The sequence below is a fragment of the Staurois parvus genome, unplaced genomic scaffold, assembly GCF_062004578.1.
Source record: "Staurois parvus isolate SC_StPar_1 unplaced genomic scaffold, SC_StPar_1.0 ptg000177l, whole genome shotgun sequence".
Taxonomy (NCBI): Eukaryota; Metazoa; Chordata; class Amphibia; order Anura; family Ranidae; genus Staurois; species Staurois parvus.
The window spans coordinates 6,613,531-6,683,141 of record NW_028317973.1 but is presented as its reverse complement, the minus strand read 5'-3'; the positions used below and the strand labels follow the sequence as shown (position 1 = coordinate 6,683,141).

The 69,611-nt window shown below is 42.9% G+C and overlaps 3 protein-coding genes across 4 annotated transcripts in view; 2 read left to right on the top strand and 1 right to left on the bottom strand.

Annotated features, from left to right (window-relative positions):
- The first annotated feature begins 9,969 nt into the window (after positions 1-9,969).
- Positions 9,970-19,563, top strand: RRP36 (ribosomal RNA processing 36). Of its 2 annotated transcripts, none has more exons than XM_089677108.1 (8): positions 9,970-10,154; positions 10,975-11,117; positions 12,910-13,033; positions 14,937-15,003; positions 15,266-15,370; positions 15,823-15,897; positions 16,024-16,141; positions 17,173-19,563. In XM_089677108.1, exons 1-8 carry the CDS (start codon positions 9,985-9,987, stop codon positions 17,301-17,303), a joined length of 933 nt encoding a protein of 310 aa, XP_089533234.1. In that variant the 5' UTR covers positions 9,970-9,984; the 3' UTR covers positions 17,304-19,563. The 2 variants fall into 2 exon arrangements, with proteins under 2 accessions (XP_089533234.1, XP_089533235.1); XM_089677109.1 differs by having other exon boundaries at positions 10,135-10,232.
- A 12,025-nt stretch (positions 19,564-31,588) lies between these two features.
- Positions 31,589-43,304, bottom strand: LOC149462307 (protransforming growth factor alpha-like). Its single transcript, XM_089677126.1, has 7 exons — positions 43,283-43,304; positions 42,796-42,879; positions 40,870-40,908; positions 38,357-38,477; positions 37,219-37,362; positions 35,063-35,124; positions 31,589-31,869 (listed from the first exon to the last, which is right to left on the bottom strand). Exons 1-7 carry the CDS (start codon positions 43,302-43,304, stop codon positions 31,862-31,864), a joined length of 480 nt encoding a protein of 159 aa, XP_089533252.1. The 3' UTR covers positions 31,589-31,861.
- A 17,306-nt stretch (positions 43,305-60,610) lies between these two features.
- SGPL1 (sphingosine-1-phosphate lyase 1) overlaps positions 60,611-69,611 on the top strand; it is an 85,150-nt gene continuing 76,149 nt past the window's right edge. Inside the window, exon 1 of the mRNA XM_089677107.1 lies at positions 60,611-60,784. Within this exon, the coding sequence (XP_089533233.1) occupies positions 60,773-60,784 (12 nt within the window). The 5' untranslated portion in view covers positions 60,611-60,772. The remainder of the gene's footprint in view (positions 60,785-69,611) is intronic.

Here is a 69,611-nt window from a genome sequence, read left to right as displayed (position 1 = left end):
AGGCCTTTTGGCCAGGACCAGAGGAATTTTTTATTCCTGGCCGAACGACCCGCCATAGTACTACGCTATGGCACAAAGCACTTATCGCACTTTTTGCACAGCATGTGTGCACTTTTTTCACTTTACAATTAGTAGGGTGTAGATCCTCGGACCTGCCCTGAAAGTCTTGGGGGGAGAGGCATGTGGCCTTTTGGTCAGGGTCTCCTCCTCTTATAGGGTCTCCCTTCAGGGGAGCCAAACTTAGTACTGAGGGTGGCCTTGCTTCGGCAGTTCTCCTGAAGAAAGAGGTCTGCCTGGTTTCAGTCGGGTGGACCTAGTAAAGGCCTCAGTCCCTGTCAGTAGCCTTGTGCCCTGGGGGATCAGGGCTAGGGCCCTTTTTCTTCGGAGAAGGGCTAGACGTACACCCTGTGCATTTTTTTGTGTGCTTCACTTTTGTGTGCTCACTTTTTTTTTGCACTGGGTGCTAGTTTTGTGAGTGTGTTCACTACACCGCGGGACTAAAAATAATAAATCCAGTCTAAAACTAAATAATAAAAGTTAGTTCAGTCCTAGCTTTCTCCCTCTTTTTTCCACGTTACATTATATTTACTTACATTACACGTTACTTACATTTCCAAAGACTGTAAGAGAACATCCTCTGTACTGTACTAGATAGATAGATAGATAGATAGATAGATAGATAGATAGATAGATAGATAGATAGATAGATAGATAATTTTAAATTTGTTTCTTGCCTAGGCAAAAATTATATCCCATGTGTCCTCTTGGGCATTTTCATTTCATTCACTTTGAGGAGGGGAGGAGGGGGTTCTTCTCTAAATACACCCTCCTGCCTGCATGCCTGAGCTAGGGGCAAATGGATTCCAGGAAGTAAATGCTACATAAATCTGCCCAAGATGGCCACAGCTAGATGTGAGCACGGCAACATGGATGGATGGGTTAGTTTGCTTTGAATATAAAAAATGAATGAAAAAGTGTTTTCAGCTTGTAGTGCTCAGATAGTTAAGTTCCACTTTGAGGTCAACTTGTCTTGAAGTGAAGCTAGACTCTAGTTTAACCACTTCAATACCGGGCACTTTCACTCCCTTCTTGCCCAGGCTAATTTTCAGCTCTCAGCACTGTCACACTTTGAATGATAATTGCGCAGTCATGCAACACTATATCCATATTACATTTTTATTGTTATTTTCATATTGCTAAATAAATTAAAAAAGACCATATTTGAAAAGCCAAAACACATTTTTCTTTGTTTCCGTTTTGCAAATAAATAATCTTTCTTCATAAATTTAAGCCAAAATGTATTCTTCTACATGGTGAAAATAACCCAAATTAGAGTATATTATTTAATCTGTAGGAAGGTTTAGGGTCCACAAACTATTGGATATATCTGGAAATTGATCAGTCCTGATGTACTGACACCCAATCTCATTTCTTGAGGCCAGAGAATGCCAGGACAGTACAGACATCCCCAACATGACCCCTTTTTGAAAAGTAGACAGTCCAAGGAATTTAGTAAGAGGCATGGCAAGTTTTTGGAAGTTGTAATTTTTTATCACGATTTTTTGGAAATGAAGAAATTTTAAAAAATATTTTTTTCCCAATTAGTTTTTTTCTATTTATGTACTGCCACCAGTGCAGTACAGTGTCATCATATAACTGGTGTGGTGGCAAGCAGGGAATCTGTCATTTTTTTAAATTCTTAAAATATTTTTTTCTTTTTTTTTACATTTCTTTTTCTTTTTTTTTTTAACAAGCTGTGACCAGAGCAATACAGTGTTACCATAGTAACACTGTACTACTTTGGGAAATCAGGATGTATTTGTTTTTTTTTGCACACTATGATTGCTTATATTAATGAATTTCACTGATATAAGCAAACATTTTTACTGAATGAAATGGATTCATTCAGTATTTACTATTGTTGTTAGCTGAGATTGCCCAGAGCTAATCACATGGTACAGATGGGCTGTGATTGGCCTGTCTGTACCAAGTGATCACTGTGACCAATCACAGAGATTAACACAGTAGTACACAATGGATGGCATGTGTGACAAACTGGCGGCCCTCCAGCTGTTGCGAAACTACCAACAAAGTAGAAAGAAATTCCCATCATGCCTCTGCCTTTGGGAGTCATGCTTGTAACTGTCAGTCTTGCAATGTCTCATAGGACTTGTAGTTTAGCAACAGCTAGAGGCCCTCCAGTTCTACACCCTTGCTCTAGAGGATTTGCCTCCCTTTCTGACCAGGCCATTTTTTGCGTTCCGGCACTGCGTTACTTTAATTAACAATTAAAGCACTACTAACAATTGTAGCTCTCTGCTAAGCAGAAAGACTAATTTGATTTTCCTAACAGTTCTCCTGTTAAGTAGATCAGGGGTCTCCAAACGTTCTAAGCAAAGGGCCGGTTTACTGTCCTTCAAAATTTAGGGGGGCCAGACTGTGACAAGTGTGAGAAGAAAATATCCTGGCATCAGTGGGAGTAAACAATGCCCCATCATCGGTATTAGGGAGAGGAATAGTGCCCCATCATCGGTATTAGGGGGGAGGAATAGTGCCTCATTGTTAGTATCAATGGGAGGAATAGTGCCTCATTGTTAGTATCAATGGGAGGAATAGTGCCCCATCATTAGTATCAATGGGAGAAATAGTGCCCCATTGTTAGTATCAATGGGAGGAATAGTGCCCCATCATTAGTATCAATGGGAGGAATGGTGCCCCATCATTGGTATCAATGGGAGAAATAGTGCCCCATCGTTAGTATCAATAGGACGAATAGGACGAATAGTGCCTCATCATTATTATCAATGAAAGGAATAGTGCCCCATCATTAGTATCAATGGGGGAATAGTGCCCCATCACTGGTTTCAGTAAGAGATATAGTGCCCCATCATTGGTGTCAGTGGGAGGAATAGTGCCTCATCATTGGTATCAATGAGAGAAATAGTGCCCAATCGTTAGTTTCAATGGGAGGAATAGTGCCCCATCATTGGTATCAATGGGAGAAATAGTGCACCATCCTTAGTATCAATGGGAGGAATAGTGCCCCATCATTGATATCAATGGGAGAAATAGTACCTCTTCATTAATATCAATGGGAGGAATAGTGCCCCATCATTGGTATCAATGGAAGAAGTAGTGTCCCATCGATAATATCAAAGGAAGGAATAGTGCCCCATCCTTAGTATCAATGAAAGGAATATTGCTCCATCGTTGGTATCAATGGGGAAATAGTGCCCCATCACTGGTTTCAATAAGAGAAATAGTGCCCCATCATTGGTGTCAGTGGGAGGAATAGTGCCCCATCATTGGTATCAATGGGAGAAATAGTGCCCAATCGTTAGTATCAATGGGGGAATAGTGCCCCATCACTGGTTTCAATAAGAGATATAGTGCCCCATCATTGGTGTCAGTGGGAGGAATAGTGCCCCATCATTGGTATCAATGGGAGAAATAGTGCCCCATCGTTAGCGTCAATGGGAGGAATAGTGCCCCATCATTGATATCAATGGGAGGAATAGTGCCCCATCATTGGTATCAGTGGGAGGAGTAGTGCCCCATCATTGATATCAATGGGAGGAATAGTGCCCCATCATTGATATCAATGGGAGGAATAGTGCCCCATCATTAGTATCAATGGGAGGAATATTGCTCCATCATTGGTATCAATGGAGGAAGTAGTGTCCCATCGTTAATATCAAAGGAAGGAATAGTGCCCCATCCTTAGTATCAATGAAAGGAATATTGCTCCATCGTTGGTATCAATGGGGAAATAGTGCCCCATCATTGGTATTGTAATGATTGTGCACAATAGAAACATGGATGCTGTACATGACAGCCATCTTGTTAAGGTCTCAGCCATGTTGTTTTTCACTTACAATCATCTCTCCTTTCCTCCCTCCACTTGGAATGGAATTTTAAGCTGTAAGTTGTAACAATTTCAGAAGAGCCTCTTATCTTAAATAAAACCCAAATAGATGAGCTCCAGGGCTGTAAACCGCTAATTAGGCCTGGCAGGATGTGTACATTGCAAAGACACTTTCCTCTGCCCTATCATAAAACAATTACTCAGTCAGCCATCACACATGACCTGTTAGGCATTAGGGCTCTAGGAATGCTGAGCTTCCCATAAAACGTCACAATTTCACATACAGTTCATAACATTCAACAGGAACTGGGCACATTAAAATTATATATACAGTTGTGGCCAAAATTATTCAACCCCCACTGAAATTGAGTGTTTTGGCCAGTTTGACATTGCTTTTGATCATTCAGTCATCTTGCTTACATTTACATTAAAGAGGCACTTGTAGGTCAGACAAATATAACATAACAGTTATAATGAAATAACCACAAATGTCTTTTCTGTGCTCACAGCATTATCAGTTTTATTCAACCCCCAAGTGACATTCAATCTTAGTACTTAGTACAGCATCCTTTTACAGTTATAACAGCTTTTAAACGTGAAGCATAGCTTGACACAAGTGTCTTGCAGCGATCTACGGGTATCTTCGCCCATTCTTCATGGGCAAAGGCCTCCAGTTCAGTCACATTCTTAGGCTTGCGCACTGCAACTGCTTTCTTTAAGTCCCACCAGAGGTTCTCAATCGGATTTAAGTCTGGTGACTGCGATGGCCACTCCAAAATGTTCCAGCCTTTCCTCTGCAACCATGCTCTAGTGGACTTGGAGGTATGCTTGGGATCATTGTCCTGTTGAAAGGTCCAACGTCTCCCAAGCCTCAGGTGTGTGACGGACTGCATCACGTTTCCATCCAATATCTCCTGGTACTGAAGAGAATTCATGGTACCTTGCACACGCTGAAGCTTCCCTGTACCTGCAGAAGCAAAACAGCCCCAAAGCATGATTGACCCTCCACCATGCTTCACAGTAGGCAAGGTGTTCTTTTCATCATAGGCCTTGTTCTTCCTCCTCCAAACATAGCGTTGATCCATGGGCCCAAACAGTTCTAATTTTGTTTCATCAGTCCACAGAACACTATCCCACAACTTTTGTGGTTTGTCCACATGGCTTTTGGCATACTGCAGTCGACTCTTCTTATTCTTTGGAGACAGCAAGGGGGTACGCCTGGGAGTTCTGGCACGGAGGCCTTCATTACGCAGTGTGCGTCTTATTGTCTGGGCTGAAACTTCTGTACCCACATCTGACAAATCTTTTCTCAGTTCCTCAGCAGTCACACGGGGACTTCTCTCCACTCTACGCTTCAGGTAGCGCACAGCAGTCGAAGTCAGCATCTTCTTTCTGCCACGACCAGGTAGCGTTTCAACAGTGCCCTTTGCCTTGAATTTGCGAATGATGCTTCCTAAGGTGTCTCTTGGTATGTTTAACATCTTTGCAATCTTCTTATAGCCATTGCCCTTCCTGTGAAGAGAAATCACCTCTTCTCTTGTCTTCCTGGACCATTCTCTTGCCTTCACCATGTTTGTAACCACACCAGTAAATGTCTAGAAGGAGCTGAGTATCACAGTCATTTTAAAGCTGCCTAATTGGTGCTTATTATGCTTGATTGCTGCTCGGTGACATCCACAGGTGTTTTCAATACCTGATGGAAAGCACCTGTATGAACCTCTGTTCTTCAGAGTGGTAGTCTTTAAGGGGTTGAATAATTGTGGCAATGAAGAAACCACATAAGAACCATTTACTACTGTATTACATAAACAATTGATGTCATTTTAGTTGCATTTGGGTAGTTACAACGTCCTTGTAGGATTTGATTCTGAATACAATTCCAAATGTACACTATAGTCCCTAAACCCCTTTACAGCATTGGGGGTTGAATAATTTTGGCCACAACTGTATATGTGGATAGATCTTTCATGTTGAGCAAGGCAAGGTCATACATGACTATGTTGGCACATAGGAGAGAGGAGAAAGCAGTCTCTACCCTCCTGGGTGACAAGGGTACGCTGTGTTTGGTATCCCTGGGTTTGAAATATAATTCTGAATATTAATATGTCTGTTGCTGGAATTCCACCTGCATGTATTGATATCAGTATGAAATTGTAGTGCGACTCGGTGATAAACTTGATGGCCTCCTAGAACCCATTCCTAAACTGGATGATTGGTCAGTTGTTCTCAGGCGACACCCTTTTAATATCATAGAAAACACTGACAGGCCTGGAGAAGGGAGCTCTCGTTTAACATAAATCAAGAAACATCTAACGGACTTGAGAGAAGGCAACTTTTTTCCTCGGACAACTGAACTCTGCTAAACCAGGACTTTGCAAGTATTCTGCCTTCCTAACTCCTTTATTTTATTTCTCTGTTGGATTATTGTTCTCTGTATGTCTTTGTAACATTTTTTAATTGCACCATTTTGACCTTTTTAGTAATAAACCTTATTTTGACAAGTGTTGAGACTGTCTCTAAAGCTTTTAATGCAAACTAAAGAATCCCTGTCTATTGAAGAGTGCTACTGTATGTAATAACCCTCTGAATACAGTATATCTGTCTGTGGTGACAGTGTGTGTTACAGACGCTTATGCTAATATCATAGTGTTATTGCTAGGATTTGTGAGTTTCCTCCTTCTCTGTAAAAAGGCGGTGTTGGCAGTGTGACGGGTTAATTGCGTAATTAACCTAACCCAGTAACAAGTGCTCTCAGGCTGCTGGCACACAGATTGTGGTCCCGCGAGCTGGAAAATCTTTGTGCAGGGCGCAGCTGAGAGTGGCATTGTTACGCAAGTGACAGCACGGTGTGAGAATGGCTGGTCCTCCGGTCACGAGTTGGTGAGAAGAGCAGGGGTCAGGCGCCACATTCCATCACAGGTATCAATGAGAGAAATAGTACCCCATCATAATATCTATGAAAGGAATATTGCCCCATCATTGGTATCAATGGGGAAATAGTGCCCCATCACTGGTTTCAATAGGAGGAATAGTGCCCCATCATTGGTATCAATAGGAAGAATAGTGCCCCATCATTGGTATCAATGGGAGAAATAGTGCCCCGTTGTTAGTATCAGTGGGAGAAATAGTGCCCCATCATTGGTGTTAATGGGAGGAATAGTACCCCATCATTGGTATCAATGGGAGAAATAGTGCCCCATCATTGGTATCAATAGGAGAAATAGTGCCCCGTCATTAGTATCAATGGGAGGAATAGTGCCCCATCATTGGTGTCAATGGGAGGAAGAGTGCCCCATCATTGGTGTCAGTGGGAGGAATAGTGCCCCATCATTAGTATCAATGGGAGGAATAGTGTCCCATCTTTGGTATCAATGGGAGGAATAGTGTCCCATCGTTGGTATCAATAGGAGGAATAGTGCCCCATCGTTGGTGTCAATGGGAGGAAAAGTGTCCCATTGTTAGTATCAATGGGAGGAATTGTGCCCCATCGTTAATATCAATAGGAGGAATAGTGCCCCATCATTGGTATCAATAGGAGGAAAAGTGTCCCATCGTTAGTATCAATGGGAGAAATAGTGCCCCAACATTGGTATCAATGGGAAAAATAGTGCCCCATCATTGGTGTCAATGGGAGGAAAAGTGTCCCATCGTTGGTATCAATGGGAGGAATAGTGTCCCACCGTTGGTATCAATGGGAGGAATAGTGTCCCATCGTTGGTATCAATGGGAGGAATAGTGTCCCATCGTTGGTATCAATGGGAGGAATAGTGTCCCAACATTGGTATCAATGGGAAAAATAGTGCCCCATCATTGGTGTCAATGGGAGGAAAAGTGTCCCATCGTTGGTATCAATGGGAGGAATAGTGTCCCACCGTTGGTATCAATGGGAGGAATAATGTCCCACCGTTGGTATCAATGGGAGGAATAGTGTCCCATCGTTGGTATCAATGGGAGGAATAGTGTCCCAACATTGGTATCAATGGGAAAAATAGTGCCCCATCATTGGTGTCAATGGGAGGAAAAGTGTCCCATCATTGGTGTCATTGGGAGAAATAGTGCCCCATCATTAGTATCAATGGGAGGAATAGTGTCCCATCATTGGTGTCAATGGGAAGAATAGTGTCCCATCATTGGTGTCAATGGGAGGAAAAGTGTCCCATCGTTGGTATCATTTGGAGAAATAGTGCCCCATCATTGGTGTCAATGGGAGGAATAGTGCCCCATCATTGGTGTCAGTGGGAGGAATAGTGCCCCATCATTGGTATCAAGGGGAAGAACAGTGCCCCATCAGTGGTGTCAATAGGAGGAATAGTGCCCATTGTTGATGTCAGTGGGAGAAACTATGCCACACTGTTGTTTGCAGTGGGAGAAATAATGCCTCGAGGGCCGGATAAAAGTAAGCAAAGGGCCACGTCTACATAACCCAACTATAGGACATTTAGTTTGTTGTATTATAGAGGATTGCTGTTTTTTTCCCATAAAATATTGTTTTAGTCTTTTCTTACATCTGTCTCAGTGTTGCGGATCTCCCGCATCCTCTTTGCAGCCATTGCCTGTTCACATACACCCCATTGATGGCTGCATGACATTTCTCAGGGTGAGTTTTCTGATGGTGACAACACTGGAGCATATCTGTGTAATGTGAGCTGGAATGGCTGCTTGTAGTCTCCATTAGAAGATCATATGAGAGGGGGACAATGCAGGAGAGTAATTCAAAGACAGGGACAGAGTGTTGTCAACCTATAACTCCTCCATGGCAGGATCACCAGGGACTATTATAATAAAGATGCAGAGGTAAAGACTGGGAATGACCATTGAACTTTCTATTAACCCCTCCTGCCTCCTCTCGGCAGCTAGAAGGCAAAACTGTTTATTTTTTGGATAGGGCGGGGGAATTAGAGTCCCTGTCAGTTGGATGTGGGTTGTGGAGAGAAATTTTGGAACAAATAACATGTACAGGTGATATCTATAATATTGTTATTGTTATGATCTATCCATCCACCATGGGTGTGAAACTCAGTGTGTGCAGGACGACCAATCAGGACGATCTCCGCCCACTGCGCTGACCTCTAAGGAATGGAGCCTCTTAACAGAGAATTCCACCTCTCATGCTGGATGGATAGAGGATAATAGATATCATTTCCCCATAATGATCGTACCCAGCACCTTGTCATGATATTGGTACCGATTGATCAATGTTAGTATTGATTGATATTATTATTGATACCGATTGATCGATATTATTATTGATTGACATTATTATTATTGATACAGATTGATCAATATTATTTAGGTTGATTTATATTATTGATATTGATACAGATTGATATTATTGATTGATATAGTCTGATTATCATTGATATTGATACTGGTTGATTGATATTATTATTGATACCAATTGATTGATATTATTTATTTAGATTGATATTATTATTATTGATTTAGTATATTATCATTGATATTGTTACCAATTGTTCTATATTATTATTGATATTGATACAGATTGATCGATATTATTATTGATACTGATTGGTCAATTTTATTGATTTAGATTGATATTATTGATAGATTGATCAGTACTATTATTATTGATACCAGTTGATCGATAGTTGATTTATAGATATTATTACTGATATAGATTGATTGGTGTTATTATTGATTGATATTATTATAGATTGTTTTTCGGATTACTTTCTTATAGAATGATCACCACACGGAGGTCTATTTGCATTACAAAACTTTATTGATCTTTTTAGGTTCAGCAGATTACAGCTTCGGTTTATTAATAATGATCTATGATATGGATGGAGCTCCGATAGTGATCACCAATCCTATTTCTTTCGCTTCGCATGATCTGTCACCGAGCTAATCGCCCGATCTCCTCCGATGTAAAGAGCCCCAGGATCCAGGAGATGGCATTCATCCCTGGGGCAGGGAGAGAGTCCTTCAGGAGGGACAAAAAAGCCTCCGAACGTGGCAGGTCCGAGAAGTTAAGTGGCTAGAATACGAACGATTTATCATCAATAGCGAAGGATGTCCAATCACAGAACTCACAGGCGGGGCCAATACAGGGAGCCTCTAATGAGGGGGAGGGGAGAACCAGGATTCCTATCCAGTGTATGCCAAATCACAGACCGTATCGCAGCCGACGCTCCGCCCTCCATAGGTGGAACACCAGTGGGGGCGGGAACAGGGTGGAGCTTCAAAGAAGTCACTCGGCGGACAGCCCGCCTCTGAAGCTCACGTGCAAAGACGATTTCCTCTTCCGCCTGAGCTCTGTCATAGATCGGTGAGAATTCCTCAAATGCTTTGTGTCCTGTGTATGCTCCGATCTGACCGACCGCCGTCCGTCCACACCCCACATAAGGTTTTACAACTAGCACCTCCCATCCCCCGACCTGGGCGCTGTAGGCAGAAAGTAGGGTGGGCGCTATCGGGACGTAGGGCGGGCAGAAGTCGGGCGCTATCGGGACGTAGGGCGGGCAGAAGTCGGGCGCTATCGGGACGCAGGGCGGGCGGAAGTCGGGCGCTATCGGGACGCAGGGCGGGCGGAAGTCGGGCGCTATCGGGACGCAGGGCGGGCGCTATCGGGACGCAGGGCGGGCGGAAGTAGGGCGCTATCGGGACGCAAGGAGGGCGGAAGTCGGGCTTTATCGGGACGCAGGGCGGGCGGAAGTCGGGCGCTATCGGGACGCAGGGCGGGCGGAAGTCGGGCGCTATTGGGACGCCTTCTCCCTCCTCCCTCTCGCCTTCCCCTCCCCCCCCTCGCCTTCCCCTCCCCCCCCTCGCCTTCCCCTCCCCCCCCTCGCCTTCCCCTCCCCCCCCTCGCCTTCCTCCCCCCCTCGCTCTCCTCCCCCCCCTCGCCTTCCTCCCCCCCTCTCTCGCCTCTTCCCCCCCCCCCTCGCTCTCCTCCCCCCCCCTCTCCCCCCCCCCTCGACTTCCCCCCCCCCTCTCGCCTTTGCCCCCCCCCCCCTCTCGCCTTTGCCCCCCCCCCCCCCCCCCCTCGCCTTTGCCCCCCCCCCCTCTCGCCTTTGCCCCAAGAGTGGGGAGGTGATCGGGGTCACTTGTCAGGGAGCTCGGGTCTCATCTATCTGGTTCTTCCCTCACAGATCTCCAGCAATGTCTTCCACCCACCGACCTTCATCCCGGAGGAGGGTGGAGCCAGCCAAGAGCTCCACCCACAACTACATCACACAGGAGAAGTCTGAGGATAAGAGTGACACCGACCAGGAACCAACCAATTCCCACACAGGTAACGTGTGTCACCCCCTCCCCCCCAATCCAATCCCGACATAGGTGCTGGCCCCTCAACTGATTCCCTACATACAGTGGGGATCGAAAGTTTGGGCACCCCAGCTAAAAATTTGTATTAATGTGCATAAAGAAGCCAAGGAAAAATGTCCAAAAGGCATCAAATTCCAGATTAGACATTCTTATAATATGTCAACAAAAGTTAGATTTTATTTCCATCATTTACACTTTCAAAATAACAGAAAACAAAAAAATGGCGTCTGCAAAAGTTTGGGCACCCTGCAGAGTTAATATCTTGTACTGCCCCCTTTGGCAAGTATCACAGCTTGTAAACGCTTTTTGTAGCCAGCCAAGAGTCTTTCAATTCTTGTTTCAGGTATCTTTGCCCATTCTTCCTTACAAAAGTCTTCCAGTTCTTTGAGATTTCTGGGCTGTCTGTCACGCACTGCTCTTTTAAGGTCTATCCATAGATTTTCAATTATGTTGAGGTCAGGAGATTGTGAAGGCCATGGCAAAACCTTCAGTTTACCCCTCTTGATGTAATCCCCCGTGGATTTCGAGGTGTGTTTAGGATCATTATCCATTTGTAGAAGCCATCCTCTCTTTAACTTCAGCTTTTTCACAGATGGCATCAAGTTACCATCCAAAATTTGCTGAAATTTTATTGAATCCATTTTTCCTTCTACTCGTGAGATGTTCCCTGTGCCACTGGCTGCAACACAACCCCAAAGCATGATTGATCCAACCCCATGCTTAACAGTTGGACAGAGGTTCTTTTCATTAAATTCTGTGCCTCTTCTTCTCCAAACGTACTTTTGCTCATTCCGGCCAAAAAGTTCAATTTTAACCTCATCGGTCCACAGAACTTGTTTCCAAAATGCATCAGGCTTGTCTGTATGTTCATTTGCAAAGTTCAAACGATGATTTTTGTGGTGAGGACGTAGAAGAGGTTTTCTTCTGATGACTCTTCCATGAAGACCATATTTGTACAAGTATTTCTCTATAGTGGAATAGTATACCACAACTCCAGTGTCTGCCAGATCTTTCTGGAGGGATCGTGCAGTCAAACGTGGGGGTGAATTGTTTTTCTCACAATCCAGCGAGCTGTTCTGTCTGATATTTTTCTTGGTCTTCCAGATCTTGCTTTAACTTCCACTGTTCCTGATGACTGCCATTTCTTAATTACATTCCGAACAGAGGATATTGACATCTGAAAACGCTTTGCTATCTTCTTATAGCCTTCTCCAGCTTTGTGAGCATCAACTATTTTCAGTTTCAGTTTTCTAGACAACTGCTTAGAAGAACCCATGGTGCTGATTGTTGGTGCAAGGTCAGATGAGTCTGGGCATTTAAAACCTTTGAGATTGACATCACCTGGTCTTCCCAGACAATGATTGAGAACAATCCATGACACTGGCAGGTCTCAGCTTTGCAAAGGGGGCAGTGCATGCAATAAATTCTGCAGGGTGCCCAAACTTTTGCAGACGCCATTTTTTTGTTTTCTGTTATTTTGAAAGTGTAAATGATGGAAATAAAATCTAACTTTTGTTGACATATTATAAGAATGTCTAATCTGGAATTTGATGCCTTTTGGAGATTTTTCCATCTTTCCTTGGCTTCTTTATGCACATTAATACAAATTTTTAGCTGGGGTGCCCAAACTTTCGATCCCCACTGTAAGTACTGCCCCCCACCCTAAAACCCATGTGAATTTCTGCCTCTTCAAATCCAGTTTTGTATATCTTAGTTTTCTCTGCCTTTCCTCCTCCATGTGATCTTCTTTCCTTTTTCAGATTTCTCCACCATGTCCTTCGAGGATCTCCTCCATCTACAGAACACAGTGGGGAGGAAAGCTTTCTACAGATCCATGGGGGAGCCTCAGAAGACGATGGAGGGAGAGCAGCCCAAGAGGACGGGGTGAGTGTGCACTGCAAGGGTTGTAATTATGTAACAAGTGTGATTGGCAGTGCTATGGTCAAAGAAATAGAAAAAACTCGAAACAATGCCAATATAGCAAATCATAAATGTCCACTGTCACGGTCCCCCCTGCTTCCTCTCTACCACCCCCCCTTCCCCATTACATGCCCTTGCACCCGCACGTAGCCCACATAAGTGCTGTGCTGGGTGTCAGGGAGCTGTCTCCTGCTGCGGACCCCACACCTCCCCTCTGCCTAGTGTGGAGATTTCCCACATGCAGGCCACCTGGTTGTTGCTGCACGCCCCCCTCTCCTTGTATCGGCCGGCACAGCGCGGCCCGATGTTCCTGTGCTCTGCACCCGCTGGAGGCAAAGACCACACTCCCTGTGTGTGGCTGGAGTGAGGGGGCAGGGCATGTCACCACGGCAACACGACCCCAGGGCGGCCGTTGCCTGGCAACCGGGGAGCGTCCTGCTCCAGAGATAAATACCTGAGGAGGACCTGGGCACAGAGAGTCTCCCCTCTGCTTGCTCCTCGCAACCTAATGTGCTGTGAGAGGTCTTGTGCTGCAGCCAGACCCTACAGCCCCCTCTCCATCCCAGGACCCCTGGACTTAACCCATTGCCTGCCAGAGTCTGCCTTCCTGCTGTGTGCCAAGCTGGACTTAACCCATTGCCTGCCAGAGTCTGTCTTCCTGCTGTGTGCCAAGCTGGACTTAACCCATTGCCTGCCAGAGTCTGTCTTCCTGCTGTGTGCCAAGCTGGACTTAACCCATTGCCTGCCAGAGTTCTGCCTCTCTGCTGTGTGCCAACCTGGACTTAATCTTTGTCCGCCTCCTTGTTTTGCCAGAACTTTGCTATACTCATCGTGTGCCCTCAAAATCACTCAATAAAATCCTTGTGTGTCCCACTGCTCTTTGCATGTGTTCTGTCTTACCTACACCTCCGTCACATCCACCTATGTTACAAATACCATATAGGGCACGTGGTATCAAAACACTATTTGTTGTAAGGCTCCATTCACACTTGTGCAACTCCAAAGTCTCACGATTTAAAATGCAACTTTGGTCCGACTTTACGCTCTCTGGCACAAAGTCGCATCAAAGTAGTGTAGGAACATTTTCAAAGTTGCTGCAACTTTAGGTTGCATAGATCCGAATGGGTGTCATTGAAAACAATGGGCTATGACTTGTCATGCAACTTTGTGTCCATGGAGTGTGATTGGAGCCTACATTTCCACTGTAGCACAGCACTGTGTGGACTTGGAGCACTGCATTTAATCGCCGTTGTAAAAAATATTGCATTGGAATGTTTCACTAAGTGTATTGCTGGCTTGAATATGATGTCATGTTTGAGTATTTGTGACGTGGACATTTCTGATTAGCTATATTGGTATTGTTTAGAGATTTTTTTTGTTCTTTGTCTGTAACCATAGCGCTGCCAATCGCACTTATTACGTATTTACCACCGGTGTTGCGCATAGTGGGGAGCACATATTGAGACGCTGCTCAGTTAGAATTATACACACATCCGTGGTACTCGTAACCCTACTTTTATTTTGACTGCAATGGTTTTGCAGATGGCGAGGGGTGGTGTGGGGGTCACACTATAGGGGGACGGTCACTCACCATAAACATATAAAAGTATTTCCTGTAGAATACGCTCCTCACATTGGGTGGTTCCGAGCTCACACGTGTGGAGTTTTCTAGAAGATGATACAAAGGGAGAATCGGGTACTTCCGGCAGTTGCCAGTAAAAATGGAAAACCTGCTTTATATCAAGGTGGAGCTCAGAATGTTGAGGGAGCACTACAGGGGACTTAGGTGGAGCAGTGGGTTCCCCACAGTGCCTTCTGCTGACCATGGCATGACACAACATGGTGTGACTGTTCTTACTTCTTACAGACCGTTAGAGTTGTCCTCGAAGAACCCCGCCCCTTTCCTGCGGAAGGTGATTTCCTCCAAGAAGACGGTAAGAGAGCAGGGGTTGTAGGAAACGATTTAAATGGGGGGATACTTTTTGACCCCTCCCTCACCATTTTTTTCTGGCATCCCCTCTGTCCCACACTCCTTGAGCCATACAATCCACCCCCTAAACTGGCCCTTAGGTTCCCCCTCCCCTTAATTCCCCTACCCCCGGGACATACACCCCTTTCCAGCTCTCACTCCACAGACACCTTGATTCTTTTACCAGTACAGAAAATTATATTATTTGATTGCATTTCATCTCCTAGATGCGGAGAGACCCTCGATTTGATGACCTGTCCGGGGAATTCAAGCCGGAAGTGTTTTTGAATACGTACAAATTCCTGGATGACCTCAAGAAGAAGGAGAAAGAGGTTAGCCATTGTTTTGCTGGCAGGGGTGGTGACCCTTGTGGGTCATCCATTATTCATGGTGGTGACACTTGTGGGTCAGCCTTTAGATGCGGGGTTGGTGACACTTGTGGGTCAGCCATTAGTCGCGGGGGTGGTGATACATGTAGGTCAGCCCTTAGTTGCGGGAGTGGTGGTACTTGTGGGTAAACCATTAGTCAAGGTGGCGATGGTGGTGATACTTGTGGGTCAGCCATCAGTCATGGTGACGGGGGTGGTAACGCATGTTATTGGGGACCGTACTTCACATTTGTAGGTAATGTTCTTTTAGCATCCTAGGTGTAATGTGGGCCACATGGAAGATGTCACATGGAAAGCTAACTGCAAGATTGGTGATCTCTGACACTGATTATAGTGGGGAGGGGGGCTCCGTTCATTTCCTGCAGTCTTTTTATCTTGTCCCCGTCTGACCTCAGGTTGTCCAAACGAAGCTGAAGAAGGCTCGAGACCCAGAACTGAGGGAGAAGCTGCAGAAGCTGATCCGCAAGATGGTGAGCAAGGGGCAGTTCCGTGGACAGGGCCTTGTTGAATGGGGTTGAGCTTTCTTTAGGAGGTTGGGGGGCTAAATCTGCAATAGAGCTGCTGGGACAAACTGTTACAAACTTTGCTGTGTTCAGGATCAGCAGGAAGAAGCTTCACAGAAACAAGAGAAGCTGAGAGAGAGACAGCTGGAGTACAAGAGGCAAATGCGAGAGGATGCCCGCCAGGGAAAGAAACCATTTTATCTGAAGAAGGGTGAGTGTATGATATCATCAGGTGCTTTGTGCATGGTGGGAGACATCTGAAGTAGCCTCACAGATTAAATTCTCTGAATTAATTGTCAACTTCTTTAGAAAACGGGAGTTGAACATCATTTCAGATCACCAGTACTAGAGAGAGTGAGGTGGGGAAAGGCAGTGAGTGATGCAGGAGGGAGGGGGAAACATGGCTAAGCTGCAGATGTAAGGGAGCTGGGGAGTGGAGAGAGTAGCAATGTGAAGAGGGACTCAAGGTGGAAACATAGCCGGATGATGAGGGATGTAGCATTAGGTGTGCTTTTTGGAGAAGTTAGAGTGCCAGGAGGAGGAGGCAGGGTAGTAGGGGGACATAGAGTAGAGGGGGGCAGTGAAGTGGAGTAGGGGCAGTGATGGATGTATTGGTAAGAGGAAACCAGGGAGGACAGAGAATGTGTAAGATGGGGGATCAAGGGCTGGTGCCACAGAGGATCAAGAAGTCGAAGCCAGGGAGAATAGAGGCTGGGGGTGGAGCAAAAGCAAATTGAGACCAGGGAGGTGGAGATGGAAAGAATAAAGATATCAGGATGATGGAACTAGAGGGGGTGGGGGTTGAATGGGGAGGAGGAAGGACAGAGAGGCAGAGTGGGAGAGGATAGAGATCAAAGTGGTTGAGCCAGGGAGGATGTAGGTTGGGGAGGATAAAGATTGAAGAGGTGGAGCCGGGGGGGATGGAGATCGACGAGATGAAGTCAGAGAGGACCAGAGAGCATGGAAGTTGGGGGGCAGGGGGGGTGAAGCCGGGGAAGATGGAGGTTGGGGTGAAGCCAGGGAGGATGGAGAATAGAGAGGTGGAGTTGGTGAGGTGGGGCCAGGGAGGATGTAGATCAGAGATTAATCTGGGGTGGGTGGGGAAGGTGGAGCTTGGGGAGGATAGAGATGGAGAATGAGATGGTGGAGCCAGGGAGGACGGAGGGTGGAGCCAGAGAGGACGGAGCTGGGAACAACAGAGGTGACGTTGCTGTGGAGTAATTGGGTGTCTCCCTCTTTCAGGTGACATTCGGAAGGTGGAGATGGCGGATAAATATCGAGAACTGAAGAGGAAAGGAAAACTGGAGCATTTCCTGAGTAAGAAGAGGAAACGTAATTCACACAAAGACCGCCGGAAACTTCCCAACCAGTGAGTGTACTCTGCCTGCCATGCTCCTGCCCCCTCTCCGTCCGTCCTTCTGATATGTTCTCCTGCATAATATTTATGGACGATGTCTGATGTGTGTCCCCTTATTATCATTGGGGGATGGGCAGACAGGTTCTCTTTTTAGAAGAGTTGCGTGTTGCCCGATTTTTCTTTTTGCACAAAAAATAAATCTGGAAACTGGCAACCGTGGAATGAGAATTACAGTGCGTTGGTGCCATACTAAACTGAAGTCTGCTAGAATTTAGGATGGAGGTTTGAAGGAGAGGGGCATACTACCAGAAACCCACTTACAAATGTGACCTGCTGAGTGTCCCATGTGTGATGTATGTTGGCCAATTAGATTCCTCACTGGGCATCATAGCCAATCGTGTGTCTTCCTTTGGATGAAGTGGGTGGTCTTGGTTTCTGTGCCCTTTTCTGAAATCTTTTTCCGCAAAATAATTTTCACCTACTGCTACCCGCAGCGTTCAGCCTTGCGATATTGTAGACAAATGCTGTACTGTAATCTGTATCCCCTACGCTGGCAGCCTGAACAGATGAAGTATGTCCTGTATAGGTGAAGAACCCTTGCAATAGGTCCTGTATGGGTAGTATATGTGTATCGGGGTCAGGTGGAAGGAGGGGAGGCTGTATTCTGTTGGGGGTCTACATGGAACAGGAGCCTCTCCCTCCTCTGCATCACCATCACTGTCTCCTGCACTGTGAGGGCTCCTCCCTCTTGGTGTAATCTGTCAGTGACATAGGAGAGTCTCAGGTTCTGTTGGGAGAGTTGCTACCTTCCAGTGTAATCTGCAGTTACATTGAAAATGACATATACATATACTCCTGCGCTGGAGGATGGACTCCACAGAGGCTATAACCACATATGGAATGCCTTAAAGAGTGCACACCTTGCTGCCCTCAATGGACCAGGGAAATCCAAATGTACTGCATGCAAAGAAAACAAACAGAGAACACACAGGCCTAATGCATTACCTTTAAAAAAAAAAACATTTATTATAATAAAAGTGGTAATATACTCACAATGGACAATAATGTCAAAGGCACATCATATAAAGGATAGCAATGTCCAGTCTCACTGGATGATATCTGTGATGGGACACACATTGGTGCTAAGGAAGAGGCAAGTCCTCGAAACGCGAAAGTCGGTTGCAGATCCAAAATTCCCATCATGGATATCATCCAGTGAGACTGTCCTTTATATGATGTGCCTTTGACATTATTGTCCATTGTGAGTATATTACCACTTCTTTTATTACAATAAATGGTTATTTAAAGGTGATGCACTAGGCCTGTGTGTGTTCTCTGTTTGTTTTCTTTGCTATCTGCAATGACATTGGAGCTGAAGTTTGGCTTCAATGTATTAGTGTATCTAAATCTGCTAGTCCATCTAACACTCCCCTCCCTCCAGACTGACAATGCTGCTGTCCAAAGGTGCCCCTTGTGCTCCTTCATCCGGAATGGCGGCACTCTAATACAAGAGATGTGTTCCTGGCCAGATCACCATGTGAAAACAAAGGGGGGGAAGCCTAAAAAAAATAAAACTAGTGCAGCCACTGCATATAATGATTGTAAGCTGCAATATATGGCATTTTTGGGTTTAATACAGCTGAAGTCAGAGGATGAGCCAGGGACAAAATGTACGGTGTTATAAAGACTTCCACATCATTTTCGTGTAAATGGAAATTCGGATCACTTACTGAACTTCTTATAATGAACAATCCTGATCTCTCTGTGTGTATGGATGAATGATGTCAGAGGATTTTGTGACATCGTTAAAAATAATCCACCTTGTGATTGTTCTACAAAAGTCTCTCAAGAAGCCCAATGGATGAGACCGATGGCATGCAGAATCATTGAACATTTCTTATATGTAATTAACACCCACATGACCAAGATCATCTTCTGGTATTTTGATGGAACTGAAGACGGGAACTCTTTGTGGGAATCTTTGCCAGCGCTTGGTGAATGTAGTGAGGCTCTGCTGACGTCTCTCACCCAGTTTTCTGTAAGCATAATGGTAGTTTTGTATGTACCGACCCCTGCTTGGTTATTCTTTAGGTTTCACAACATTTACTGAGCTCTGGGGAAAATGAGTGCAGCTTCCCCGGTGGAGTGTGCCATCTGTTGGCCTTTAGTAAATCCCCCTTGATGTTCCCGAACAATTGACTTTTCTTATGTTTATAAATGAGGGAATATTTATTGCTTCTTTGTATATTTTTGGATTAATAAAATGATTAAATGTTTTTAGTTTTATGCCATTCTTCTTTTTTCTGCATCTCACATTTCCCCTATTGTCTGTAGACATCTGATTGGATCCTCCATGTTTAGACCAGCACTTTATGGCTGATGGACCTCATTATTCACAGCCAGCTCTGAGCTCACTGGACTCCCCGTATACATACAATGTCTCCATTTTGAACTGAATGTCTGATGAGTTTGTGGTTTATGCAATAAACTATATTAGGGGGTTAGAATAATTAGTGCTTGACTATAGTAAACCCTGGTTGGTGTGACAGTTTTGTTCTTTAATTTAAAAATTGCACTAAAACTAGTTGTCATCCCATATTATTATAATATTCAACATAGTGTATACAGTGTACAACATGAATGCAGTACAAGGGAACAGGAAAATCACATATAGAGTGCAGTGGTCAGGAGTATAATGTTCAACATTGGGTAAAAAGTGCAGGGGATAGGAGTATAATGTACAGCATTATGTATAGAGTGCAGGGATCAGGAATATAATGTACATAGAGTGCAGCAGTAGAAGTATGTCATATACATAGCCCAGTGCTCCGGTGTAGGAATTGTACACATCGTACAAGGAAGGGGCAGACAGGAGTCAAGAATGTGTAATGCACAGAGTACAGGGATTAGGAATATGTGACACTTCTGACCTCTGCTCCTTTTAGGTGACACCACAGCCTTCCCCAAGAGGTGAGGGAGGTAACCGAAGTCTTGGTGGGTAAACTGGACTTCTCATTGATTGGACTCAATACTCTGCCCTCAGATTCTTATAAATACCTCTGCATTCAGTCTGATCTCATGAAATATACGGTAACTAACACATTTTGAGATTTTGGGACAAAGTCTATGTATAAAATAAGCCCCCTGGTCCTTGGTGGGTGGAGCCAATCTTCTAATAATTATACTTCTATCACAACCATTGCACTTCCTCTACAACCCTCCAGCTGGGATCCTGCTCAGAATCAAGAGAACTCTAAATATCACCCAGAGATAATGACTCCCAGAGACCCTGACAACCAGGGATGAAGGTGGAGAAATCACAACATCTGAAGAGCAGAGGGGTGTCATCCTTCCCAACCCCCCAGCTGTCACATATTGTACATACAACCCATTGAGGAATCACCCAAGGTTCTCACAGCCCACACAAGGTTATTGGATTCAGCTCAAGTCTGGAATCCCTGAAATTGCAAAAGACCAGTAAACTATTCCCCACATACACAGGTCAGCGTGAACTTTGGACAAAACTGAACAACTTCAAAAAGTAATAAACTTTATTCCATACTTACCAAAATGGACAAATCTCACCCCGAGCTCTATAAGTTACAACAGGGAGGTATAGTTGCAAGAAAAAGTATGTGAACCCCTTGGGATTACGTGGAGTTTTGCATGAATTGGGCATAAAATGTGCTCTGAACATCATCTAAGTCACAACAATAGAAGAACACAGTCTGCTGAACATACTACACAAACATTAGATGTTGCCATGGTTTAATTGCACATAACATGTAAACGTTCACAGTGCAGGGAGGAAAAAGTATGTGAACCTTTGGACTTAATAGCTGGTTGACCCTCCTTTTGGCAGCAATAACCTCAACCAAACGTTTCCTGTAGTTGCAGATCAGACCTGCACAACGATCTGGAGTAAATTTGGACCACTCCTCTTCACAAAACTGTTTCACTGTAGCAATATTCTTGGGATGTCTGGTGTGAATCGCTCTCTTAAGGTCATGCCACAGCATTTCAATCGGGCTGAGGTCAGGACTCTGACTGGGCCACTCCAGAAGGCGTATTCTGTGCTGTTGCAGCCATTGTTTTGTTGAATTACTTGTATGCTTTGGGTCATTGTCCTGTTGCATCACCCATCCTCTGCAGAGCTTCAGTTGGCGGACAGATGGTCGTACGGTTTCCTGCAAAATGTCTTGATAAACTCTGGAATTCATTTTCCCATCAATGACAACAATCTGTCCAGGCCCTGAGGCAGCAAAGCAGCCCCAAACCATGATGCTCCCTCTGCCATGTTTTACAGTGGGGATGAGGTTTTGATGTTGGTGTGCTGTGCCTTTTTTTTTCTCCACACATAGTGTTGTGTGTTCTTCCCAAACAACTCAATCTTGGTTTCATCTGTCCACAGTATATTTTGCCAGTAGTGCTGTGGAACATCCAGGTGCTCTTTGCAAACTTCAAACGTGCTGCAATATTCTTTTTGGACAGCAATGGCTTCCTCCGTGGTGTCCTCCCATGTACTCCATTCTTGTTTAACGTTTTCCTTATTGTAGATGTGTCAACAAAAATGTTAGCATGTGCCAGAGATTTCTGTAGGTGTTTAGCTGACACTCTGGGATTCTTTACCTCATGCAGCGTTCTGCGCTGTGCTCTTGCAGTCATTTTTACAGGACAACCATGCCTAGGGAGAGTAGCAACAGTGCTAAACCTTCTCCATTTGTAGACCGTCTGTCTTACCGTGGACACATGAACATCAAGGCTTTTGGAGATACTTTTGTAACCTTATCAAGCTTCATGCAAGTCAAAAATTCTTGATCGTAGGTCTTCTAAGAGCTCTTTTCTGCGAGGCATGGTTCACATCAGACAGTGCTTCTTGAAACCAGTAAACCCAAAACAGCTGTGTGTTTTTAAAGGGCAGGACAGCTGTCAGCAACACATCCAATATCATCACACTGATTGGAGTCAAGGTTTGCTCACTCCTGGCTCCAATTAGCTCTGGGAGAAGTCATTAAGCTAGGGCCTCACATACTTTTTCCTCCCTGCACTGTGAATGTTTACATGTTATGTGCAATTAAACCATGGCAACATCTAATGTTTGTGTAGTATTATGTTCAGCAGACTGTGTTCTTCTATTGTGTCTTAGATGACGTTCAGAGCACATTTTATGCCCAATTCATGCAAAACTCCACGTAATCCCAAGGGGTTCACATACTTTTTCTTGCAACTGTAGATGGGGCACCTACAGCACTACTCACCTTCATCAAATATCTGACAATGGGACTCTTAACCTGGTCATAGATTTTTTTTTTGTCGATCAGCCAGAAGGTTGATGAAAAAAACGAAAAGAATCCTCCATCCATACAAGTGAGGATTAGCAAAATCCCTCCACTGCAACATTGTATTCTGAAAGTGGGGACTCTCCACTGCCTCAGCACACTGATCATTGGCTGCAGCTGCTGATCAAGAAAAAATTACCAAAATACTTATTTGACAGAATTCAATCATTAGTTTGATTATTAGATTAGACTATTCTATTAAATAGTTTCATTCTTGTTAACCATACAGTTTCTGCCTGTTTAAAGTTGAAATCTTACATTATGTTCATTGTAGACCACATTGTACTATCTTCTGTAGTGTTATGTTCATGGCATCTAAACTTTACGACTTCAATATATATAATATAAAATCTTATTATTATACAGGATTTATATAGTGACAGAAGAAAAGAGACAGGAGGCACCCATCTGAGTGTAGTAATAACACTGTATTTAATCGCAAAAGATTAAAAACACTCACAAAGGAAGTAATAAAACAAGCTCATCTGTGTATATGAGAGATGACCAATCCTCAAAACATCCTGCAGGCACCACCGGTGGTTGGTGCAATAGCAGCTGGGCTAATGGAGATGGTCAATCCTTTAGAATGGTGGTGTTGTAGAGCCAATAAAAGGAGCTAGAGGCTCCGAGTGCGTAGCCTGACTTTCCCACGTCTGTGCTCTTCCTCCCCACTGACCCTCTTCCTGTGATGTCACATCCTGCCGGAGTGTTCCATGCTGGTTACTAGGCTCCTTCCTGCACAAATGCCACTGGATTGGCTCTACAACACCACCATTCTGGAGGATTGACCATCTCCATTAGCCCAGGTGCTATTGCACCAACCACCGGTGGCGCCTGCAGGACGTTTTGAGGATTGGTCATCTCTCATATACACAGGTGAGCTTGTTTTATTACTTCCTTTGTGAGTGTTTTTAATCCTTTGCTATTAAATACAGTGTTATTACTACACTCAGACGGGCGCTTCCTGTCTCTTTTCTTCTGTCCCTGCATACAGAGCTAGCTTGCTTCGAGGATGGCTGCCATCTTTTTTTGCTAAAAAGATTCCAGGCAAGTTGCCTGAGAGACTCTTCTAAGGACTTATTGTACACCTATGCATTTACATACCCTGTTTTAGTACTTGTATGCCAATATTGCCATTATCATCTTTTACTTTTTACTTTATAAATTTTATAATTTTTATCCTTTTCACCCTTACACTACTTTACTCCTGTGTGCCAGAGTTACCCGTTTTTACTATAGGATTTATATAGTACCAACAGTTTGCTCTGCACTTTACAAAATGGAAGCAGACAGTATCGTTACAATAGGATTCAAAACAGGAGGAATCTGTGGGTCCTTCTCATTAGAGTTGCAATCTAAAAGGAAGGGTCAAGTGATATAAAAAGGTAATAAATGTTGGGCATGAGCTGATGGAGAAAGGAAAAGTTTGGTATATTAGTTAAAGGCAGGATAGGCCTCTCTGAAGAGATGGATTTTCATGATATGTCTGGTGGAAATCCAATACAGCTCACCTTCCAATTATTACCATTCCTACAGAAAAGTATGGAGATGGTAATATCCTGTTATGGGGGTTTCTCTGGAGCACTTGTCAGGATAGAAGGAAAACTGGGTGGGACAATATACTGTCAAATTCTTGAGGAAAATCTGCTGTCAGAAAGTTGTCAATGGGAAGAAGGTTTACCTTCTAACATGACAATAACCCAAAGCACATATCAAAAATGACCACAGAGTGGTTGTAGGAGAAAAAGGTGAATGGTCTTTGCATGGCCTAGTCAGAGCCCAGACTTAAACCCCATTGAAAATCTGTGGAATGACTGCAGTCCACGAACGGTCATAATCAAATTTAACTGAACTTGAGCAGTTCTGCAAGAAGAGTGGGCAAATATTGCAGTTAGTAGAGACACATCCCAACAGACTAAAGGCTGGAGTTAAAGCAAAAGGTGGTTCAACAAAATACAGACACGAGGTAATCCTTTTTCCAACTTGGCTATTCTGTTTTTTAAGTTTTTTCTGACAATATTTTGGGTGTTTTTCACTTGGATGTTATAAGTTCCATTAAGTATATACAGCTGGATAAAACAAAAACTGTGTCTGTCTTCATTTCAGGCTGTAAAGCAACAAAATGTGATTATTTTAAAGGGGGTGATTTTTTTTTATACCCACGGTATGGCAGCCAATGGTGGCAATCATGGTTATTCATGAGCATTAGACCACAAACGTTAGGGTGAAGAGCTTGGTTTGTTTATTTACTGCCTTTTTTATTTAGAGCTTTGGATAGAGCAGCCTTTCTCAACCAGGGTGCCTTGAGGTTTCTTCAGGGGTGCCTTGGCAAAATGTCTAAAAATTGCCAAAAACTTGTATACAAGCTAGCCAGTGGAACAAGCCTCACTTTTAGTTACACAAAGCCACAGGTTTTCATTGTGACCCATTACAACCTTCTAGCCGCCTGCATCCTGACAACCAATGACATCAGTTGATAAGGAGGATGTCAGCTGCCTACACAGCTTCCTAGTTTGACCCTCCCCTGCCCCTCTCCATCGGTGCTGGGGTCACATTCGCTCAGTGATAGAGAAAAACTGAAGGAGAAGAGAAACACTGGAGTCTGGAGTACTACTCAGTACCAGTGTGCAAAAGTGTTTGCTTTGGAAGAATAAATTACCTCTAATGTTGGGTGTCCTACATGTGTGGATGTTGCTGCGTTATATAAAACTATCAGAATAGTTTTTAACATTTTAGAATGAGGTGCCCTTTTAAAATGATGGACAGTCTTGAAGCACCCCATTTTAGAATGGGGTGCCTCAAGACTATCAATAATTTTATAGGGTGCTTTGGGACTGTCCATAATTTTAAAGGGTGCCTTGACTGAAAAAAGGTTGAGAAACACTGGGATAGAGTGATGAAGAATAAAAAACAAATTTTATAATTCACAAGAACAAGAATAGAAGAGAGAGCTTTTCAGTTGGGACCCCTGTTCCAGTGACAGCTGCCTTACAGGGGATTTCCTTTTACTTTCTGTTGTGTCTCTGGGACAGGAAGTGGTGGGAAATCCCCCATCAATGGGACACAGACAGAAACAAAAATACTGATAGGACCTTTCACCATTCATCACTCTTTCCAAAACAAATCAAAACCTTTTGCCTTTAGATATAATTTAATATTTATTCTTTCTTGAATCTTGGTGTGCTTTGTGTATTTCTTCAAGATCTGTGCAGTAATCCAGTGTCACATTTTCCCTCTGTTTTTAATTTTTTTGGATAAAAGCGAAAAAGCTACCGAAAATTAAAAAAAAACTTAGTTTCTATTATAAAATTTTGCAAATAAGTAGTTTTTCTTCATAAAATTTAGGCCAGAATTTATACTGCTTCATTTTTTTGGTAAAAATAACTCAAATCAATGTAAGTGGGTGTAAAATCACCAGCCAGAAATGAAGACATGCACAGTTTTTGTTTTATCCAGATGTATTTAGATGTTACCTATAACATCTAAGTGAAAGATATAACACTAACATGTCAGGGAAAAAAAAATCAAAAACAAACTCACTGAGTTGGTAAAAGGATCACCCTTTGTGTCAGTATGTTGTTGAAGCACCTTTTGCTTTAATTCCAGCCTTTAGCCTGTTGGGATGTGTCTCTACTAACTTTGCACATCCAGACTTTGCAATATTTTCCCACTCTTTGCAGAACTGCCCAGGTTCAGTTAAAGTTGATGGTGACTATTTATGGACTGCAGTCTTCAAATTGTTCCACATATTTTTGATGGGTTTAAGTCTGGGCTCTGACTAGGCCATGCAAGACCATTCACCTTTTTCTTCTTCAACCACTGTGTGGTAATTTGTTCTGTGTGCTTTGGGTCATTGTCACGTTGGAAGGTAAACCTTCTTCGCATTGACAACTTTCTGGCAGAGGGCAGCAGATTTTCCTCCGGAATTTGACAGTATTTTGCCCCATCCATTTTTCCTTCTATCCTGACAAGTTCTCCAGACCCTGCTGCAGAGAAACACCCCATAATAGGATATTACCACCTCCATGCTTTACTGCAGGAATGGTGTTATTTGGATGGTGAGCTGTATTGGATTTCCGCCAGACATATTGTTTAGTGTTAAGGCCACATAATTCCATTTTAGTCTCATCTGACCATAACACCTCTTTCCATATGGCCTCAGAATCTTCAAGGTGCGCTTTGACAAAGCTCAGCCATGACTACATGTGGCGTTTCTTGAGGAATGGCTTTTTTCTTGCAACCCTTCCATACAAGCCACATTTGTGGAGAATTTGTGATATTGTCACATGCACACAATGACCACACTTTGCCATAAATTCCTACAACTGCTTTAGAGTTGTTGTAGGCCTCTTGGTATGCTTTCTGACTAGTTTTCCTCCTGGCTCTTACATCCAGTTTGGAGCGACATCCTGATCCAAGGAGGGTCTCTGTTGTACCAAATCCCTTCCACCTCTTAATAAACTTCACTGCTTCTAAGCATTGAGAAAGCCTTTGAAATTTTTTTGTATCCTTTTCCTTACTTGTGCCTGTCCACAACTTTATCAGGTAGATCTTTTGACAGTGCCGTGCCACCCATAGTTGATTGATTGCTTCAGTTGTGCTACCAGGGACTGAATTGCTCCAGGAAAGCTATTTTCATGATCAGCTAATCAAAATGACCACAGCTGAAAATCATATGGCTTTGTGTGCCATTGAGAAGGTGATTAGCTACACCTGATTGAGTTTACATTTTTAGGAGGGTGGTAATCCTTTTTCCAACTCAGTGATTCTGTTTTTGGATTTTTTTAAAAAAAATTCTGACATATTGGTGTTATATCTTTCACTTGGAAGATATAAGTTGCACATAGAGACACATCCCAAAAGACTAAAGGCTGGAATTAAAGCAAAAAGGTGGTTCAACAAAATACAGACACAAGGAGGTGATCCTTTTTCCAGCTTGGCGAATCTGTTTTTTAATTTGTTTCTGACAATTTTTTGGGTGTTTTTCACTTAGATGTTATAAGGTGCACTGAGTAAATACAGCTGGATAAAACAAACTGTGTCTGTCTTCATGTCAGACTGCAAAGCAGCAAAATGTGATTATTTTAACCCTGTCGGTGCCAGAGCTGTTTTAGTTTTTTTTTACACGTGTATAAAAAACAGTAAATTGAATACAAATACTTACCATAATTTTCCTTTCCTGACGAGCTCTATGGCAGCACATGAGTAGGGCATCACCCAACTGTGCTGACATGGAGCCATCGGGAAAATGGAAAATTGAATACAAATACTTACCGTAATTTTCCTTTCCTGACGAGCACCATGGCAGCACAGCTGGGTGAAGCCCCCCCCCACCCCCCACGCTGTGCTGACATAGAGCCGTTAAGAAAAATATTTTAGTCCTGAAGATTACACAAAACTCCCAAACCTTATATATTTTCTGAAAGGAGATACCCTAGAGAATAAAATAACAGTAGTTCTAGTTTTAAAATAGAAAAGATGAGGTTTCAAAGAGTAAATAGATACCCAACATGTCAAACCTTAAATTTGTGTGTGCCCGTGAAATGACGACAAACTTCTATCCTATATTTCCTTTAGGCAATGCTTCAAAAGCCCCTACAAGTCATCAATTTAGTGTTACAGAAGAGGCCTTGTGCTAGAATGATTGCTCTCACTATGCAGCGATATGTAACATGTATCGCGATCGAGGTTTTCACACATAGGCGCCCCCGACGCATACGATTACGTTCGTGCAGGCATATATATGGGGGTGGGGGTGGCCTCAACATTTTTTTGGGGAGGGATGTTATGTGCTTGGGTGTAGGTTTATTTTTTCGCACTACAGTGCCTTTAAAAATTATTCATACTCCTTGAAATTTTCCACATTTTGTCATGTTACAACCAAAAACGTAAATTTATTTTGTTGGGATTTTATGTGATAGACCAACACAAAGTGGCACATAACTGTGAAGTGGAAGGAAAATGATAAATGGTTTTCAAAATGTTTTACAAATAAATATGTGAAAAGTGTGGCATGCATTTGTATTCAGCCCTGCATATAGACTAAATATATATATATATTTTTTTTTTGCTGAACTTTTTTTTTTCATCACATAGGGGACACAAATTCCCCTATGTGATGATTTTTATTTATTTACGATTCTTCTCTTTTATACCCCACATGTCTCTTCTGGGCTCCATGGAATATACTGCATTGCAGTACATTCCTCCCCGACTAGAACAGGAACAGGGGTGATCCGGAAGTGACATCATGTTGCTTTCCAGGTCATAGCAAGAAGGGGAGGAGAGTGGACACATCCACTCTCCTCCTTCCCCTCCACCCGCTGGCACCCGTCATGTCGGCCCTGGGCCTGCAGATGAGCAAGCGGAGCCCAAAATACATGGCGGGGGGTGCCGTTACCGGGGGTGTATGGAAGCATCTTGGCAGGCAGGAAGGAAGCCACTGAAGTCCATGTAAAACTCCCTGCTATCAAGTCAGTACGATGTACGGACTTGGCAGGGAAATAGCTAACGGGGGGGGGGGAAGATTCTTTTCTATACCCACTATAATCTATGGGAGCACTGTGATGGGGGAAACTAATTTATGAGGGTACTTGATGTGGCAACTAATTTTAATGGGGCAACTAATCCACAGAGGCACTGTGATGGGGTAACTAACCTTTGGAGGGACTGTGATGGAGGCAACTAATCTATAGGGACACTGTGATGAGGGCAACTAATCTATAGGGACACTGTGATGAGGGCAACTAATCTATAGGGACACTGTGATGAGGGCAACTGACCTATGTGGATACTGTGATGGGGGCAACTAATCTATTGGGGCACTCTGTTGGCCTATCCCAGCCTATTCCAATGTTGATCCCTTGCTTCAGCACATTCTAAATCAGTGATCCACAGCTAGTGAAATGAGAGAGAAGTGGATGCCTTGATCTATTTGTTATTGGTCAGTGACTGAAGTTGGTGTCAGTGTACTGAAGCTGTGGGATCAGCATGACAGCCAGGGCCATAGATAAAAGGAGGTCAAAGGGGTCCAATCCCCTCCCCCCCCCCCCCCCATCCTTCAATTTTGCTCATGACTTGCTTCCTTTAAAGCTGAAATCCAATTAGTTTACTATATATATATATATATATATATATAAATATAAAAAACACACCAACACATCATACTGTAAAGCAATGTGCTGATCTAAACTGAAAATCAATGAGCTAAAAAAAAAAAAAAATCTATGCCCGCAGGAGCTTCAAAATATGGCTGGGTTTTTCCAATGACTGAAGTGTTTGTAAAAGTGCACTTGTGCTTTATTACAGATGCTTTAACCCCTTTATCACAAAACAAATTTTTATGCCTGAATCAAATTTTGGTATTGTGACAAACCTGCAGAGAGAGCACAGACAGACAATACAGATCTCAACCTGCAGAGCATTTATTGGGGTACTTTGATATGCAGGAGGGGTGCAGTAAAAGTTGGGGCTACAAATGACAATCAAAAGGGGACCAAGAGGCATACAGCAAGATTATGGTATAACAGTATGATCCAGCTGTGGATGGACCGAGGACAACCATGCCCCTCATGACAGCAACAGAGTAAAGCAAGGATAAATAGTTCACAGGGAAGCAATATGTCACAGCAAGTAGGAATTGTCCTCAAGGCAGCAATATTGCTTAGCAAGGAGGAATAGATCACAGGAGAGCAATATGCCACAGAAAAGAGAAGCAGTTCTAGTCCTCAGGGCCGTAATTTGGTAAAGCAAGGGGAAATGCAGAAGGATTACAGAACTCATGCTGCAGCAGTCCCAACTACCTTGAGCGGTAGTCTTGGCAGAGGGAGGTTTGTACAAGATAATCCACAGAGGTAGATCTGCACAAGAGAAAGCCAAGTTCCAAAAAGGGGGACAGGGAGTCTGGGCACTTTAGCCCCAAATTGGTGTCCAGCAGGTGTAGGCAGAGGGCAGCTCCTGGAAGTCTGACATTAGACTTAGCTCCTCATAAGAACAAGAAGCCAGAGGTGAGCTCTTTGGCTCCAGTGAGACACAGCACAGGAAGGACAGTGCACCATGCTTGCCAGAACCATTGCCACTATCAAATCACAGCTGGTGAACCAGAGGAGAGAAAGGGAATGGGGCTGCTCCACCGCAATGTGTGAATGGACACACAGAGCGGTGGTTTGAAAGAGAGGCCACTCGGGTGCCCTCATAGCACGCAGCTTGCTCTGGGGCACCCAGCCAGAGAGGTCCCAAGAAAGAAAGGAAAAAAAAAAAAAACCGACTGGCTGCTCTGTGCAAAAGCATTACACAAAGCAGGTAAGGTTTGTTACTTACAAACAAACAAAAAAAAAATTGCCTTTAATAACATTTAATACCACATGCCTGGACCACTATTTTAACTCATGCATTTAATAATTTACTTCCTTTTGTGAATTGACTAATGCTTTTTCATGGCTAAATGGTTAGCCCTTTCACCTGGCAGTACTGGGGTCTTTGTAAAGCATTGCATAAATTGATGGCGCTATACAAGTACCTGTAATAAATTTAAACAATAAAATGCAGTGTTTACCAAACTGCATAGTGTATTTAAAATTTCAGGATCGCATGCAGCATTAAGGGAAAATGTGTCTGGACACCTAAATACAGCATGCAACCTGCTTTAGTGAATGGAGCCCTTTGATTCATAGAATGAATTCGAACATTGAGAAAATCCTCCTTGGCAAATAGGAAATTTCTAATTAATTTTTGTATGTTTTTTGCATCCATGTTCTGCTTTTCCACTCTCATTCCAGCAGACAACACCAACTGAAGTTTCAGCTGCATGTAGGAGATGCAAATGTAAGTACTCCTTTTATTTTTTATTAGTAGTTCAGCATTGTGTAATTTAAAAAATTACTTTGCAGTAAAGTTTGACATGCAGCTGAAGTTACATCGTCAGGTGTTAACAGCACAATCTTAACAATGGAATTATACCGTGTTGAGATGCCGTAGATAAAACTTTTATTTAATATATTAAAAATAATTTAAATAAAATAGTCACAGTCCCATTGGCAAGTATTTTTTCCCAGTCAGATGGTAGTTTTTTTTTTAGTATACAACATCAACTGGAGTGCAATGTTGGGGCACCATCCAATTGAGCTTGAAATCATTTACATTAAAAAAGAAAATCCATAAAAATGTTTTATACACAAAGGATAAAATACACATTTCTGCTCAAGCTTCTTGTTTGTTTTTGTGTATGAAAAGATCTTCAGAAGTCTAGAAATTAAAAAAAAAAAAAATTATTAAGTTAGAACCTAACCACAGCATATGTTCAGTGAGTACATATTTTAAATTACAGTTAACACCAACTTAAAAAATTTTAATAAAAAGCACCACATTTCATGCATTAGTGAATACAAGAACATGATGATCAAAGCCAAACTTCAGCAAAATTTATTTTATCTTTTAAACAGAAAAAGGGAAGATAAAAAATCCTGTAAAGCATGTATGGTGTGTCCCTACCATGGGGCGAGGACAAAGGATGGGAAGCTACCCTGGGTGCAGATAAACAAGGGGGCAAAGAATGGAAACTGTTGGCACTATATAAATCCTGTATAATAATGGAAATAGGGTGGTGCACCCATACTATGGCATATATTAACAGTGGGGGAGGGAGCACAATTCTGGATCCTTGCTCTGGGTGCTGGACGACCCTCCTAGTACTGCCCTACTGGAAAGATGTGATGGGAAAGCTCTTCAATGGAAAAACGACTGCAACAAAACCTTTTCAGATTACAGTCCCATCTTGTCCCAGCCACTCTCCTCTATCAGACAAAAGTGAGGTGAATCTCCCAAATCAGGTCAAAACAGTACAGCAAAATGTGATGGACAAATAAGAAAGAAGTTGGGCTTCAATCCTTGTGCACTGGAAATGTAATATTTGTGTATATCAGGCATGTCCAAAGTGCGGCCTGCGGGCCATTTACGGCCCGGGGGTCGGTTTAATACGGCCCTCCAACAGCCCTCCCTGCTCTGTGTAATGTGGCCCTCCCTTCTATGGCAGACAGTCTTCTGCTTGAGAGCAGAGGGCAGTGGCATGCCTGACTGCGGCACGTTCTCCCTGGTCTGTGTAAATGCGGCTGTTGCACGGCCCTCCCTTCTGTGGCAGACAGTCTTCTGCTTGAGAGCAGTGCGCATGCGTGACTGCGCCGCGCTGGGAGCCACAGAGGGCGGTGACGTCAGGGCCGGGCTTCCAGCGTGAAGTGTGTTTCTCTTCCCCTCCCGGCTGCCAAGCAGAGACTTCAGCTCCAGCTACCTTTTTCACCCTTCACATTAGTGCAGGTAAGTTTTTTTTTTAAATTTATTTTCAATACATTGTGAAAACTCAGCTGTCAGTTGATCTTAATATTATGAAATGAAAAGTATGTCGTTTGCAATTAACTTGGCATAAAATAATTTGCATTTAATTGTAATGGTTTAAAGAATGTTCGGAAAAATGTTCGGCCCTCCACCATGTTCACTTCATCCAATCTGGCCCCCTTTGAAAAAAGTTTGGACACCCCTGGTGTATATGTTCTTTATTAGGGGAAAAAAAAAAAACCAACCTCGAGTATGCAAAATTATGTACTAAATATTCTGTATTTTAGGCAGCTGGTGGAGCTTTTATCCCAGGCATCTTATAAGTCTTGCCCATTTTGCTGAAGAAAAATGTTTACAGAGCTCAATAGCCAATCTACACATACAAATTGAGCAAGGCACATTATTGCTCTGAATTTACTTCCTGATGGCAACAATGGTGGGTCATGCCTGTATGATGTAGTACGACAGCCACTAGCAATAATTGCATGTTAAATCCAGTAGGCTGGTTATATTCAACCTGCCCGTTCATGGTTCAAATCTCAGCTGGTTCCTGCTTAACCGGCCAAGATTTGAACAGTCTATGGCTGGCCTATGACACAGCAACATTGAGTATTGAAGGCTTGGTTCAGTGTAGACCTTTTTATGGCTTTAATTTACTATGAGAGTGTAGCAGGAGATATTAATCCTGTCTCATGGCTGTGATCTGCTGACTGGCCTCTCCTGTGTAACCTGACACTTGCCCTGACACAGACAAAGCAGTGAGGGATTTCAGCCCCCCTTTCTCCCTTAGACTGTAAGAGAGAGAGAGAGAGCCAATTATAAGAGCCATTAAAGGAGCCAATGACAAGGACTCTTTCAAGCAGGAGGTGCAGCTGCAAAGCATTGTGGACGATGGAGTTTTGAACAGAAACGGCCTTATAGGCTGATATGGAGATAGAATAAAAATAAAGAACTACGAAAGCCATCATGCTTAGGGAGAGGAGAATGAAGGGATCCATCTTGGGTTTCTCCTGAAGGAGAGGGAGATTGCATGTGGCAGGAGAGAGATTGGACCTGGAAAAGAAGTGCTTTTGGGCAGTGCACTGGATGCTTGGTGATCTGGATCAGACAAAGGAACATCCAAACTGAAAGAAGTGGTCTACAGTACAGTGCCTACACTGACAGTGTGAAGTGCTCATCGTGAGGTGACCAGAGGAATCTGTCATTTCCAGGACGATCGTTTGGGCTTTTGTCACAGGATCTGGTGAGAGGGATTTCTCCCACTGTCAGATGACAGGAACATTGCACACATACAGAGACATCATACCTTGCTCATATTCACCAGGCACTGGGTTGTGTAGATGGCCCTGCTGAACAGACACCGTGTTCACTTTGCTATACAAATACTGCCACAGGATTACAATTACACTTTAAGTGTTTAAGGAGTTTAAGTGCACCAACGAAAGTGGCTAGCTGAAGATCCCAACATTCATCCAGTTACAAAGACTAAAGTTACTGGTGCCATACGAGCACGCGCATGCGTAGTCAGGCCTCTATATTGCATGGTGTGTGAGGGAATAGCTTTACCTTGAAAGTAGCTATTAAACATCAGTTGGGTACAGTGTTTTCCTATTGAGGTCATGGTGTCGGGGGTTAGAAGGGAGAAGTCTGACATAACAGAGTCATTCTTCTGCTCTCCTTCTGCTTGGACATCATGGGGCCCATTTTATGAAGAGGAGTTAAATCCACTTTGAGGTTGCCATTTAAGTGTTTGCCTCTGCTCTTGGGGTTATTCATGGTTGGAATCCCCTAAGAGCAGCCTGAGTGTAAAAGTGAGTTATATTGCTTTCTGTCACAGTATTTGTTGTTCTCTTGATTCTCCTAACATATACCTGTTGTTAATGTTTATTACTTCCCATAGAGGTCTACAGTAAAGCTGATCTCTGTGTTTTATTATAAAGTGTGTGCTTTTCATTGGTCCTTGCACTTACACTATTGCCAGGTGTGCCAGTGTGGGCTGAGACAGTTCTTGGGGTTGAGAGGCAGAGTGGCGGAGTGAACAAACTTAAGCAGCCCCTTCGGGGGTACCGCTACAAGAGTACAATACCAGTCATGATCCTGCCACACATACCATTAAGTTGCATATTCTTCAGGAGGGTTAGCCTGTTTCGCTCTCTTCTTTTTCTGCAGAAGCTAAAAAACAAACATTTGTAAGGGTCATGTACTGGTACAGAAACAATCTTTTGTATGATAATCTAGTCTGGCTATTGCAGTACTCCATGGAGGGAATTAAAAACAGTTCATTGATGCATGATCCATGACTACAAACATTTGTCTCAGCCCCAACTGCCTTGCCAGAAACCAAAGAGGAAAGATGCAGCAACAATTCTGAAGCTGTATAAACTAGTGCAAGTCAGACCTAGAGTGGCAAGGTTGGAAACATTCAGAACGCCTGAGAACTGTTTTGGTTAGGTATACACTGCTCATCTTTGTCACCTTCCAGAATGCTAGTTGCCTGGCTGCCCTATAGACTGAATGTATACAGTGACTCAAATTGCTGAAGGCAAAGAATTTGCATTTCACTGGGCACATACTTGTTCTAGGTTTTTGAAGTGGAGCCCCACAGATTAATGTGTCACCAGCCTCAACTAGCCTGGCAAATTATACAAGGCTGTACTGGTTTACATTCTGTAGCAGGCTTGAGGTTTATTTCCAGTTCAGCCTTGGTGCACAACATGTCAGCTTAAACTATTCTATAGGGACACATGAGTAGAGTGATTTTGGCAACATTGGATTTAGTTGCAAAGTTACACCAGTAAAAGTAGAATACTTTGAAATTTGATTGAAAAATGTTTTTTTCTGTGTGTATGTCTGCCTGCCATTTTGCGGAAGCCCAGAACCCCTAAACAGCAGAAAATCTTTAGGCTGTCAGCAGATTGGCCTCTAGTGGCTCTGATTTTTGGTACAAGGTCAAAAAAGGAGCGCAAACAAGTGCCTTTACTGTTTAAAATCCAGTAATACATTGTCTTGCTCTGCACATGCTCAGTTGCTGTCCACTTTTAGGCACTGTACCAAATATTTAGAGGCCGATTTCTTAACAGCCTAAAGATTTACTGCTCCTCAGGGGCTCTCAGCTTCAGCAAAGTGGCAGCCTCCTGCAAGAACAAAAAAAAAAAAAAATCCCAGGAGCAATGCTGGAGGCTATTTACAGCACACACCTAATTTTGGTAGCATAATTGATAATGTGGAGTGTAGGTTTCTTGATAAAGAACATTTTTTTCCTTTTTTAATCAAGTTATAGGTAAAAGTTCCACTTGAAAAGCCACCCTAAAGTGTACCAAATTCAAAACAAAAAATGTAATCTATTGCAGCTTAATCTGTGGCAACTGCATGGTTTCTTTTAAGCTTCCTTCCCCCTCCATTTTTACACGTGATCAGGTAAGTAACATACTTCCTGTCTTGGAGGGGTTACTCATTTCCTTACCCTTTGGAGGGGCAACATAGCTACCCATAGACAGCACTGTCAACCTATGGAGAGGTTAGAGTTCACCTTTACACAAGTTAAAGCCCAACTCCAGCTAATAGTTTTAAATAGATAGTTACAGAAACCATTTTTCCCAAATGAATAATAAGAACCTATGCCAGTGCAAAATGGTTAGCTTCAACCCTCTGATGCTTTTGCTGGACAGCTTGGTTAGTTGAAGGAATTTGAAAATAAAATTAAAAAAAAAAAAAAAAAAAAAAAAAAAAAACAGGCTTCAACTTCAAACACACACAAAAAAAAAAAAAAAAAAAAAAAAAAAAAACAAACAACACACACACACACCACAACCAAAAACAGCAATGCAGCCACCACATCCAAGGATTGGTAAACTGCAATATTCCAATTATGGGGTTTGGGTTTAGATACATTTGCATCAGTTTTTTTTTTTTATACGTAGCTCATCATTTTTCCTTTATTTTCACCTGGTGATCAGTAGGTCTTCTTTTTCAGCTTTCCTCAACAGACCAAGCTGTCAAGCAAAAGAGCCAGTAGGGCTGTTGAGACAGTCTTAACTTTACTTCCCCTATTAACACCAATGTACTTCACCACAAAGAAAATTTGAGGGAAGAAACTCTATTATTGCTTGTCCCTAAAGAAGCTGTACAGCTGTGTGGCCAGTGTTATCAGTGAACTAACAACCCAAATCACCCTACAAATGAAGGGGGAACAGGGAAAACAGTCATGAACATAGCTCTAGCAAATAGTAAGTGGAAACAAAATAAATGTTCACATTTTACACTTACTATATCACAAGGCATGTGCTACTTAGGATTATTATAGCCAGAAAGGTTGACAGTGCCACCTCCGGGAAGGAAGGATGACCAGGAGTCTTCACCTGCAACAGATCCACATGCTCGCAGCGAATGCCTCTATAGCCTTTGAAGCATCTAGGAAAAAAAAAAAAAATCAACCTGAGGATAAATCGTACGTATCAACGTGTGTATGTATATATATATATATATATATATATTCAAAATATTGTATTTGGTTAGAGGCTACACAGCCACTCATCAAAACTCATAATTTAATGGAGAATGCTTAGTGTGTGCACAGGTCTCGTCAGGGATTGTGTAGCCTCATCTCACTGAGCTCCCTGCCGAGACCTGGAGGCATACTTCAAGCCTTGTTTCTTCATCCAAATGCCAGAAGGCCCCAACAGGCAAAGCGTTGGCATTTATTGGTAGCGGCAAAGCTTGCCCACCCTTTCCTTTCCAACACATTTCTTTACTAAAGTAGCCTGTTACATATGGACCAAAAGGAATGCCTGGGAAGGTGCAGGTAAGCTTTGACTGTACGAGACCTTTGTCTTTTGGAAAGGTCCAGCATTTGGGCACAACCAATAGTAGCAGTTTTATACAGAGTGTCAGACAGTTTTAAAGCAGACATTATGTCAAGAATGACAAATGCTTCTAAGTATGTATTCTCCTGTCTCTGTTAAATCTGTTTCAGAACAGAGGGCTCAACCGCAAACATTGTTTACATGACAGAACATTATGAAATTGTGTATCTTTTCAAGGTGTCTTTCAGGCAATCCTTCTCTAATTAAAAACACAGATACTGGGGCATTCAAACTGCAGCAATCACTGATTGAAATAAAATGGGTCTGGTTCCATTGGAATATTGAACTTAAAAATAAAACTTAAAACAGACTTCACTGAAGGCCAAATCAGTTCTCTGCCACTGTAGATCACCATCAAAATTTGTGTGAATATGCTATACTAGACTGAAGGTCATTGTTTGCCAAGGCTAGTTTGTGTAAACCCTGCAGCAGCATTGTAGCAGGCATGATTGCTTTCCATGTCCTAAGTCCAAAACGTTGTGCTCCAGAACAAACGAATGTCACCTGGACACATGCAGTGCAATGTACCTACATACACTTACACACAAGAGGCCTCCCACTCAGATAGAAGGTATCTGCATGTGCCGTGGTAGCAGAAGTCGGAGTACGTGTCTGGACATACAACAAATTGTGTCCGTGTTGCTGCCTCATCAAAGTAAGAAGCTGAAAGAATAGAATATTTTCAATATCGGACACAAACAGAACATTGTACATATGGGTTGTTATTTTTACACAAACTTGCAATGTGGCTGAAACTATCAGATTCTAATTAGACACTTTCAAACCATTAAAGCTGAACTCCCATTTCTGATACCCACCCAGAGGATCTAGCATTTTTCTGTATTCTGCCACCGCTTGGTCCTACACTAGTGAGAAATGAACTAATCAGTTCATTGCCGCTTCTCCATTTTACAGGTCAGAACCTGGGGGAAGGTCAGGACCTATACAGTAAGTGTTAACTGCTGCAGAGAAAAATCAGGTCTCTGGCTGTTTAGTGTGACAGAGCTTTGTAAATCTAAGAACTGAATGGAGGGAAATACAAATACTTGGCAGGTAAATCAGCTGTCTTCACGGAGTTCAGCTCTAAAGTACAATTAGAAACAAAAGTCTTTAGTGGAGAGACATTAGAACCCCTCTGTCAGTTTCTATTGTGGTCTGTGCCCCTGTTCGGAAGATTTAACCTCTCCATTTGTTATGTTTACCACTATTATTGAAATTGGAAGAAAGTCCCAAAATTCTGGGATTGTTCCCAGAAAAGTAAAGTAATGAAGACACCAGTTCTGGTGACCTGGGGGGGGGGGGGGGGGGGTTGCAAGGGGATCACGAGAGATTCCCTTCATTTTAAGAGATTTCTGCTCACTTTTTTGGTTTTGGGACGGGAAGTGAAGGTAAATCTCCCCAATGGGACACAGACTGACAGGGGTTATAACCCTCCAATACTCTATCCGCAATGGGGAAAAAAAAAAAGAAGCCTACATTATGTAGTTCTATAACTGTGTGGCCCAGGCTGAGGAAGGAGTTAATAGTTTTATGTCCTTTTCTCTGGCTTTTTGGGCCCAGCTTACCCACCCTGTGGATATATATTATGGAGGGGGGGGGGGGGGAGGGAAGGAGAGAGCGGTCTTGTAGAAAATGCTTTGAAGCTATGGAGGTGGACTGCTGCACCCTGCAATCTTGCTGAAGATACCATATTTCAGAGCCTGCCACTTGGGGACTATGCTAGTCGTGGACTTTTACAGTAGAATAGGCGCAAGGAGGAGTGATCGCTGACAGAATAATAAAACCACATAGTAATAGTCCCAGTTATTATGAACAAAGTCCATCCATGGGTGAGATTTGTTCAGAGCGCAAATGTCCATCCACTTAGGGTAAACCTCTTGTAAGGAATAGAAGCAATCTCCAGTCCATGCAGAAACTAAGGGAAAATTAAGAAGCGCCTCAAAGTGTAGATGTGATAAGAGTTTATTATTAAGAATAAATTGGCAACTCACATAGTGGGCAGAACAAGGCATATCAATCTGTCACTGGGAGGTCACGCTCCAGTCCTCAGTCTTGGCTTTCCATCTCTTCCAGCCAGCTTCTCTGCCACCAGAGAAGTGCTAATGGCGATAGCTTGCGGTGACCTGGTGATTGATTAGGATAGGACTTGTTCTGCCCACTATAAGCAAGTTGCCATTGTTATTGTTTTTAATAATCTTATGAGGATCTTCTGTATTTTCCATTAGTTATGAACTTTTGCTTAATGAAGGTATACGTGGGCCAACTGTTTAAGCCTGGTCTGAAGTTACTTAAAAAGGGGTGCATGTTGGTTCCTAGTGTGTAAAAAACCTTAGATCAGCAAGGCACATTTGGGATATGAAGCAAGGCCACTACTAAAGGTTAACTCAGCAAGACCAGACTGAGGGGGTGCACAGACTCCCTCTCTTAGCAGTTGGTTCCCCGAATCTCAGACCAAACCAGTCTTAGAGGCCCTTGACCTAGCCACATGGTACAGGAGTGAGTAAAGAGTTGGAGAGCATGCATGAGGTCTGCACAAGTGCTCAGGGGGACCCCGTTCTTTCACCGGCAGTGAGGTGGAAGACATGTGCGGACTGCTTTGAGAGGGAATGGGCTCAGTCGTGTCCCTCCTAAATGTGACACTCCAAAGCAAGGCGTTTAAGGACACAGAACAATACGTTCAGAGGGACTCTGTACATTTACTACTGCATATAGTGGATGGCTAATCTCTAAGCAGGAGTGCCGCCAAAGGGTTGATTTCACCTCAACACAGCTTGCCTGGTCCCAGGCATTGAGGGACGCACTAACACATCCAAAAAGGTACCCCTTGTGCATGGGTGAACGACTCCACCCACACCCTGGCAAGTTCACTTTCCTCGCATCACAGCATGGTGTAGTCAAAGCGGCATGGCCAGGCCCACATTTTGCAATATAAAGCAGCAGTATACCATTCCCTTTGTTACTTGTGACTAAATATTGGGCAGGGCAGGAGCCAAAGAAATAGACATTTTAGGATTTCATGCTCCCAACTTGTATGAAATAAAAGGTCTTTACTTACAGTTGTCTGCTCCAATGCTGGAGTTGTGAGCCAAACTGACTGAAATACCTTATTGAAGAAAAAAAATACCACTATGTTCAACCATGTACATTTATAATGGAGCAGGTGATGGGTGCGGTTCTAAGGCTTCATTCAGACAGGCATGGAGACACATTTGGCGCAGAGACTGCATTTGTTATCACTCCTGCATCCGCCCTCAGCTGTGTACAGGCAGATTATAGAGGAGTTTTAAAACCTTCAAAAAAATCTTAACTCTTAAGCCTATATAGGGGGTTGCAGACAGCAGCTGCATGGACACAGCCACATGTCAAAATCGGACGTGTGCAGGAGCGGGTGCATGGATCCTAGCACAGGCAGTGCGCATTCAGATCCATGCACCCACTCCTGCACGCTTGTCAAATTTTCACATGCAGCTGCTGTAGCCACTGCTATAGGCAGCCTGGGGCAAATGCAGGTACAATAAAATGCAGCTTGCATGCAGAACGCATGTCAATGCCTGTCTGAATGAAGCCTATATATCAGACTTTCCAGCTCCCCTAGCACCATCATAGACCCTACTCACTTGGGCATGAGCACGTAAAACACAATTGTACAAGGAAGGTCTACAATAAGCTTCTTGAAAGCATCTTTGAAGCTTAAAGTAAACATGAAACCACTTTCTTAAAAACTCTTGGGATTCATATGAATGGCAAACCACGATTACAAGGCAGTTCTGACCCCTAAAGAGCACACCCTAAGAGGTTAGTTGTGACAGCATTCGGCCAATGGTTGACTAATGACTGTACAAACACCCCCAAAATGGATCAATTGGCTGTGTAGATGCTGGCGACACTTCTACGGGTTCCACACCAATGCCTGTACTTTTGGAAGGAGTTGTAAATATGCAGGTACAGTTTGGAGTGAGGATTGTGGTGAGTGGGAAAGAGTGGATTGCAGTGTTCTCTCTGCTATAAATAGGCCCCTTTGAGGCCCTGAACTTGGCTCAGATTTCACTTGCTACTTTATTACCCCAAGTCAGTGACTTAGAAAGCACTGAAGGCAAAGACTGCCAAGCCAATGGCATTATAATGTATAATTATGTACCGTATGTAGTACATCACCTCCTAACTCTGGGGCTGTTGGGAAAAGATCCAGGAAGGAGGAAGTGAAGATACAGGTCTACGCCACATGTCCTGTCCATGCTACTAATACCAGAAGACAGGAGTATGCAATTATTTCTATGTTCTAATAGTGTAACTGCAGCTCCCCATAGTTGCCTGAGTGTATTGCTGAATCCTTGTGACAAACAGTATCTCTGTCCTATTGCCATGTCATATGCACAGTGCCCAATAAGTAGGACTGTGTTCCATGCCGGTTGGGTAAAGGCTGGAGGGCCTCATCCCAGATCTTGACTTTAGGGCTCCAACACGAAGCCAGGCATTGCATCATCCTGTAGTGCTCAATGAACTACCAGGGTGCTGTTGAATGCTTGGGTAGTTAATTTATTCTTCCTTTCAGTATGTATCTTCCTGCCCGTACTAGGCACAAGCAGACAGATACACTGGCATGTCTGCAGGAGTCCTGCATGACACCTGCAATCAGCTTTCCAGGCATCTACTAAAGAAAAAAAAAAAATTAAAAATTGACTTTTTTACCTGCAAAAAGATGTGCGTTTGTTACTCTTTTTTAAATAAGAGTGAACTTATCCTTTAAAGTGACTTTACCACTCCCATTAAGATCTGCATTTAACATCTCAAACTTGAGCAGATAGGTTCTTTAAAGGATTCACAATAGCGGGTAGAACACTTAGGAAACAAACACCTTGTGAAGGCTTGTTGTACACACTGCTGTCCTGCAAGCTAAAGTTCATATCCAGACATTCATTTGTCAGTAACAGTAATATGAAAGACAGAATTTGAGATAGAAAAGAGAATTTGAAAGAAGTACCTGTAATGAGAAGGAGTCCAACAAACATTGCAAACATTTTTCTTTGGCTGGAACCTGCAAAGCATACAACTTGTAGAATGGTACCTGGAATGATTAAAGCCAGTAAAAGGGCATTACAATTAAGTGAACATCTATATTGTGAGCATTGCTCAAAATATATAAAAACATTTTTTTTGGTTCCAAAACACAAGATTTTCCCTTTGTCCTACAGGCTATTCTGTTAAAAATCAGTACATTGCAACCACTACACGTGTTAAACCTATAAATAAAAATCTTACAAGCAAGTGATGACTATCACAATAAGAAACAGAAGATTACTCAGCTGGGCCACAAATTTTAGAAGAGAGGAGAGGAAAATCTCAGCCTGGTCTCAGAATGGGAGAGATGGTGTGCATCCTACAGCAGCAAAAACTGCTAATAGAGAAAAAAAAATACTTGCAAATTGGTTACAAAGGAGACAAACTACAAATCATCCATACCAACCTACTGCTGAAAACCAGACACCACATTCATATAATGCAAAAATTACCTTTACCTGCCTACTTATATCAAGTCTTCAAAAGGTAAGTGACACCATCTGAGTATGATAAAGCTCTGCATGCAGTTAACCTTGTAAGTGCTGGGACAACCATACCTCTATTTAGATTTTTTTTCTTCTGCTTTTTTTCTACTTGGAAATGATGGGCCAACAAATTGATGGCATAGCTTCCAACTGTTCCTCATTTGGAGGTCTTTCTCTCTTTTAGAACCAAATCTTTTATTGTTCCTTAAAGTGGTATAAAACCCTAACTACTCTTAAAATTGTTCCCTCCTCCTACAGATCCTGCATAACCTGTACAAAAACTATCTGAATATGTATCTATTTTCAGTCTGCTCTGGTCCAGTTGGTTATGTGATCCTACAGCTCTGGGTAAAGGAGCACTCAACAATGGTTGTGAATTACTGGAGCAATAACACCACCCAAAGGCTCCCATGGCCCAGCCATTGTCGGCACTTCCTTCTCTCCCCTGTAGTAGCCACTCACTGACACAGAGGAGCTGGAGCTGAGGATCACATGACTGGACTGGAGAAGATTAAAAGCTAAGTTCACCTTTGGAGAATGTTACATGTTATACCCACATTTAGGTTGCAGTGTATAACAAGCTCCAGCAGTCCCCCAATGACAGGAGGCGGGGTTCTCCCTGCACCCCCTGTCACTTTTCACAAATGGCGCTGCTGTGCGGTGCTCCAACCACACTGCTCGTCATTCATTCACAGAAATCTGTGAATGAGAGAACTACAAGTCCCCTCTGTCACAGTGGCAGATGGCTTGTAGTTCTCAATGAACTGCAAGGGCGCTGATGAGCGCAATTGTAGTTCATTCACAAGCCCTGCAACTTTCAGGCTGAATTCACACATAAGACAGAGCTGCCTGAGCGATTCACCACCTTGACAGCTCTGCGTTGCCGGCTGCGCTGGGGGGTAGTGTGGGGCATGATTCGGTGCATCACACAGCTCCCCTTTGTTTTTTGTTTTGAATAGACTTTATGTGAAGTGTACAAAATGTACACTTCATCCACTGCAATGTAGGGCAGTGCGCTGCCTTAGAAATACGGTGCAATTCTGCACAGTGTGCTGCTTTAAAATGCCTCATGTCTGCATTTTATAACAGCACTAGGCTGCATTGCAGTATGTAAGGAACAATTGTTTCCTGTGTGTCCCTGTGGCGACAGATGTATTATGCTGTAGTAAAATGTCTGTCACTGCAAATAGTGTGAAGTAGCCCTTAAACGGATAGTCCATACAGAGGTATGAGCTGAAAGCTGTACAACTTGTCTGCTGATCATGGGTGAAATGCTCTGCAGGATCCTGCAAAAATATGTGCATTTATTATCTTTTCCAAAAAGGTGAATTTATCCTTTAAAATAGTAATAAGTACACACAACTTTTTTATACAGGTTAGGCAGGATAGGTAGGAGGAGGGGAGAGGGAACTTTTTTAAGAATAATTAGAGTTCAACTTTTCTTCCACTTTAATTGTCCATCTTTTTGGTATGGTTTTAGGCCTCTATAAAATACACTGCGTGGGCTGCTAGTAATACGGAGTCATGTCAGAGCTGTTGGTGCCAGCTTAGCTGGTTTCTCTGCGACTGAAGTTGCCAATTTATTTGCTGTTTCACGAAGTACAGTATCAAAGGTTATGACCGCATATACAGTTTCCGGGAAAATGTCATCTGATAAGCAGAAGCGCAGTTGGCATGGTCAACTGACCGAAAGAAACAAAAGTACATTACACAGGATTGTAACCCAGAATAAGAAAACAACTGCTGCAAAAGTGACTGTAAGGCTCAATCTCAGTCTTCCAAAGCCCGTGTGCACAAAAACAGTGCGGAGGGAACTCCATAAGCAAAATATTTACAGGCGAGCGACAACTGCCAAACCATTAGTGACTGATATTAATGCTCAGAAAGGAGAGAGTGGTGCAACACCCATAAATCATGGACTATCAATCAATGAAAGACTGTAGTATGATCCGGTGAATCGACACGGTTCCAAACCACTGGGCGTGTTTATGTGTGCTTATAACTAGGACTGTCTTATGTGACTGGTAAAGAATAGTGATGGCACAATCAAGGTTTGGGAAGCCATATCTTGGTATTCTGCAGGCCCCATCATCATCTTTAAAAATTAGAGTCACTGCCAGTGCTTATGTACAAATTTTGGCAGACCATGTGCACCCCATGGTGAAGACACCATTTACCAAGACTATAATGCTGTAATTCACACAGCAGATGTTGTCAAATTGCGGTTTGACGAGCATACAGACGAAGTCTCGCACCTTCCCTGGGTGCCGCAAAATCACAGAGCCCCTTTGGTCAATTTTGGAGAACAAGGTTCGGGCTTGTCTTTCGCCTCTGGCATCTCTGCGAGAAATGTAATGATTTTTGCATGAAGAGTGGTATTAAATTGCATTATCGACCATCCAAGATTAATATTTGTCAATTCCCAAAAGAATTCAGGCCATCTTGGATGTAAAATGCGGTCCAACAGCATATTAGGTAACGATTTCTTTCGTGGTGTTTCCATCATTTTGTCCAACCCCTGTGTGTCTTATTTAACTACCAAAAGTGATTAGTATACTTAACTTTTACCAACCATTTCATTATTAAAACTGGTATTTTTAACCACATCCCCACTGCCCTATAGCAGAAATAATGCTACAGGATGGCAGGGGTGTGCAAAATCATGTATATATACATGATTTTACATTCCCAGGTAGGAGGCACACGTGCACTCTTCCCGTGCCGCCGTTCGCGGCCCCCGGCTGTCAATCACCAGGTACCGGCCAGTGATTAGTCGCCGGCGCCCGGTGACAGGGAGGAGGACTGTTTTGTTTACTAACAGTTCTCCTCTCCGTCAGCTCGGGCACACTGGACAGCACAGCCATCCAGAACAGTGTGATTACAGTGAAACACACTGACACAGCCCCCTAGTAAAACACTCCCACACACAGTTAACCCTTTGATTGTCCCTCATGTTAACCCCTTCCTGCCCAGTGCCATTAGTACACTGTCAGTGCTTTTTTAACACTTATTACTGTATTGGTGGCACTGGGGATGTCAGTGACACCAAGTCAGTTCCCCCCAGTGTCAGAATGTCTGCTGCAGTCCCTCTATAAGTCGCTGATCGCTGCCATTACTAGTAAAAAATGAAAAAAAAAAATCACAGTATATTTACCGCCATTTGTAAACACTATAACTTTCTCGTAAATCAATTAATTTACACGTATTGGGTTTTTTTTTAGCAAAGACATCTAGCAGAATACATTTTGGCCTAAATTTATGATGAAATTTGATTTTTTAAATTCTTTAACTGGACATGTTTAATAGCAAAAAGTCAAAAATATTGTTTTTTTTCTCAAAATTGTCGGTCTTTTTTTTTTATAGCGCAAAAAATAAAAAACGCACAGGCAATCAAATACCACCAAAAGAAAGCTCAATTCGTGGGAAAAAAAGGACGTAAATTTCATTTGGGTGCAGCATTGCATGACCACGCAATTATCAGTTAAAGTACCGCAGCGCCCTAACACAAAAAATGGCCTGGTCGGGGCCAGTGATTAAAGGCTAGTATTCAGATAATTGGTAAAAAGAAAACAATTTTGGATTTATCCAATAATATTTTGTATTTTTGTTTGTCGCTGTCTACATAACTTGTGGGGTGTCCTTTGCCTCCATACCTTGTGCTAAAAGGCACCCCTCTTTCTCATATCAGAAAGTTTGAAGGTATGGTGGATGGGAGTGGAGTCCATCACATGTATTTGCATGGTTTCAGAGATTTTTAGACTTGAGGAGGAATGGGATACTGGCAAACAAAAACAATTGTTATCCAATTAGGCATAAACCTCCCACTCCCATCCTGCTTCAGTTTTGTATAAATCAATATAGGAGTGGATCATGAACATAGAGGGGTGGGACCTGCATGAAATTGATATTACAGTAAGTACAGAATCAAATGTAAACCAGAGACAACAGAAAATCCAACAGCAGACAAACTAAAGGGAGGGCAAGTCCCAGAGAGATCAAAGCTTAGTCTAGAACAGCGGTCTCCAAAGTGCGGCCCAGAGGCCAGATTCAGCTCTTTCCTTGCCTTTATCTGGCCCTTGTGGCACTATTCCGTCCACTGACACCAACAATGGAGCACTATTTCTCCAACTGACACCAACAATTGGACACTATTCCTCCCACTAACACCAATGAAGGGGCACTATTCCTCCCACTGACATCAACAATGGGGCAGAATTCATTCCATTGACGCCAATGAAGGTACACTATTCCCTTCTTCCACTGACACCAACAATAGGGCACTATTCCTCCCACTGGCACCAACTATGGAACACTATTTCTCCCACTGACACCAAGAATGGGGTCCTAATCCTCCTACTGACACTAAAGATAGGGTATTGTTTACTGCCACTAGATGCCAGGACATTTTCCTCTCTCATTGGCCCTAGTCTGCCCCCCCTAAAGTCTTAAGCACAGTAAACTGGCCCTTTGTTTAGAAAGTTTTGAGATCCCTGGTCTTGAAAAAAGCAAGCCTAAATAGAAGGCTGGATAAAGAAGGGCCAATAAAAGGAGAGGTGCCACAGCTAAGGACCAAAAACAGAAATCTGAAGTCACAAATCAGGAGAGCAACACCTCAAAGAGGAAAAATTGTACTGTCAGGGTCCTGTCCACAGCAGGAGTTCTCTACATGGCCCACAGAAGTACACATTAGCCTCAGTCTGGTACCAGACGGCCTTTATAAGGAGGCTCATCACTTCCTCTAGTTACTGGATGATCTCTAGCTCCCTGTGCCCTGTTCCTGGTTCCTGTGATTCTGACTTGTTATTTCCTGTTACTGACTCGGCTTGCTCCTGGTCCTGTCTACTCTGATTTACCCCTGATCTGACCTCGGCTTGGCTTACGGATACTCTCTCTCTTTCTCTCGCTCCTCTGTGAATGACCTCGGCTATCCCATCTGTCTACATCTGCTCTGATTCCCACCTGGTACCTGACCTTGGCTTGAACCGACTACCAAGTAAACATCCAAATCCCTGAAGGGCTTGCATTTCATGTACAGGCGCCTCCTGTCTGCAGACCTCTCTCTGTGCACCAGCTGTGCTTCTGAGTGGACCACCAACCAGCACTCCTACAGGCGACCTGTGCAACTTTGGGCCAGACTCCCACTGTCCCACTCTCAGGGGAGTCCGGAATTTAGCCGCAAGGGAAGCCCTCTCTCCATTGGCTTCCATCACCAGGTACGTGATATGTACTTAAGAACTGTGGGCCTCAAACAATGAAGGACAAAGCAACAGTCCACCAAATGATATGTGGAGCATCACTACAAGTAAAGGAAGGAGAAATAGACAAAGTACAATGAGGTCAATAGAAGAAATGAGAAAATGTGTCCAACAGAAAAAACAAATTTGAACAAAAGCAAAAAGAGTCTAGCATGCCTAACCCTTGACTTCAGGTAAGGAAGGTAGGCAGTGATATGTAGACAAAGGTCAAGTAGATAGGTGCTAAGACTCAGCAGGATAATCCTAACCCTTGATTTCAGGGACAGGAAAACCCATGGCAAGAAGGATGCCATCCAAGGAAGAAAAAACATCTAGAACTACTTGGAAGCCCTTTATAGGGCGAGAGAGGTGGCGTCCATAACCACTCTGTAAAAAAGGGGTTAGGCAAGATCTGGCACCAAAATTAAGATCTTAATACAAAGTACAGTGAAGCATTATTTTAGGCTTCATGCACACAGGCACAAAAAATGCTACTTTTACAGGCGTTCATCAAATTTTTTAAAGCTGTTAGAGCTGATTCACACTACTGGTTCACAATAACGCATTGTATTTTCTTGTGCGATCATTTTAATTGGCTGAAATCATGCCACACCGTACCAAAAGTAGTGCATGCACTACTTTACAAAATGCACAACAATTGCATGGTACTACTGTGCAAGCAAGCAAATGCACTGCAATTGTGACTTGTAATTGGGGTGTCATTAGGTTAACACTGAAACCCGTTGCAGTTCGCAAGTGCAGTAATTTTTTAACGCAGTGCAGGAAACGCTCATAGTATATGGGTTTCCTGCACTGCATTCTGGTGTGAACTGGCCCTTAAACACAGTTCAATGTTAGCCTATGTGACCATGCACATTAGAAGTTTAGATCCAAATTTTAAGAGAAGCGTTAGAAGGCATAAAAAAAGAGGGGAGCAGTTGAGCATAATTTACGCATCTATGCACATAAATGTGCGCATATAAGCATAAATTTATTCCAGTGGCATGAATAACTTAACATTCTGCTCAGTAGAATGAATTTATGCTCACACACTTCTAAACATCATATGCCTGTAGACACACACAAACCTGTGTAATTACGCACCAAAACATACATGTTTTACACTTGATTTTTCTGCCATTTCCTGGAAGAAAGTTCAAGCATAGATGGGAGTATTTTGCCCATTATGCCCATGTGCTGAAAGCCTTAAAGTGGTTCTAAAGCCAGAAGGTTTTTTTACCTTCATGCATTCTATACCGTTATACCTTCTTTGTGCAGCTCTCCCCCTCAGCTTCCCTAATACCTGAGCCCAAGAGAAGAGGCTCTCCAGGGTCTCTCTCTCCTCACAGGAAGTGAGGAGGGAGTGGGGGATGCAGCTGAGCCATGTTCTGTGTGTTTGATAGACATGCGAGAGCGAGCATGCAAAAGTGCCCCCCAGAGCAAGTAGCTTGCTGTGGGGGCACTCGGCAGGGGAGAAGGCCAGGAGAGATGGCGGGAGACCCGAGAAGAGGAGGTTCAGGGCTGCTCTGTACAAAGCCAGTGCACAGAACAGGTAAGTATGCCTTGTTTGTTTTGGAAAAAAAAATGAAAAATATGTATTGGGATACTGCAAGGCTCTGTCACTCTGGAGATGGCCACAGAGTTTGCATGTCTGCTGACTGCAGGGCTACAGAGCATAGATTTTGAGTGGAGAAAAAAGCTCTTGGTGTTGCCGAATGCTGCTCTGTAGTTTGGAGATTCCTAATGCAGACCATACATGGGTCAAATTATGAAAGAATTTTCTTTGAAAATCCAAAATTTCATGCATTTTGTAATCTGATGATACCACCATTGATTTCGAAATTCGACCAACGAAGCCTTTCATTTCACCTTGTGTTGCTAGAGAAAAGAATTTTCGTGGCCAAGAATTTTCTTTTCTTTTCAGGTCACAGCTCTTGCTCATTTATTTTTCAATTACATTTCTTGCATGATTCTCCCATCATTGATCAGAAATTCTTTAATTTTTTAAAAACATTTCCAACACGCCTGATCACTCATTTGGATAGTCACTCGAAAATCGGCTGTTTCTGTGGCCCACTAATGGTGCGAAATGTGAACAAAAATTCTTAGAAAGGATTTTAGAAAGAAAATTCTTTCGGAACTCGACCCACGTATGGCTGGCTTAAGAGTCTTGAGCCGGACAGAATCTCCAACCCAGTGTCCAGGTGTTGTGGACAACCAGCAGGGTGTGTTCCCAGGTGCACAGCCTTTATAATGATGGGTTGTTGAGAACACAAGGTGGTGGGAGTTGGAGTTGTTTGAAGGTAGAGCTCTGTCAGGAGAGTTGGGAGTTGCTGGTGGAGACTACAACCTGGGTGAGGGGGGTTCTGGGCCCAAGGACTGGGGAAGTCTGGCCAGCTTTGAGAGTCTGGGAGACCAAGAGAGGGTCTGGGAGGCTGATGAAGCTGTGGAGGCCAGAAAGTGCAGGGGGGGGGGACCCTGTCAAGAGGTCATGTGGGCCTGAACAGCAATGTGTTGTCACTAAAGTTGTGAGAGAGCCTGAATAGTCAGTGGTTTGGCAGACCAAACCGAGCAGAGGTACTGCTGACCAGAGTGCCAGGAGTGCCAGGCTTGGTAATTTTTCATTTGTGTTTGCTGACCGAAGTTGAAACCCCTGCGTGGGAATCCTGGTTGGACTTTTGTCTTGTTTACTTCCTTTTAATAAAAGTGGGCCATAATTGTAATGCCAGTGTGATGTGTACACACTGTACAAAAAATGCATCTACTCCCGTATTGCATTGTATTGTTATTGTACTGTCTCATGTATTGTCTCCCATTGTAATGTACAGTGCTGTGTGAACTGTTGGAGCTATATAAATACTGTATAATAATAATACTCCCATATCAGAGCGTGTGTGTGTGTATATATATATATACACACATTTAGTATCACTTTAATGTGTTACAAATAAAATTAAGGCACAAAAGTTAATGATGGTAATCAAAAATAAAATCTGCAGCAAAATAATTGCTAGAGGGGGAAGAGAGGGAATGTATTAGTGTGGATTAATTTAAAACTGTAAATTACATTTTTTTTTTTTTGTTCAACTTGCAAGGCTCCTCTCACTAACATCTAGGTGGACCAAAGGTCCCCCTTTTAATCTGCTATGAATGAGCCAGACTATTTACAATGTAGCAAAATAACATTGTTACATCATAAATTTTCTACAGTGCAGAGGCTGGTCTGATAGTGTCAATATACACAGCAAGGTCAGCTTCTGTGATAGTAAAAAAAAAAAAAATATACCAAGATTTGCTACAAAATTCGGTCATGGACCTGCAGGGGGAGGAAAAGAAGTAGGGAGTACCAGATACACCCAAAGTATTTAAAGCAGAGTTCCAGTAGAATGTCAAAAAAAAATAAAAGCAGCTACAAAAACTGTAGCTGCTGACTTTTAAAATACAGACACTTACCTGTCCCTTGGTCCAGCTGGTTTCACGGGCCATCTTCTCTTCTCGGCACAGGCATCTTCAATGTGGTCACCCGGCTGTGACAGCTTGTGGCTTCACAGCCGGGTGCCTACTGCGCATGTGCGAGAAGAAGCACTGCATTTGTGAATGGTTCTGTAGTCTTCTGGGACCTGTCATATGGCCCAGAAGACTATGGGAGGACAACTTCCGTTTCTGATTGCCTTAGGCGATCACACCGGAAGTGGGAGTGGGTACCTGTCAAATTTGAATACCCGCTCCCCAAAGGTGCCAATCCTTAATGGGGAGTGGGGGGACAAAGCCTTAATGTGGTTTTGTTGGCCACGTGTGGCACTCCCCCAAAGTCCAAGACCAGGGGCGGACTGGCAATAGGGGATCATGGGGCCCCTGTGTCCTTGCCCAAACTCAAAAAAGCCTATGAAAAAGGTACTAGGGGCATCTCATGGGGTCCCCTACTGACCCCGGGCCCTCGGGCAGTGCCCGAGTTTCCAAATGGTCAGTCCGCCCCTGTCCAAGACTGATCTAGAACAATTATTCAGACTTCACTAAGGGTAGGGTAAGGCCCCTTTTTCATTTTTTTTTAATCTGAAGAATATATTGCAAAAATATATATTTTTTTAAATATTCTTTTAGATTTTTTTTAACATAGTCATTTTAACATATATTTTTACATATATTTGTAAATGCATTCCAAAAATGTAGATTTGTATTCTTAAAGACATACAGTATATTTGAAATGTATTTTTAAAAATATTTTTCATATATTTTGTAATAAAAACACATTTCAACATGCAGTATATATATTTATTGAAATATATTTTTAAATATATTTAATATGGCCAAAATTGTACTATTTCAAATATATGGCAATATATTTGGGAAGAATATTTTTAAAATATATTTAAAATATATTTTTTTTCCTATGGGTTACCATTGATTTCAAGGGGAAGAAGCGTTTTTGAGGCGTTTTTTTTTAACTCCGCTTTTTTTTTTTTTTTTTCTGGGTCAGTGACTGACAATGTATTGCTTCCAGAAACAGCCAGGCTACTAGCATTTTCAGAATGAACTTGGAAATGGAGACATATGCTTCTCTTAGTACAGGTTTCCTTTCAGTAAGTTGTTTAAGGTCATCATGAATTGGTAATCAGTATGCCGCCTCTGCATGCGTTTTCTGTTTTGTTGGGAGGATTGGTATGTATGATGAACTCCCGCACAGATGTATGTTAGGGATAAAAGAAATGCTGTTTATTTTCTATTACCAGGGCAGAATATCAAAGCAATGTGGAACACATCAAAGTCTGATCTATGAAAGTCCCTCATCTCCCATCACAGCTGGGTACTTCCTAATTAAAATGGTACTAACATGATGAAATGAAGAGCTAGCTCCATGCTCTGGGCTTAGTCACATCTTCATGTTCTGTTCTGCATTGATCTGAAGCATATTACAGTAATAGAGGTAGTATGGCTTTCTAAAGTTCAGTATGCTCATGAATATCTAAAGATGTCCACAGGTGTATTCTTATTGATTGCAAATACCGCATATAATTCATTGCTGCTGTACTGCAAACACAGAGAATAAACAGGTAACACACACCTTGTAAATAAAAGTCTCCCCCATGGGTTTGTTTACATCGCAATCCCCGTGTTTGCGCATTTAGGGTAGGTTCACATCAGTGTGGGTGCCAGAATGCATGTAAATTGCGCTCATTCTTGCAACCACACGCAAGGTGCTTTAACAAAAACATGCACGGGGGGGGGGGGCCTTAACTCCTAATGGCACTTCCATGCACAGAAAAATGCAGTGCTGTTTTCCACACCCAGAATTGCATAGTGCCAAACCACCATGCGATTTCTGTGCTGTGCCCCATTTTCTAAGCCCTCATGCACACGGGACATTTTGATAATGCTGGTAATGTTAGCTGTGTAAAGTCACGTTAAAAACGTGAGTTTTTCTGATTTTTTTTTATTTTTTTTAGCATTTTTGAATTAGCGTTCAGTGGCGTTTTCCTGCGTTTTTCGGTGTTTGCGGTTTTTAGCGTTTTTTTAAACCTCCCATTTTTTTTGTCAAAAAACTGTCCAAATGCTGGTTTGCAGCGGTTTACCGTGTTTTACCGCATTTTTCAGCGCTAGAGCATTTTTACAGCTACAACACTCCTCTAGAAACCCACTAGTCTTGGGGTTTTTTTTATTTTCAGCCAAAAAATGTTGATTACAGTCTGTGTGCATGGACACATAGGAAAACATGCTGGGTGGGTTTACCGGCTGTGGAAAAAAAACATCAAAAGCCAAAAACAGCCGCTGTAAAAACGTCAAGTGTGCATGGGGACTAAAAGGGCCAGGAACCTTTTTCCAGCAGGAAAATACAGGCACCACAACCCATTCAAATGCAAAACCGCACTAATGTGAACCTAGCCTTATATGTAATGTATCTGCGGTGCTTTTTTTTTTTTTTCTGAGTTGCAGTTGTGGTGCATTTATGTGCATTCCAGTATATTTATGTGTGTTAAAATGCAGCATGCTGTAATTTTTTTAAACGCGCACGAAAGCACCACAATGGTGTAAACTAGGCTTGTTAAAATACATTAATTTTCTTACATACTGTATGCATTGCTACTGTGTTTAAAAATAAGTTTGACTTATCTAGAGGAGTTTTTCAGCTTTAAAAATGCTCTAACGTTGAAAAATGTGACAAAATGTGATAAAACACCGCAAACCAGTACAAAAAAACACTAAAAACAGCAAATGTGGCAAAATGCGGGAAAACTCTGCAAAATGCATGAAAACACCAATGCAAAAATGCTAAAAAAAAGTGATTTTACACAGCTAATGTTACCAGCGTTATCAAAATGTCCAGTGTGCATGAGGACTCAGAATGCAGATCTACTGCAATGCAGTCATGTGCATTGGAAGGGGCAATTGGTCATAAAATCAGCTTCAAGCGACAAAGTAAACCTAACTCATGAATGTGCACAAATAAATCTTCTCTGGCTAATAATTGTTGAAAATGACCACACTGTAATGTCTCTTAGTTAGCACTTTTACTTTTAAATATTGCAAATAAATGACAAGTTTCGTTTAGGTTTTGGAAAGATTTGGAAGGAGTGGGATCTGTGGCAGGTTTTTATTGACCTCCCCATTAGGTTTTCTTTCACTGTAGGTCTCAGCAACAATGTTGTCACCAGAACAATGAAATAGGAAAAAACTGACCAATAGAGACATGGGAGTAGATTTACTACAACTAGAGCACTCAAATCTGGTGCAGCCGTGTATGGTAGCCAATAAGTGTCTAACTTCAGCTTGTTCAGTTAAGCTTTGACAATTAATCATGGAAACTGATTGGTTTCTCTGCAGAACTGCGCCAGATTTTGCACTCTCCAGTTGTAGTAAATCAACCCCGTAGCAATTAAAATCTTTTTATGGTAAAGAAAGAAAGGTAGACAGGTTAGAACTTCTATCAACTTGGACAAGTTTTAAAGGAAATGTCAAGAAAAGATTTGGATCTAAATTAATCAGTATATATGTCTACTATACAGGGGCAGGCTAACCATTTGGAAACTAGGGCACTGACGGAGGGCCCGGGGTCAGTAGGGGGCCCCATGAGATGCCCCTGGTACCTTTTTCATAGGCTTTTTTGAGTTTGGGCAAGGACACAGGGGCCCCATGATCCCCTATGCCCGGGGGCCCCATGAGTTGCCAGTCCGCCCCTGCTACTATATGTACTAATCATTTTGAAATGTGGAAGTTTCACTGAAGGTACTCTTTGCCTATATATTTTTTCACCATATGCTGAGTTTAGATTGTTGAGGACATATTTATAATTAGCTGGTTCTAGGTAAAGAAAGGGGGCACACTAAGCAGCAAGGGGGTACACAGACCAGCAAGAGGACACAGAATGCAGCAAGGGGGGCACATTGACCACCAATGTTATGGGAGGAATATCGCCACTGATCACCAACAGTTAGGGGGACTCGCCACTGATCAGCAACGTCTAAGGGGCAATTACCATCGACCATCATTAGGCTGGCCATACACTATACAATTTTCAGTCCAATTTCTGCCCAATTTCCTTTAGATTTACCTTCAACTTTGTAATGCAAGAGCCTGCCTAATTGGATACAATTGAAAGTGTTGTTAGGTTTGACCTCCTATTATATGGTTTTTGGTAAATCTAAACCAAAAATCTCAAGAAAATTGTATAGTGTATGGCCAGCCTTAGAAGGCACTAGCTCCTGACCACTAAAATCTAGAAGCTGTCTTTACATTACAAAGCCCTGACCCATGTACTTTGACTGTTGCACTATACAGTATACATTTTGTTGTATATTACATCACTCTAAACACCGCATTGTATATTCTGACTCCTGAACTATGTACACTAAGGAGGCTTGTCTCTATACACAACAGAGACTTCAGTGCTGAACCCTATACACTAAAATAAAAATGAGGGAATAATGAGAACATTCACTGATTTGCCTCCTCAGTTTAAAAGTGTTGCCGTCTAAACCATAGACCAAAGCAAAAACCAAAAAATATTGCAAGGATGGCTAAAGCCCATTCCATGAGACAAGTGGTTAATTGGACAGCAAACGAGACTTGTATCAGGTTGTAATAAATAAAAAAAACTATATTTATTCAGTATTAGCAAAATCATTTGCAGTAATGTCAAAAAAGTAACACAGTGTTCAGCAACCACATATAGACATATACAACATAAATTTAAAAACAATGTCAATTAAGGACGTCCAGACATCAATAATGGTATATGTGTATATAAGTCTTGTGGAAGCTCATCCTAATTGGGTATAGTACGTTCTCAATGGATAGACGTTAGAGCTCTACAAGAGTATCATGCACACACATATACACCCCTGGGCCCATCTAAATACACTAGTAAGTGCATGGATGAATTGAAACAAGAGAGTTGAGACCTCAGGATAGATAACCACGAAACAAAAAAAACAAAAAAGCAATAATGGACGTGGTCAGTTAGTAGTAGACTAGTCAAAGCAATTCCAAGTCCCAAAATCAGCTGTAGTATAGTATGCCACATGTGACGGTGAATGAAAAGCCCTTTAATTGTATCAAAAAAAACGAGAGAGGAAAGTTTCCAGTTAAGCAGCAGGAGATAATGAACTTATTGGTATTGACATACAGCCACCAAATCATCTGTTACCCTTTTTGAGGGTCTTATGAAATTCAAGGTGCAAAGTGTAGACACCTGCATGTGAAGTGGACAGTCCCCCGCTATATATGAAAAGTCAGCACCGACTTATGTTCAGCAATATCTGTAATAACGTGGGATACTGGACACAATGTATACTGCATACCACTGTATACGGAACAAGGTATCTGCTTCATAATAGAGTCCAAGGAGTCATATATGCAAAATATGGTTGACTTGTTCACAGGCCTTAAGGTAGCGTCCCGCCAATGCTGGCAATTGTCTTCCACCAGATAATGTATGTAATGGGTGTGTGCTGTAAAGTTCTTGATTATCCCAAGGTACCTCTATGTGGGTATAGAGAACAGTCTTAACGCTATGCAGTCATCTCCGTATGTATAATAGCTTGGTGCCTAGTGTCCCTGTATCATATAAAAAGGGGAAGGCTCTCTCCAGATAAGTCCTGCCACATGGGGACAAGCAAGAGTCACACAGATGAAGATGTAACCCTTTACAGCTAGCAATCACCTGGCTAGAGAGAGAGAGAGAGAGGAGCCTGCATGAGAAGCTGCTGTGGGGCAGCTCCTCCCACAAGAGACTGGAACACTGCCAAGTATGGACTTCCACCAGTTAATGAACTGTCTCTTTTTAAAGGTATGCCAGGGCAGCCACTAAAAAGACAGTCAGGGTTAGGATGTTCTGGACTTTGCACTAAATTAGATTACTCTGCAAGACTTTCTGTAAAGCTTATTAACTGTGTTGAGCCTGGCCTAAAGTTACTAAAGGGGTGCATCAGTGTCATATGACAGATACTGTATGCTAAACTACTCCGAGCCTGTAAAGCACTAAAAGGTTATGAAAGATTACACACTACAGTAGCAAGCAAGCATACTAAAGAAGAACAAGGCCATTACTAAGGGCAATCAAGTTCACATTCAAAAGAGACTAAGTAACCAGTCAAGACATGGTACTTGGAGAAGGTGGGGCATACTCTGGTAGTGAGGGGGTTGCTAATTGGCCTCCCTCCCTAGCAGTCCATTTTCCATAGCAACTGGGAGCAGACCAGCCTCACAGAGACCCTCAGCCTAACTGATGGTACAAAAGAGGAAGAGTTAACATAGGACATGCATGAGATCTGCGCTGTGTCTGACGGGATCTCATTCTGTTTCTGGGAGTGAGGTAACAGTGGCACGCTGGCTCGTGGAGGAATTCGGATCTATCTGCTACATCAAATGCAACATAAACAAGTCACTGCATGTAGAGCTACGGGACAACACCTAACACAGAAACGTGGCTTGATACTACAGGTAGTGTCAGCTCATTTCTAAGTTGGGAGACTCCCTTAATGTTGGACTGTTCACATAACTGCAGTTTCCACCTGGTTCCAGGGATTGGTGAGCGCACCCTTGGGCAAAGGTACCCCTACTGCCTGGGAGCAGTAGGCCCCACCCACATTGCTTGGCGTAGCCCAAGAACCTGGTGGGCTCGGAATCATGAGGAACATTACATTCACCACCACCTGCCCACATCCATAGCAACCAATCTAAACCCTTCATAATGCTTGTTTTGATTCTAAGGTCTAGGCTGCAGAAATGAGAGTTGGAAGCTCATCTATTACATAAATCCCATCATATGATGTAGTCGCACATTGCAGGCCTAACATATTTAACTATTAAATTATTATTAAAACCCAACCAAACTCTAAGATGAAAGGAAAAGTACACTTTAAGCTCTGACCTAACTGCTCTCACCCTCTGTGGATGTGTACTTACCTCTATCTGGGTGCTCTGAGGAAGAGGCAAGTCCTCCAAATGCGTTAGCCTACTGGATGTCTACACTCCCCATTGTGGACAGTCACGCACTCTGAGGATGAAGCAAGTCATCAAAATGCGTTAGCCTACTGGATGTCTACACCCCCCATTGCAGACAGTCACGTACTCCGAGGAAGAGGCAAGTCCTCAAAACGCATTAGCCTACTGGATGTCTACTCTCCCCATTGTGGACAGTCACATACTCTGAGGAAGAGGCAAGTCCTCAAAACACAATAGCCTACTGGATGTCTACACTCCCCATTGCGGACAGTCACGTACTCTGAGGAAGAGGCAAGTCCTGCAAATGTGTTAGCCTACTGGATGTCTACACTCCCCATTACGAACCGTCACGATCTCTGAGGAAGAGGCAAGTCCTCAAAACGCGTTAGCATGCTGGATGTCTGCACTCCCCATTGCGGACAGTCACGTACTTTGAGGAAGAGGCAAGTTCTCGAAATGCGTTAGCCTACTGGATGTCTACACTCCTCATTGCGGACAGTCACGTACTCGGAGGAAGAGGCAAGTCCTTGAAGTGCGTTACCCTACTGCATGTCTACACTCCCCATTGTGGACAGTCACGTACTCTGAGGAAGAGGCAAGTCTTCGAAATGCGTTAGGCTACTGGATGTCTACTCTCCCCATTGCGGACAGTCACGTACTCTGAGGAAGAGGAAAGTTCTTGAAATGCGTTAGCCTACTGGATGTCTACACTCCCCATTGCGGATAGTCACGTACTCTGAGGAAGAGGCAAGTCCCTGAAACGCATTAGACTGCTGGATGTCTACACTCCCCATTACGGACAGTCACGTAGCACGGTGGCAAAGTGCTCCCTCTGTTTGTTCTTTCTCTATGCCCATTAACATGCCTGTGGCATTAAGATGCGTTATTGATGCGTTGTGCACACGTTTTTAAGGCGTTTGTATTAAATAACACTTTCCAGACGCCTCCTCTGTGTTGGTTTTCTATTGAATGGATTCTTGTGCTATCATTTCAGCTAGTAACGCTTTCTAAACGCATCTCAAATGTGCTGCAAACGCCATAGGGGTGTTTGTGATGCGTTTACTTTGTTGTGAATGGCGGTGTTCAGAGCGTGGTAAAGCCACATGTTGGTTACATTTTAGGCGTGACGCACACACCACCAATGCCGTCCGTTGTGATGCACATAAATGACACCGAGCATTGGCAGGCGTTTGTGATGGTTTCATAAGGCAGATGAAATGCATGCTTTTCATGCTAGTGTAAACTGGCCCAACTGTTTTCTTTTTTTTTTTTTTTGCAGGGCTCACATCTACTTTAAATACCGAAACTACAAGCGTGATACTGTAAGGCCATGCTGGGACTTGTAGTGGCTCTGCCTCTGCACAGCCTCAGCTTCTCTAACTCTAGATGTAATAGTCCTCTCACCTCGCCTGCTCTTCTCTCTCTGGCGCACTAGATGGCGCTGCCTCCTCCAAGCCTGCCCAGGCCGGGCTTTGCGCCGTTGCCATGTAACGACGTTGGCGTCGTCTCCAAGGGGAAGAAGTGTGGCGAGGAGGCAGACAAGGGGCGGAGGCGGTCGCTGCGGTCACATATCGCTGTGCACGACACTTCCGGTCGGCTGCTGGAGGAGGGCTGACAGGGACAGGAGGGACTGGGAGCCGGCTAGCAATGAGCGGCAGTGCTTTAAATCAGGGGAGGAGATAGGACGAGGTGATATCAGCTCCTTTTCAGTGTGTCAGCGTCTGCTGTGTGCCGGACAGACATGGAGGTACAGGTGAGGACTCATCCATACACCACACAGCTCAGCCAGTCACTGAACCTCTCCATACAGGATTGGGGGGAAAGTTACCCAAGGCTGAGCCCTTTAATTACTACCTACCAAGCGCCCTACTGTCTGATGAAACTTTCAGTCCTGGGGTCTGATGGGGGCCATACACGCTTCAATTCCTGTTATCTGACATTCAATCAGAATTGTCAAATCACAAACCCATCGAATACCCATAATGTCTTTCTGATCTATTTAAATTGATCAAAGTGAGGTGATTGATCGGGGTGGGAAATGATCGATCATTTTGCATTAATCAGCAGCCCCGAGATGATCTGTGCTATTGAGTTTCAATCTGTCAGGTTATGGGGTTGTCTGCTGGAAACAGATAACTTACAGTCGTTTTTTCCAAATATCGATCCAATTCTACTTCTCTGTGTGGCGTATTGATTGGTTGTGTTGTAGACTGTTAATCAATTATGGCTATTGAGGGAGATCGATCGGAAAAGAAATAGATCATTTATCGAGGAGTGTAGGGTAACCATAAAACTGCCCATACACCTTCAATCTGATTTACTTCAGGGATTTATATAGAGCCAATAATTTATATTGTACTTTCACATCGGTCCCTGCCTTCAAGGAGCTTCCAATCTGATGTCCCAAACTCACATTCATTCGTACAATCTCCCTGAAATCTACCGACAACTATGTAGTGTGAGAGCCGACCTGAATAGGTTGTGTAGGGAGGGCTTTCACTGTATAGATTGTTAGATCACATCATCACCGTACACATAAAGCTGGCCAGAAATCAATATTGATCTTTTTTTTTCTCCATCAGTCAGCGGAACCCCTCCCCCCAAAAAAAACCCCAAAAAAACAAAACAGGTATTCCTCCACCACACAATGGAGATAGATGAAGGAATCCTCCCCACTGAACTATTGTATTCTGACAGCAGGACTCCTTCACTGTCAGAATACACTGATCAGCACTGCATGTGCAAATGAAAGTGTTCAAGAGAGGCCGATCATTAGATCAGCTTCTCTCTATCTGGAACAGTCATTAAAGGATCACAATTCAGCCAGATCCTGCTGAGGTGGATACATTTCCATCCATGGCCAGCTTTACAAACTTTGTACAATCAGCCTAACCACAGCCGAAACTATCCAGTCAAGGTGTCCAGGCAAACAGGCATAGTTGTTAGTGGATCTGAAGTATATTGTGCAATCAGATTGTAACCTGTATGGCCAGTTTTTCTGTGCATTGCCAGTAAGTTTTCTGGCAGAGATTCAGGTCCCTAGCTAAAATAAGTCATCGTCGTGTGTGTTTTTTTTTTTTTTTTTTAAATTCAGTAAACATTATTACATAGTGGTAATGCTCACAATCTTTCCTATGATTTAAGCAGAAGTCTGAAGTGGAGTTTTTGCTTTCCATCCTTCTTGCTGGTCCAGTGATGACACAGAAGCTTCTTTCTTGGTGGTGGTGACTGGGAGTTGGGCATTCCTCCGAGACTGAGCAACACTCATGTAATGACACATGAGCATTGCTCAGTCCTGGAGTACTGTAAGCCTGACCTGCGTAATGACCCATGAGAATTGCTCAGTCCTGGAGTACTGTAAGCCTGACCTGTGTAATGACACATGAGCATTGCTCAGTCCTGGAGTACTGCAAGCCTGACCTGCGTAATCACGCATCCCCATGATATTTCCCTGATACTGGAAAAGGGCAGAAGGATGTGACTGTCATTCTGTCCAAAAAGGACTGGTGGTGGTGGTCTGAGAGAGAAGCTGGGGACAGTGCTGGATTCATGGATAGGGTAAGGCTAGCCATAGATGGAGCAAATATATATATATATACATTACTAGGGCTGTACTGTATGTGAAAAAAAATATATATATTTTTTCCCCTGCAACCATGGGTTGCAGAAAAGAGAAAGTGGCTCGATTCAACACAAAGTGTTGACAGGGGAATCCCTCCTGCAAAGCCATTGGGCACTCCCAGCGGGGGAAGCCATCCCAGTTGGGAGAACACAATGGTTATTGCTAGCTGTTAAAACAGCCACTAGCAATAATCTCATCTAAAATCCTGCAGGCTGGTTAGTTGATCGATCAATCAACTTGGGTACATTCAGCCGGCCCATACATGGGCCGAATCTTGGCCGGTTCCTGTTAAACTGGCTGAGATTTAAAAAATCTACGGCTGGCTTAAGTAATTGGCATTTTTAAAATTTTAATAAAGTAGGAAGGGGGGGGGGGCACATATTATTATTATTATTATTATTATTATTATATTAAAAAAAAAAAAAAAGTCTGGTGTTCTGCTTTTGGCGCTGGACAATAGTGAAACGCATCAGTGGAGGAGTTATGTCCAGACTAATGCAGGCCATAGACGGGTTGAAAACGACGTGTCTTTTCGAACGATAAATGAAAAATCGGTTGTTTGTTAAACCAACGTTACCACCAACGATTACAAAAATCGGCTGACCAAGTCATAAAGTTCACCCCATATAACAGCCAAAACTTCTGTTCCTTCCAGATCACGGCTCATGCACATATTTTTTTTCGTTAAAATGATCGTAAGATTTGGCCATCATTGCCACGAAAATCGGTGGTTTTCCAACATGACCGATAATCCAAAAGTGCGAAAAACCCAAAAACTGGCCAACCAATTAACCCACTTACAGTGCAAAAATCGGCCAATTTAACCTTTCGGATGAAAAATCTATGGCCGGCGTTAGAGAGCTGTGTATTGTAAAGCTTGAACATACATGGATCGAAATTATACAATTGACTTCTTTCGAGCCAGGGAGCCCACACACTGAAATTTGACAGGTTCAGCAGGTACTGGCTGAATTTCAAGCAGTGTATGGCCAGCTTAAAATGGAGCGGTGCAGCAGATTTAAAAGCTGTAAATGACCCTAAGACCCCGGTCAGACTTGGTGCGATTTGGCATGCAATTTGCAGATTGCATGCCAAGTCGCACCCTAGTGTCCGCAATTACAGTAGTCATATTGCTGTGGTTCTGACTTGGTTGGAGCCGTACTGATTTCTAAAGTAGTGCATGCGCTACTTTTGGTGCGATTTGCATAGATATCTGTGTCAGATCACCATCACACTGGATTCGAATTGGCATGCAAATTGAAAACCGCATCCTATTGTCCGCAATTAGAGCAGTGATATCTGTGCAGTTCTGACTTGGTCGAAGCCACACCAATTTCTAAAGTAGTACATGCACTACTTTTGATGTGATTTGCATATACATTTGTATCAGATGTCTTGAAAATCACACCTGAAATCGGCATGTCATCCTACTTTGAAATCGTGCAACTTCACTGTAAGTCGCACGATTTCAAAGTAGGGTTTGATGTGGCTGGGGTGTAAGATGTCTTGCAAATTGTAATGACATCCCGACTTTGAAATTGTGCGACTTACAGTGAAGTCGCATGATTTCAAAGTTAGGATCGATATGAAAGAAGATTGTGAAGAAATTGCGGCGTCAGATTGCTCTGTCCATCCTTCCTAGTATTCTTGAAGTGCTGGGTACCTGCTGTGCTTCTTCCTCAGTGAGTGCAGGCAGCATGTGTGTAAGCTTTTCTCACTATACCTCTTTGAGACCAATTTGAGAATTATTTGTTTTTTGTTTTTAGTTTCAGAAAATGTTTAGACCTGTTGCATCCCTTGTGAGATGTACTGTCTTTGTATGACTACAGAAAGATGCTACCAAGAAAAGTAAAACATCTGCCTGTTTTTATTTATTTTATTTTTCTTACTTTTTTCTCTATAGCCTGTTTTTACAGCACCTGACATATCCCTGACGTTTTATAAAGAGACTGTCAAGTATTTCCTTCCTCTCTCTTGATGCAGGTGTCAGAAAAAGAAAAATGGTGTGCAGTGGGGAACATTCGCATCCTGCATGTGTTGAAGAGGGTTAGGCTCCATGCACACTTGTATGAATCCAACGTTGTGCAATTTTGATGCTACTTTGGATGGTTGTAACTTGGATGTGGCTTGTCGCTCTGCAAAGTCGGACCTATTGTTGCATGGACAACATTCAGGTATGACTTTCATGCAACTTTTGAGGGTTAACATTGAAGTCTGTGGCCCTCAAGTTGCATGAAAGTCAGACCGAAGTAGTGCATGAACTACTTTGAAGTCGCACATATTGAATGGTTATCAGTGGAAAACATGGAGTATGACTTGTCCAGCACCTTTGATGTCCAAAGTCGCCTGACAAGTTGCACAAGTTTGAATGGGGCCTTAAGTTAGGCATAGACATTTTTAGATTTTCTCTTGTTCAGCTTAGCAGGTTGCATGAACAAAATCACCTGGTTCTGCCTTCCACACTAGACCGCTTAGATGGAGGAGTCTGCACTGCCAGTTATTGTGTTCAGACAGTCCCAGCACTTGTGGTCGTCTGACTACCCAATCAGCGCCTGCATCGTATTCGATACAGTCACTGTTCAGCCATCAATTTTCACCTGGCTCTTTCCATTTTTTTAATTGAAATTTGTTAAGCCAGGTGGTGCTGAAAAGGCCATTCACGACTTGAATTTCAAATGATTCAGCAAATATATTATTTTACTGCAGGTATTAATATAGTGCCAGCAATTTTCATACTGTATATATTGCACTTTCACCTCAGTCCCTGCTCTCAAGGAGCTTAACAATGTAAGGCCTAGGAGCAACCCACTCAGGCCCAGGGCAGGATGAAAATGCAGGAGGTGTCACAGTTGGGATTCGAACCAACAACACTAGTGTTGTCAGGCAGAAGTGCTAATCACGAAGGCACTGTGCTGCATACACACCGGCCAAGTAATGCTCTGTCACCTACTGATTTGTGATTAGTTGTATAAAATATATGCTGTATATATTTGATGTGAGAATGTATTTGAGAGAAGAGATGTTTAATATGGTGTGTGGGGGCTGAGATGATCCAGGATCATATTCAAAGAGTAGTGGTTAATGATTCATACTCTGAATGGTCTGGGGTCATCAATGGTGTACCCCAAGGTTCAGTGTTGGGACCCTTACTTTTTAATATATTTATAAATGATATAGGGTCTGGGATTATAAATCCTATTTCAGTCTTTGCAGATGACACCAAGCTGTGCAGTGGAATAACGTCCTTACAGGATGTCTCCAATTTACAAGCCGACCTCAATGCACTGTTTAATTGGGCAACTATGTGGCAAATGAGGTTTAATGTTGATAAATGTAAAGTTATGCACTTGGGGGCTAAGAATATGCATGTATCATACATACTAGGGGGAGTACAACTGGGGAAATCAATGGTGGAGAAGGATCTGGGGGTTCTGGTAGATCACAAGCTTAATAATGGCATGCAATGCCAAGCTGCGGTTTCTAAAGTGAGCAAAATCCTCTCTTGTATTAAAAGAGGTATAGACTCCAGAGAGAGATATCATATTACCCCTGTACAAATCATTAGTAAGACCTCATCTGGAATATGCAGTTCAGTTTTGGGCACCAATTCACAAAAAGAACAGTGAAAAAGTACAGAGAACGGCAGCCAAACTGATAAGAGGCATGGAGGAGCTCAGCTATGAGGAAAGATTAGAGGAACTGAATTTATTCTCTCTTGAGAAGAGGAGATTAAGGGGGGATATGATCAACATGTATAAATACATCAGGGGTTCATATAGTGAACTCGATGTAGAGCTATTCACCCTGAGGTCAAAACAGAGGACAAGGGGGAACTCTGCATCTGGAGGAAAAGAGATTTAATCTCCAAACGTGGAAAGGTTTCTTCACAGTAAGAGCTGTGAAAATGTGGAATAGACTCCCTCAAGAGTCTGGCCAATTCAGTGGATTGCTTTAAAAAAGGCCTGGATTCTTTCTTAGATACACAGAATATAACTGGATACTAACATTTATAGGTAAAGTTGATCCAGGGAATATTCGATTGCCTCTCGGGGGAACAGGGAGGAATTTTTTCCCCTGCAGGACCAAATTGGATCATGGTTTGCTGGGTTTTGTTTGCCTTCCTCTGGATCAACTGTGGGTATAGGATTATAACTTTTTCTTTAATGGTTGAACTGGATAGACTTTTGTCTTTTTTCAGCCAGACTAACTATGTAACTCTGTCCCCAGATGTTTACTATTCTATTGTTCCAGTTTCTATGTAAATCACAGAAGTACTCAGCCTGAACAGTCATGGGTTCTTTATGACCTTGTTTTGATTAGGGATTGTGTGCCTCCTCTAACCAAACAAGTTTTTCTGCCCAGCTCCCACTTCATGTTCATTATGCAGTTTGTGAAGCCAGATGCTTTTCTTGTGTGTTATTTTTCACTGCAGCTGAATCCATTATATTTCCTTAGTCATCATTTGTAGCAGACTGCCCGTGATAAACACGTGTAGTATGTTCCTTTAAGCATCGACATGTTAATGTAAGAGAATAATTCATGATTGGCTTATGTAGGAGTCTGAATATTTAGTCTGGCGAGACTGGTGAATAGTTCTTTGCCTTCTGCTTGTCTTTTTGGGAACCACTTCCATAGTACATGTCTTCTTTCTCCCCTTTCATGCTTGAGTGTAGCACAGGTAGGTGTGTTTGAGTCATTTTATTTTGTGTGTTTTTAGGAGCAAAGTGCCGTGTAGGAACAACTTTAGGGCAAGAACGCTTGTTTTTGGGCTCCATAGACATTTTATATTACATAAGTGCCTTTAAAAATGCCCCATTCTACTTCAAAAGTAGCTCACGTACCTTTTGGAGGTGCAGATGTTGAGCTACATATCCCTCAAAACTCATATGTGAACAAGGACATTTTTTTAAACTTTGGAATTTGGCTTGTTAAGCTTTTTGGACCTTTTGTGAATGAGGGTTTAATGTATTTTTCAATGATAAAGTTTTTTGTTTTAGCTCCTTTATGGTCTTACTTTGTACCGAGGTGGATGTTCCAATATTTAAACAATTTGCAGTAATTATTTTCCTATGGACTGTTTTAGGATAGCTGGAAGTACAGTTCATGCTGATGACTTACTCTTGGGTAGCGCCAGAGGTCCACATGTACTTTTAGACATACAGTTGCAAGAAAAAGTATGTGAACCCCTTGGGATTACGTGGAGTTTTGCATGAATTGGGCATAAAATGTGCTCTGAGCGTCATCTAAGTCACAACAATAGAAGAACAGTCTGCTGAACATAATACTGCACAAACATTAGATGTTGCCATGGTTTAATTGCACATAACATGTAAACATTCACAGTGCAGGGAGGAAAAAGTATGTGAGGCCCTAGCTTAATGACTTCTCCCAGAGCTAATTGGAGCCAGGAGTGAGCCAACCTTGACTCCAATCAGTGTGATGATATTGGATGTGTTGCTGACAGCTGTCCTGCCCTTAAAAAACACAAACCTGTTTGGGGTTTACTGGTTTCAAGAAGCACTGTCTGATGTGAACCATGCCTCGCAGAAAAGAGCTCTCAGAAGACCTACGATCAAGAATTGTTGACTTGCATGAAGCTGGAAAGGGTTACAAAAGTATCTCCAAAAGCCTTGATGTTCATGTGTCCACGGTAAGACAGACTGTCTACAAATGGAGAAAGTTTAGCACTGTTGCTACTCTCCCTAGGTGGGGTCGTCCTGTAAAAATGACTGCAAGAGCACAGCGCAGAATGCTGCATGAGGTAAAGAAGAATCCCAGAGTGTCAGCTAAAGACCTACAGAAATCTCTGGCACATGCTAACATTTTCGTTGACACATCTACAATAAGGAAAACATTCAACAAGAATGGAGTACATGGGAGGACACCACGGAAGAAGCCATTGCTGTCCAAAAAGAATATTGCAGCACGTTTGAAGTTTGCAAAAGAGCACCTGGATGTTCCACAGCACTACTGGCAAAATATACTGTGGACAGATGAAACCAAGATTGAGTTGTTTGGGAAGAACACACAACACTATGTGTGGAGAAAAAAAGGCACAGCACACCAACATCAAAACCTCATCCCCACTGTAAAACATGGCGGAGGGAGCTTCATGGTTTGGGGCTGCTTTTCTGCCTCAGGGCCTGGACGGATTGTTGTCATTGATGGGAAAATGAATTCCAGAGTTTATCAAGACATTTTGCAGGAAAACGTACGACCATCTGTCCGCCAACTGAAGCTCCGCAGAGGATGGGTGATGCAACAGGACAATGACCCAAAGCATACAAGTAATTCAACAAAACAATGGCTGCAACAGCACAGAATACGCCTTCTGGAGTGGCCCAGTCAGAGTCCTGACCTCAACCCGATTGAAATGCTGTGGCATGACCTTAAGAGAGCGATTCACACCAGACATCCCAAGAATATTGCTACACTGAAACAGTTTTGTGAAGAGGAGTGGTCCAAAATTACTCCTGATCATTGTGCAGGTCTGATCTGCAACTAAAGGAAACGTTTGGTTGAGGTTATTGCTGCCAATGGAGGGTCAACCAGTTAAGTCCAAAGGTTCACATACTTTTTCCTCCCTGCACTGTGAATGTTTACATGTTATGTGCAATTAAACAATGGCAACATCTAATGTTTGTGTAGTATTATGTTCAGCAGACTGTGTTCTTCTATTGTTGTGACTTAGATGACGTTCAGAGCACATTTTATGCCCAATTCATGCAAAACTCCACGTAATCCCAAGGGGTTCACATACTTTTTCTTGCAACTGTATGCCCAAGTACCCTATGAGCCCCAATACACGGGTGCTTGATAATGTATATCTAGAAATTGTTAAAGTCAAGCTCCAGCCCACCCCTCCTGGAGAACTTGTCAGGCTAGTAGATGCTTTCCTGTTGGACCTATGAATGGGGTTCAGGTATTGTTCTGGGTTGGGCAGCCCCAAAGTTGAGTC

What these genes read in the sequence shown, in the direction of transcription:
- LOC149462307 (XM_089677126.1), bottom strand. Translation starts at nt 43,304, where the DNA reads ATGTGGTGTCTGGTTTTCAGCA. An exon ending in GAGTGGGAGGCCTCTTGTGT is followed by an intron (nt 37,363 to 38,356) that starts GTAAGTGTATGT and finishes TTTTTTTCCTAG; the next exon opens with ATGCTTCAAAGGCTATAGAG. An exon ending in AGCACATGCCTTGTGATATA is followed by an intron (nt 35,125 to 37,218) that starts GTAAGTGTAAAA and finishes TTTGTTTTTTAG; the next exon opens with CTTCTGCAGAAAAAGAAGAG.
- RRP36 (XM_089677108.1), top strand. Translation starts at nt 9,985, where the DNA reads ATGCCAAATCACAGACCGTATCGCAGCCGACGCTCCGCCCTCCATAGG. An exon ending in AGAAGCTGATCCGCAAGATG is followed by an intron (nt 15,898 to 16,023) that starts GTGAGCAAGGGG and finishes TGCTGTGTTCAG; the next exon opens with GATCAGCAGGAAGAAGCTTC. An exon ending in ACCATTTTATCTGAAGAAGG is followed by an intron (nt 16,142 to 17,172) that starts GTGAGTGTATGA and finishes TCCCTCTTTCAG; the next exon opens with GTGACATTCGGAAGGTGGAG.